Source organism: Corapipo altera, unplaced genomic scaffold (genome assembly GCF_003945725.1).
Source record: "Corapipo altera isolate COAL_440 unplaced genomic scaffold, ASM394572v1 78, whole genome shotgun sequence".
In the NCBI taxonomy this organism is placed as follows: domain Eukaryota; kingdom Metazoa; phylum Chordata; class Aves; order Passeriformes; family Pipridae; genus Corapipo; species Corapipo altera.
The window spans coordinates 1,275,704-1,347,792 of record NW_020884904.1 but is presented as its reverse complement, the minus strand read 5'-3'; the positions used below and the strand labels follow the sequence as shown (position 1 = coordinate 1,347,792).

The 72,089-nt window shown below is 37.7% G+C and overlaps 1 long non-coding RNA gene across 1 annotated transcript; it reads right to left on the bottom strand.

Moving 5' to 3' along the window:
- Window positions 1-37,007: 37,007 nt before the first annotated feature.
- LOC113950942 lies at window positions 37,008-66,355 on the bottom strand. Its single transcript, XR_003528936.1, has 3 exons — window positions 66,154-66,355; window positions 49,155-49,218; window positions 37,008-37,113 (listed from the first exon to the last, which is right to left on the bottom strand). It is a non-coding gene; the product is annotated as an uncharacterized LOC113950942 (long non-coding RNA).
- Window positions 66,356-72,089: the final 5,734 nt, after the last annotated feature.

Sequence of the window (72,089 nt, the reverse complement as noted above, 5' to 3'; positions counted from 1 at the left end):
TCACTGAGGAAGAGCTAAAGAAATGAACTTGAGAGCAGAATTTTATAACAGAAAGAGTAGATCTTTGTTTTTTTCTAGTGTCTCTACCTGCAACTTGTCTCTGTCAAACATTGCTAACCTGTGAAGGCAATCCCCCTCACTACCTCTGCTCACTTGTGGGGGGAGAACAGCAGCAGCTACAGCATCACCTGCTCCTCTAGTTAACCAAGGAAAAAGTTGACTCCAAGCATACAGCAACTGGAAGAAAGGGGGCTAATTTTTAATTTATTCCTCTGTGTGCTCACATACCTAGAGGATAACAGTTACTTCACAGCAGTACCATCCATATTTTGGCATATATTATGGCCCATTAGTATCCATAATGCCATGTGGATATACTGCTCCGCAATATTCCTCAGTGTGTCTTGCGTGCTGCTCACAGATGAACATAAAATGCATTCCTGCCTAAAGGTCATTAAAATAATGACAAACTACTTTCCTCAGTTCCTCTCAGGACATCACAGCAGATTCTGCCAGTATCTCCTGTTTTGTTACTGGAAGCAGTAGGGACAGAGAGGTACCTGGCATTACTTTTGGGATTCCTTTGCCCAGCACCTCAGGCTACCCTGGCTGTAGATGCTCCAGAGGGAACAGATCCCATTTGCCTCCTACAGGAACTGCCTGAGACCCAGCCGAGAATTTGAAAAAGCCAAAGATGGGTTTCCTTTGGTGAGCCCTCCCCCAGATGCAGGAACTTACAATAACTTCTAAGAGGCTGCAAAACAAAACACTCTGAGGGCAGTTCGTAGGAGTGGGGATGGGTTAAGCTTTATCATCCTAACAGTACACGAATACCATGGTGGTGATGAGCTAACAACCTACTTGAAGAGATTGCTTTTAAGATATACTCTATCTGACACTCCTTGTGCAACAAACACCACCCAGCCAACAAGCTCTACACCTTTCTGGAAAGGAAAAACAAGAAATTCGGGCATATTTGTTTGCTGGGTTGCCATAACTATGCCAGTTTCTGCTGGTTTTTCTTGATGCTGCATTTCACTGGTTCTGTCAGGCAATAAACAACAGTTCCAGGCCAAGCTCTACATTGGGATATTGACCCTATTAAAAAGGCCAGATTTGAAATTACAGTAATAACCAAAGTTTAAAAAAACAAGTGAACTATTTTAAAATTGACTCATACATCTTAGAATGTGAAGATTTATTGATTTATATATTAACTTAATTCATCTGACTGAAACAGAGGAGTACTGTCTAATTTACAATTTTCAGGTCATACTGTGTTTTCTCTACTGTAATTTTAAAAAATCCAAGATGGTGACAGAGGTCACACATCAGGTTTCTAATCAGATAAAACTCACAGAAAACAATTCAAGTACCAAACTTGATTTAAAGAGGTAAAGAATGAGAAAGCTACAGACAGAGAGGACTTCTTGGTATGAAGAAATGGAATTTTCATAGATGCTCCATAATTAGTATTCATGTAAACTAACTGCAGTTATGGTCATATGTTTTATTTCTCTTTAAAGCTAAGGCCAGGGCCTGGTTTTCTAATCCTAGTTTAAAAACACCCCAAAATGATCTTATGGTGATCTTATTATCTTCACTAGAATTAACTCAAAACACTTAATCAGAACAATCATTACCTGTCTAACACTAATTTCTCTCTTTTTACATGAAAGAGTAATATAAAAGAAATATTTGCACTGGGAGAAATATAATGAATAATATATTTAATATCAAAGACTTCCATTTCTGGAAAGATATTTAAACAGATGAACTACTTGGAGCAAAGACAACAAATCAATCAATGCTTTGCATGCAAGTAGGACAATGTTTACACATAGCCAAGCAAAATTTTACAGTCCTTATGCAGACAAGACTGCCTCCAATGTCTTGAACTGAAAACACAGTATCTGGCCAGAGATCTGTTTTCCACAGAACAATCCCTACATTTATTTTTATGTGAGAAAGAACAAACCAAAGTTGGTAACTCTTTCCTAAAGTTAATGGCAATTGTTTTCCAAGACAGAGAAGCAAACAAACAAAGAGATGAAAATTATGTTCAAGTTCTTCTCACTCAGAACATGTTAATCTGTGAATAAAATTAAATCAGAACATTAGCTGTGTGATAAAATTTTCAGTATTTTCTAATACCTTTAGAATGGGTTTATTAAAATGAAAATGCTTAAAAAGACTCCTCTATTTTCCATACACTCAATTCCTTATTTTTGTACTTTATTCAGTTTAGATGATGAAACAAGTGTTTTCCTGTTCCTATGTAGTAGACCAAAGATACGAAGTGCCAGCTTTTGTGACATATTTTACAGATACCAAAACTTTTCCACCTTCATTAAGAACTTCTGAAAAATACTATCAACACTAAGGGGAGAAATAACAAACAAACACACACTACCACCCCAAATATGCAAAATTCTTTTAATTAATAATGATACTGTATTATTTAATAATTTTATTTAAGATTATAGTTTATTATTGAATAGTATTTTTAATAATTAAATTAATTAAAATAGATTTCATCCATGCCGAAGCCTAGTTTACAACAGGCAGTGTCCGACACATTCGTGTGCATACGTTTATCAAAAAACGTGGCAGCAACCAGTTTTTCCAGACTGATGCTCCTGGTTTTACCTCCCCATCCCCTCGACTGCTAGGACTTGCAGGTCCCTCTCCGAGGGTGGCAGGGCAGGCAGGGTTTCCTAACAGAGTCCGGGCACAAAGGCAGGAGGGGACGCCTTTGTTCGCCAGTCCTCCGGCAGCGGCGAAGCCACAACAGATCATTAGAGATGCACCGAGGAGGTCTCCACGCATTCTTTTGCCTTTTGTTTCCTCAAAAGTCATGTAATAAGAGAACAAAGCCCGAGCACTCGCAGGGGCAGAAGCCCAGTGACATGATTTTGTAAGTGGCCGCCTAATGCGCTTAAAGAGCGGCACAGAACAACACCCCACTGTGTAACCAGCTGCAAAGCCTCCCTCCTCTTCTGAGTCAGGGCTTTTTGGTGCCACACACTTCTGGCTTTAAGACCACAACAGTCAGCACTTGATAATCCCTCTTCAGTTTATTTCTTTCAATATACATTCAACCAAAAGTAAACTTTGAGCAGACATCATTTATTAACCTCATCTTAGCTATTTGTACCTTCTTAGTAATTAAGGCATTGAAAGAATTCCTATCTATAAACATGTAATGATGGCTGGGCAAATTACAGTTCTATGCAAGTGGCACCGTCCAACCTTATTCTCTAATTATCAAGAAATACAGTTCAGCTGTAATACGTGAGCCATAAAAAAAATGCCCTCAGCCATTCAGAAGAAAAATACAGGCTTTGCTCTTAACCTCCAACTGCTAAGACCTACAGTCTTCAATAGTAATGGAGATGGAAGGAACCTGCATTTTATCTAGATCTCTTGAAGCAATTTGTCCTTAGAGTTCAACCACAATATATTTTTGCTTATTTCCCTTTTAAGAGTGACTTCCACAGACTTCCAAGTCAGTTCAATCAGACTTAAAGGACTGACAGCTCTTCTTCAAGGCTTTCAAGAAGCTACTTAAAAGTTGTTTTGATTCAGTTTGGTCCTGCAAGCCTGGCTTTAACAGCAGAAACCAGAATTATGACAACAATAATTTATTCCCTTTTCATAAAGTCAAAATTGCTCTGTACAAAAGCGTGCATGAAAGCCTGGTTTCAGTCAGATGGAAAATACCAGCTGCTTAATTCCTTCTAAAATAGAAAGAAACTAGGACCTCTGCCAATATTTCTCCAGTCCTATAGCAGTTTATCTGTTCACAGCAATATAGTTCAACATCATCGATTAGGTACATCACTGACTCAAGGAAAGGATGCAAGGGAAACCAACTGAAACTTCATGTTAATGTTCAGATGTCCTGTTTCTGATAGCAAGGTAATGTCAGCAATGCACCCTCTCCTTGAAGCCTTATGAAACATCTTCCACAGCTTCTAATTGAAGCATACTTGGGTCATTTCAACGACACTGTCCTGTAAGAGGGATCCCTGTATATGGTGGAAATACAAAAGAAGAAAGCAGTACAATTTCACCTAACACCAGAGCACTTGGCATCCAATAGCCTTGGAAGATCAAGTGTCAGATGCCATGGGATGCATCTGACATTTTCCAAAACACTGACATCCCTTATAGATTTCAATATTCCTGGTTTGGTCCAGACAACTCTGTTGCTGAAGTCTGTGTTGCCTTTCTGGGAGCACATTATGGCTCCCAGCACATGAGGCATTTTTCCAGAACACTTAAGGAAATGTTAACTTTCCCACTTGTGCCTGCAAACATTTTGCTCCTTTCAAATAGGAATGTTGCATCCATCCATCTTGGCTGCAGTAATAGTTACAATGCTTGATATCAGATGTGAGGAAACACTTCAGGTATTTGGTTTTCTCAGTTTTCATTCTTAGCTATGGAAGTCAGAGGTCTGACAAATGCCTTTTTACAAGGTTTAAAGGGACCACATTAATATAGAAGCACTACATTTGCAATAACCTCGCACCACAGGACATTAGTAATTTGTGTGTTTTTCTGTAGTATTTCATGTTGTCCTTCCCTTCATTGGAAACAAGCACTGACAAGGATATGACAGAGTGAGAAGCACCTCTCCTAGGACCATACCATGTGTGTATTAGAGCCCAAGACCATGGTATCCTAACCAAGACCCACACAGATGCTTCGATATAGGATCTGTGTTTCTCAGCTTATAGCCACTCTGATTCCGTTTGAACACAGAGAGAAGAAAAAGATGGAAAATCTCAATATGTGTGACTTGACAGAGCACACAGGCCTGCTGGGATCCCACCACAGGAGGGGTATGGCTGCAGGGATGAGTACAGGGGACAGGCACACATTGTGGTGGTCACAGGTCAGTGCCACAGTAGGAGAAATCACCCCCCTGCGAGCTGTACCCGAAGGTCTTCGTGCTCCTGACAGCTGAGGGGGCTGTGTGAGAGGTGTTGATTCAGCATTTGAGAGCTTGTAGGTTGATTTTTTGCCTTTTCCACTCCTCCTACCCACTAGTCTCATGAACTACCAACTTTCATGCTAAAAGCTTGCATAGGAGCTCCAGTACCTGACAGTCTGAGCACCCCATTAGAAAGGAGATCCACAACTCTTCTCAGAGTAAGCACACATGAGACGCTCCATACAAAATTCCCATGTTCCAAATATGAGGCATATGTTTTGCAGTGGGGGCCTCAGCAATCGAGACCTTCCACAGTCTGCCTACAAAGCCTGTAAATATTTTATTTTCTTTCAGGTAGCTTTTTACAAAGTGATAGACTTGTCCAGATATTTTACCTTCATCAGGTAAACATCCCGGTAAGAAGGGCAATGACGAAATCTGGAGATGTCAACACAGCAAAGTATCAAATAAAACACCCTAGGGCTCCAAGAACAGTAAAAATTCCTTCCCACTTAGAAGAAAACAAGTTTTGTATTTGCTGTGTCTCCCCCCTTCCCTCATTCCAACTCCATTAATAACAAAGCATATAAGTTATTTACATGTAAACAGCTGGAGCAAGAACAACTTCAGCTTCAGGCAACAGGGGAATACTCAGCTGGCAGCACTGGTCAGGAGAAGAAAGGGAAGGGTGCAGCCCCACTGCCCCTGCCCAGGGAGGCAGAGGGGGCTGTACCTGCTGCCCTTGCAAGGGCTGCTCCATAAATCACCAGCTTAGAGGCATTTGGCACACCAGCCACTGCAGAAAGAACTGGAACACAGATGTGCAAGAACACTCTGAGATGGGTTCTGTATAAAGGAAATTGTCACTAACCTAGCATAAGCCATTATCTTATGGAAAGGCAATTGGAGGAATCTCAGGAAAGGAAAGGATTCAACCTGCAGGCAGTTACAGTGTCTAACCCACCTAAGCACTGCAAAAGGGCAGAATTGGTGTCATGCCTTACCTTACAAGATACACAATAGATTGAGAGTTTAAGAAACTTTGCCCAAAGTCAATAATCAACTAGTGGTTTTCTGCTCTTCAAAACAAAGTCATGGCTATTTTATATATTAGCTGAACAAGAGCACCATCACTCCTTGCTTAGTCAAAAAGTAAAGTAAGCTCCACCCCACACATTCATCCACTTGCTCTGTGCTTCAATGCAATCATTGGTTATTATTTTCTAAACAGTATTCAATATCTGTCTTATAAAATAATAATTGTGTGTACAATAATTTATTACATGGACTGAGTGCCTGTCCTTTGCACTCACACAGTTGTCACATAGTCCAACTAAGCAGCAGCAGCAGCAAAACCCACATCTTGCAGTTGTGGTGTCCTCTAAGATATGATAATTAGATGACGGTAAGAATCTGATTCCTATACACTTTTATTAAAGTTTGGGGTCAAATTACTTGGCTTTCAAAGGCTGCTGCCTTCTCCTGCTCCAGAAAACAAGAAATTAGTCATTAGATAAGGACAGAAATAGCCCTTATTTACGGGTTAAATGCTGCTTTTAAATACAGCCTCAGCAAGGAGTGCATTTCTTTGTCCTGGAAGACAGAGAGTCATGTACAGAAGGCAATACTGACCCTGCTGGCTGAGCTGTGAGAGTGTCTCAGCTTTGCTCCTCTGTCCCAGTTTGCTCAGGGACTGGGGGAAGCACATATCAATGGGCTTGATGCAGTTATGCAAGAACCAGAGAAACTCTCTATTCATCCTTTTCCCTGTGCTTCTCTACCACACTCAAAGACATCAGCCTGTCTGCACAAGTTCAGTCCTGTTGCTTTTTACAACAGAGCTGGAAATCTGAAAGGGGTGGTAGGGGGAAAAAAAAATCAAATTTTGGATGCTATTTCTCAGCTCTTTATATTACCAGTTCTGCAGGTCATTCAACTAAAGTAGAGGTGAGCTCTGTGGTGAGTGCTTTTACCTAGCCACAGGAATTTTGAAAATCTTTAAATAGGTTGGGGGCATTACTGTGATGACTTACAAAAGATTAAAATGCCTACTTTACAGAAATATTCCTGACAGAAAAGATGTTACATTTCCAGCCTAAGCAACAGTTGTAAAACACACACCATAGAGTCAACAAATGGAAAAAAACATGAACTAGTAAAATTGGTCTGAAAAACAAAAGTTTATTGTTTTAATTTCTATCAGGTTCCAAAGCCTTTTCTAAAATATATTTAATTGGAATAATTTTCAGACATTGTTTGAGTAGCCACTACAGTCAAACTGGTGATGTTTTAAGACAAAAGGAAGATAGATAGTTGGGGTTTTTTTGGTGGGGGGTGTTTGGTTTTTGTCCATTTGTTGTGGTGAGGTGTATCTTGCTGGTTTGGTTTTGGGTTTTTTTTTTGGTTTGTTTTTTTTGGGTTTGATTTTTTTTTTTTTTTTTTGGGGGAGGAGGAGGTTTGGTTGGTTGGGGTTTTTTGTTTTTAAATAGGTATCAAATCAGGGCTGGTGGTTTTAATAACAGGAAAGAAGCCATGGGAACCCAACCTTCCATTTTGTTTACAGACTAAATGCTGTACATGGCCATCAGCAAACCACTTGAATTATCTACATCTTCCCTGTATTTGAAAGAGAAATAATTATAACATTTCTGAATGATACTGCAAGAATCAGTTAATGAAGTTTAATTTAGTTGATGAATTCATCAAGAATCACTTAATGAAGCATAACTGATAGTTAAGTAACTTTTTGATATTTGAAAATGTCTTTGCTAGCATGAAATATTGTTACTTTAATTACTAGTGATAATTTCTCTGGGGTAGTTTGGTAAAAACTATTAATCTAAATTAAGTACCACTTGTTCAGAAAAATCACCATTTCACATGCTACCTCGGTGGTTATTTAAATTGTGCAGTGGTGCACTCTGGAACACATATTTCAATGTGGCTTAATATTGTATTTGAATTAGACCTGTCTGACATTGAAAAATAATAATAACTGTAAAGAAAACCTTTGGTTGGGTGCCATCATTGTCAGGGGGTGTTGTGAAGAGCCTAAATGATGATGCTTTTCTTTTTGTCCTGCTGTCCTTCCTCAGCATGACAAGAATACCCTTGTATTCATCTGGTCTTGCATTTCACTTAAAATGCTAGGCAGGAAAAGGGAGCTTTATTTGTGTCATAGAAAACTACTTATAATATCCCCCCCAGCATCCACCTGTGTTGGGGAGAACCATGTTCTAATGCTCCAAGCATCACAAGCACAGAGATGGGCCATAAAACATCCAAGTTATACTGTCAATGCCTGGGATCTGAGCAAGGTCAAAGAAAACCCACCAGAAACGCAGAACAAATGGTGTAACAGAGGTCCCAACATCACAGATTTTGCTTCAGAGCTCTGCCAAGCCCCACCTCTCATAAAGGATGTTCCTCTTCCAGCAGTCATTAGCAGCACACAATCCTCTCTCAGTGTAAGGTAATGTCCTCAGGGGGGTAAGCTCTTACTTCACCAGCCCAGCTATAACTTTTGTGGCTTCAGACTTGCTTATTCTCAAAACTGTTTCTTTTAATCCAGCTCCTCACTACTGCTCTCCATGTCCATATTCATTAAAGTGTGCTTATTCACTTGTCCAAAGTTTTGCTTGGATAGGTCACCACTAAAACCCGTGACCAGAACCACCACATTGTATATATTAAAAAAATAAATCACTTACTTTGAAAGTTACATTACTCAATCTAGAAATTTTTGCTGGACAAATGAAAAAAAGAAAAAAGAAACAAAGAAACTCAAATACCATATCTGTCAGCTTCTGTTGGGTTTTTCCCATTAGAAATTAACCACAGAGGACACAAACCTCCTGTGTTTTGCACCCTTTAATAGGTATCAATAAACCAGGAGAAGTTTCTTTGTTGATTTTCCCTGATTGGCTTTTCTTCGACTTTCCACACTGGAAATGGAGGCCACCACTGATTTCTATCGAGTGTAACCACAGCATCCCACAGGCCCACACAGCTCTACAAATGTCCTTAATCTAGTGGGACAACACACTAAATTCAATCACAAGCAAGAATATTCCCAGGCCTAGATTTCTGGCCCCACACAAGTGTCATTTTCTGTGATGAGACCACAAACCACAGATGAGCAGCAGAAGGGAACAGCTGTGATAGTTCCTCCTGCCATCAACCACCTACATGTCCCCAGGGACCATCACAGGCTGTGACAAGTGAGCACTGGCCAGAACAATGACCCAACCAACCTCATGCTAGACCCAGAACCAAAGGAGTGGGAAATCAGCTTGGAGGTGCTTTTACCTATTAATTTTTGGGCAACAATAGGAAAGTCTGAATTCTGAACTGGGAAGCAGCTTTTAGCCTGTCTGCAAATTTAATTTATTTTTGTTAACATCCAGGAAACACAGCTATGGATAACCTGGGTCAAAAGGTAGCTTTGTTTACAGTATGATCATTTACTCAGTTCTACCAGAGTTTCAGTGGAGATAAACATGATGAAATTTTACATTTTAAATGTTAGCTATTATAAAAGTAAATGGACAAGAGGAACAAAAATAAAACCACTCAAAAATCTTCAATTTTTGTAGCAAAAGTGAAAAGGGAAACAGTTGAGTGGTTTAGAAATATCTTGCAAATATAATTTAAGCATAATTTAAGCAATTAGGTTTTGTTTTATCTCTTGCCAAAGAGCTGCATACCAGTTGAATACCCACTTTTGCTAGAGGAAACGTCTAGCCTTACACAGTAGTTCATTACTGTCTAAGTGCCCAAAAGTAAAGCTGATCGTACTGGTACAAGCATTTAATTTTATATCTCAACCCAAGCTTCTAATTAATCATTTAAACCCTAGGAAATGGTGTCATCCTAAGCTCCCTAAAAACTGACCTAATGCAATGAAATATTACCTTATGTAACCTGAATGAAAGCAGTCAAAAGGTCTGCTTTCTGCAGGTCATACCCAGGCAGTGGTTTTGTTAGAACTCAATACGTATCAGCATGTCTGCAGGTAATTATTAGGGGATAAGCAGTTCTTTGAAACAATGGCTATAAAATAATCTATAATTCATAACCTGGATTACAGAGAAGGTTGGGAGAACACAGCAAAGACCCAATGACAAACTAGTTCATGCAACTCCACCTAAAAACCTGACGCACGGCTAGAGAAGAATTTTTGGCTTCTTGTTAAGCAAAATTTCTTAGCAGTTACCCTTCCCTGGCACAAGACAGAGCTCTAGAGACAGCTCTGGCAAGTCAGCTATCATCCAGCCAGCTCTTCATATTTTGACCTTCCTTGTATTCTTTCTTTACAAAGGTCTTTGCTGGAGTTTCTTGGTTGATCTTAGAAATATCATGTGAAGATACCTCAAAAGCTTCCCACTGTTTAAGTAGCTCTTTGAAATTACATCTCTTTCCCAGGATTGCCCAGGAGACATGAAACTACATTTTAAAGCTACTACTTATTTGATGGTATTTCACAGAATCAATGTTGGAAGAGACCTTCAATCATAGAATCATCATAGCCTGAGTTGGAAGGGTCCCACAAGGGTCATCGAAGTCCAACTCCTGGCTCTGCACAGGACCACCCCTAAGAATCACTCCATGTGCCTGAGAGTGTTGTCTAAATGCTTCTCAAACACTGTCAGGCTTGGTGCTGTGACCACTTCCATGGGGAGTCTGTTCCAGTACCCAACCACTCTCTGGGTGAAAAACCTTTTCCTAATACCCAACCTAAACCTCCCCGACACTTCAGGCCATTCCCTTGATCCTGTCACTGGTCACCACAGTGCAGAGATCAGTGCCTGCCCCTCCTCTTCCCCTCACTGGGAAGTTGTAACTGCAGTGAGGTCTCCCCTCAGTCTCCTCCTGAACAGATCAGATGACCTCAGCTGCTCCTCACACGGCTTCCCCTCAAGGCCCTTCACCATCTTCATTGCCCTCCTTTAGACACTCTCTAACAGCTTAGTGCCCAAAACTGCCACAATATTCCAGGTGAGGCTGCCCCTGTGCAGAGCAGGGCAGGACAATCCCCTCCCTTGACCAGCTGGTAATGCTTTGCCTGATGCCCCCCCCAGGACAGGGTTGGCCCTCCTGGCTGCCAGGGCACTGCTGACTCAGATTCAGCTTGCCATCAACCAGGACCCCCAGGCCCCTTTCTGCAGCACTGCTCTGTTCAAATACCAGAAAATTTACGCTTGAGATTTATGTAAAAATGTAGGAAAACTTCCTTTCCATAGGAATTAGACACAAAACTATTTCCTCCTCAAAATGTAGTAAATATTAGTATCTGAAACATATTTCACTGTATGAAGAAAATCTCAACTTTAGACTTGATTTTGGCTCACTTCCAACTTCTGCTAAACAAACATCACACCCCAGCAAAGTTATGATTGTCAGTGGACTGGAGCTACAGAGGAGTCCCCTTAGCAAGTTCTTAGATGTCACAGAACCTAAAAATGAACTTTGTGTACCACAGCGAACCCAGCCACATACTAAATACAACCAGCTTGTACAACGAAGAGGCAGCAAGTTTACATGCTATCCAAGGTGTGTAGTTATTTCATTCCTCAGAAGATTCTCAGGCAGCGTTACTAAATGGAAGTGTAAAAATCTCAGTCCCTTCTGGCAATGCACACAGGATTCTCATTTTACATCCTGCTGAAATCACAAATCTCTGGGCTAAGATGGCACAAGGGATCATAAGAGAACTCCACAGCAGGGTTTTCATACATGTGTATGAATGATTCAGAGAATCGGAGAAAAAAAGGGATGAAGGAGGTTTAAGAGTTCAGTTAGGCTGCCCCCACCCTTTCTTTTCATCTGCAGTCAACTCTCACCTGACTAGTGAGGTTTAAAAACTTCCTGGACATCTCCCGTGGAAGCTCTACAACCTGGCAGTCATTCTACCACCATACTACCCTTAGCATTAACAAAAACATTTCCTAATGTTTATCCTGCTACTGTCTGAACCACTTAAGGCCAATATCAGAAAAGAGCAGCTCAGATGAAACAGTAAGAGTATTTAATGGAGTGGAGGATTACTTTACCTCTGCTACAAATGATACCTCTACCTAAACATCTTCACTCGTAATTTTTACAAAAAATCACGTTAACCACTATTTGCATCACAATCCACCAGAAGTCCTAGCAATTTTTAACGCATTTTTTTTCTTCTGAATAAGCACTCAGCTATTCCTTTCCGAGTGCATGATTTGACACTTTTTCTTCATCATTTTCTTTTATTTTTCTCAATGTTATTTTACCACATAGTTTTCAAAGCTATTCCCAATTTTCCAATTGCTTATAGCACCGCGTCACCTCTCAATTCAGTATGCACACTTTCTATGTTACCATTGCTATCATCAAGGAAAGAATGGAATTATACTTGACCCAAAAGGCAAATCCTGCATAAATGCAATCAAAAAAACCTCTCATGACAGAGGATCCCTGACAGCAATTTCTCCAATATGCTTTACCAGCCAACTACTATATGCATTTCAGAATCATCCCAGCAAGTCCATATAACAAATGAGATGTTGCCTGATGAACGTGTAAGATGGTGTGAAAAACTTTACCTGGTATTGCCCAGATCTCTGTTATCCATGTCACCTGCTACATTTTCCCAGAGAAAGTCAAGTTGGTTTCAAATTATTAGTTTTGGACATACCTGTCTGGATAATCACAGATTACCTCTTACCCTAATGTTGCTGTGAGATCTTTTGAGGAACTGATGTTGGTCTAACTAGTTTAGACTGTGCAAGTCAAAAGACCCTGCCACCTGGGTCAGGGAACAAGAGCTCACAAAAAGCTTACCCCTCTCCAAATTTTTGTTTCCTGACATCCCTACTCTCATCTTCCTATTCTCATCCTGGTCTGGAGCTCCTGAGTGTCAACAGAATGACTGCCCTTGAAGAGATAAAGCAAAACAGAAAATAAAACTATTTCATTCTTGCAAACATGTCTGTATTTTGTATCAACCTACTGCCTTGTTATCTTGCCTGTGGTTTGTCAGTCCACCTTTCAGCTTTAAGCTCCTCAAGGCAAAGGCTGTGCACTTTATCCTCTGTTTACTCACAGTAATGTACCGTGCCTCCTACTTGACCACTAATTGAAGCTGTAGGTTCCTGTTGTCACAGAGGGAATGGAGGGCAATCCTTCTAAATCCAAATTGCCTTCAGTTGCTACACAGAGACATTACAAATAGTAGCCCATAGAGAAGACAGACTTCCTGTGAATTTAAAACTTTAAAGACTTAGAGACCAATTTGGTAAGGCAATCAGCAACACGCTTTCCTCATTAACTAACAAACAGAGACAGTCATGGAGAATATATGTTTTACCATCCTTTTTTAATCGACTGTGTCAGCAACCCTTTCCCCCTGCACACAACATCCATATTTAGCAAAGACCAAGTAAATTTAACCCACTCTCTGCTGATGTAATGACTTCCTCTTATTTCATGCTTTGACCAAAGCACTACCTCAGTAACCATTTGGTTAAATGCATAGTTTTGCATTTCAGTAGAATAGTTCATGGAGAAAAATAAAAAATCCCCCCTGCTCTGACACTATTTTTATTTATATTGGAGACCTCAAAATCCTAGAAGGCCTGTTGCATTGTGATCAAACTACCCTCCCTTAAATTATGCCTCAACCTTGATCCCTCACTTCAGGAACTGTTTCAGATGCAGAAAGTCACCTTGCAATTCAAATATTTCTGCATACAAAGCCTCAAAAGAACATTTTCTTCACATCCCCACCCATTATTTGTTCTCCTGTCAGTCTGTGCTCCTTCTGACAAACATATGTCTCAATTTGTTTGTTAATGCTCTCAAGATGATGAGCAAAAAAGATAGAAAAATTACACATAATTAAGTAAAAATATTTTGCCTATAGGGAGAAATTAAGTAAAACCTGCACTCACACCACACCTTAAAGCATGTGACAGCCATGAATTAGACCCACTTTGTAATGAAACAATTGTAAACTGGCAAAAATACTCAATAATATCCTAAAGATGGTTTGTAATAATAATGATAATACACTATATAGATGGGGGACTTAGTATTTAACCTTCTAAAACTGCAAATTAAACACTACTCTGACCTTTGAAAGCCAAACCCTCCTACTCTTTACACAGCAAGGGAATACAGTGTTTTTCACTGCACAGCTGTGCTGGGATATCAGCTAAACTTTGTAGCCTAGGTGAATAATTAGGTGTATTTTTTAAACTTCCATAGCATCTCTTCTCTGAGAACCTCAAGCACATCAAATGCCTTCTAAGTAAGATTCTTGGCCCATTCTGAAACCAGTATTTTACCCAGTTTGAATGAGTGGAATGAACAGCAGAGTTCTGTGGCTTTGCCCAGGGGGTTGATGGCAGAGTTGGTGCAGAGGCAGAGTTCCTGTTGCACTTTGTATCCTCCTGTTCTGACCACGGGACCATACACCCCAGCACCCCCCAGACCTGCTGCACTCGGAGTAAAGGAACAGGACTTGGAATCAAAACATATTTTCAGGGTAAGCTGATGTTATATCTTTTCTATACAACTAATGCCACAGCCCAGGACAACTGTAAGAACTCGGTTTTTTGCTCTGAAATTTACAGCCTTCACTGGAATTTTTGACCTCTTTGAGTCCCTGGTAAAGATGCTGTAATTGAAAACTGACATTTCCACTGAGATTTTTCGTGAATTATATGAATATGCAATGGTAGAGGCATGAAAGCAAGGGAGTTGGGGTCAGGAGGGGATTCACCAGTTTATTTTTTTACACAAGTCACTTCGTACAGCTTTAAAAAACATTGTAGGAGAAATGCTGAATTCAATTTACTTTGTCTTTTGCTTACATGGGTGTTTCACAAGCAGGAATAAAACCAACCAAAGAAGAAGAAACACACCAAAACATTATTTTAAACGAACCTGAAACATTTTAAAATAAAATGGATGTGCAGGGAGCCATAGGGAGTAGTCAAATACTTGGAACAGACAATATCCATTGTCTAAGAGCCTAAGCTAGATCATTTAACCATTGCAATTCCTCTGGGGGTTTTGATTAAGCAGAAATTATATATTTACTCAGAGAATATGCAGTTTTAGTTTCAAAAAAGGTCAGTCCATCAGTGGCCCTGAAATCCTGTTACATATGGCTTGATGAAAGTGCAAAATATTATGTTTCCAGTAACATGTAGGGTCACTTCTTTCTCCCTCTCTACAAAGGGCCTTACAAGACATCATGCAAATCCTACTTAAGACATTAAAACAGGATTTAAGTGGGATTTTAAAGATTAATAAACTTCATCTTTTAAACCAGGATGAATTTAATCTGTATTTCCCAGCAGCACATCAGGACAAGCCCACCGCAGTTTTTCTGTACGTTGCCCCATGAGTACAGAACACAAAAGGCACAGAGTGAAAACATCTGTGATTTCCACAACTACTAATTGAGCCACTGTCCAGACAACTAGGCAATCTAGTTATTTCCAGTCTGCTTCAGCACATTCATCAAATAGAGGCAAGAACCAAGCTGAAAGCACCAGGAATCCAACCTCCAACTACGGCATCCCAACAGAACAAGCTGTAACATCAACAAGTATTTTAAGGTAAATGCATTCAATCCCTGGTATAACTTACACCTACTGAAATTGGGCTTGAGTTAAAAACAAAAGTGGGAACACTAACAATGTTATGGTTTTCCTGTTTGTTCACACAACCCCTGTGCTTCTTGTATCTATCAATTATTTTCTCTAAAGTTTTATCAGGAACAAAAAAAAAAAATCCTACTGGGTGAGATTTGTACATGGGTAGTAGTAAGCACATTCAATTAGTGTTTTAATTAACTGAACAATGAAACATGGTCATTAAGTGAGTTTCTATCTTAAGGAAACACTTTTAGAAAAAGTACAAAGCTGCTCTTTCTCCTTGTTTTGGTGCTTATGTGTTAGAGAGTGAACTGCAAAAAAGCAGATTCAACTGGCAGTAATTTTTGTCTCTTGGTGGCTCAGGAAATGTGGAACCCCACTCTTACATAATGAATTGAGAATAAATTTAACTTGTCTACGTAAAGTAATCTGTAGGTATTCTTGCACTGACTGAGGGTCAGTTTTGTTTTTAATTTAACTACCCACCCAGGCTATATAATAAATCTTACATAAACAAACCCAGACAGTAGGATTAAAGGATAAACATAACTAATGCTCAGATTCAGAGTCTGTGATGAATGAGCAAAAAAAAAAAAAAAGCCAAACAAAATCAGAAGATGCACCATGCACACACACCGACTTTAATTTTCCAACCTGTCCAAAATGTGTCTTTTTCCCCCCCTAAAAATTAACATAGATTTGAAGACAATTCATCTGATTTTGAACTCATTGGGTTTTTCCCATTATCACTTAATGGGCAAGTTTTTTTCATAATATACCTTTACTGAAGATTGGAAGCAGTAAATGGCTATGAGAATTCATGATTTTATAGCTTCAAGATTGCAAGGAAAAACCATTCTGATGTTTGCTGAGCACAATGAAAAGAGGAACTTCGTTGGAAGGCACTTGAAAAACATACACACTATTTTCAGCAGACAATTTGTGAAAAACACTATTTGGAACTGCTAAACAGAGAAAATAGTGAGAAAATCTAACCCTCAAAAAGTACATAGAGAAAGAGTGTTACATGACCAACACAGTCTTGAATTGTCATTAAAAAAACTTCTCTCTCCTAAAGAACACATTAGTAATCCATCTTTCACAACTGAAATAACTTAATATCAGTACGTCCTGCATTTTTAATTAGTTATTAGTAAATATTCATCAAAATTATTATTAGTTATACTTCATGATCAATTGCTTTTAAAATTGCATTTAACTGTCTTATTGAATATCTCATTACCATAATTTCTTTTTGTTTATACTGATGGAAGGTGCTTCTGTCACTGAAGCCCCAGTTCAATCTCCTTCCAACTCCCTACTTGATCCTTCTTCTCAAAGTAGTATGAGTAACTTAAGGAAAGCATTTACATCACAGAACTGATAAGTTTCACAAGGGAAATGAAGTCATTAATTCCCTGCTTTCCAAAATCCAATAATTTCCTCAGTTATGAACTTACGGACCCCATATTTTCCCATATACTGACAAACACCAGAAACCATGATCTGAATGTCTATACAAACATCATTTACTATTAAGAAGAACTAAAATATGTTACCTCCAGGGAAACAGATGATAGTGAACAAATATAATTTTAAAAAGATATGAAAGAGCAGATTAAAATGTTTCCATATATGAGAAATAGAAAAACATTTCTGGGAACAAGCTAAAGTCTTAGCATGAGAAAAACCATAGGGCTCTTCCAACAAGGACAGTAGCAGTTTCCACATATTGCCTTCCAATATTTCACAGAAGAAAATCTGTACATTCAAATGACATTTTTTTTATTCCCCAAATCCCCCAAATAACTTTTGAAATATCAAGTGACATTTTACTGACTAAAAGAAAATGTATTGCCTATTTCAGATTTGATCCAATACATTAACTCTGGAAAAGCATTTTCTCAGGAGAGTAAAAAATGGAAACAAGTTGCAGCAACAGGACAGTGACTTTGGATAGGGAATCACCTGCAGACTCACATTAGCATTCCCTTCCCTTTCCTTTAAATCCCTGTGGGTGTTTACTGCAAAGAAATTAGGAGCAGGGGTTTTTTGTCTCCTTTTAGAACAGCAGATCCACATTCAGAACACATGTACTTCTATTGAAATTACTGCTGTGAAGACACCCAAAACCCACCTATCTCAGAGCACAACTACAAGGCTGCAGGGACACTCTCCCATGGCTCCATACCTTGTGCACAGTGGCAAGTCACCAGTTACCCAGAAGCAAGTGAATTTACAGAGCACTACATCACACCACTTATCTTTAAGAGCAAGACATTTGTTTGAAAACAACTCATTCACTTGATGCAAGAAAAACAGTTTTTTGCCAAAAATTCTCAGTTGCTGCAGACATGCATTGTCTTTTGGAGAATAACCGTCAAAGGGGCAGAGCATGAACATAGCTGGAAATACAACAAACAAAAACCTTTCAAAATCACTCTCATATTAACAAAAATTATATGGTGCAATAGTTACTACCATAGCAAAACACCCTTTCAGAGTTATAAAAACTATCTTCTATCTCTCTGCCCAAGTGAGAATGTCCAAGTTGGCCTTTTAGTACAAGGCCAAAATAGAATTATCACAGCACTCTTTTCTACTTGCTGTTAACTTCTTTGTACCTCCCCAAAAGAAGGTTTTGGAAGCGTTTGATAAACAGCAGATGTTTTTGTTTAAATTCCCTTTGCTTCTATAAATTGAATTACATGATTCATTTTAACATAGAATTATAGAGACACTTAGGTTGGAAAGGACCTCCAAGACCAGTGAGTCCAACCTTGAACATCAACAGATAGAAGTACTTTTGTCCATGGGATGGAAACGATAAGATAACGGAAGCAGTGCTTCATCTTGTGGTACTTGTATTTATTTTTTTTAATGGTAATTGTAGCCAGCAATTTAATCCTTCTATACCTTGTATACATCTTCATCCTGAGAGAAAACACTTATTTTTCACTAGTGTAAGCGCTGTGGCATAAATACCTGGCTCATGGAGCGTGAAGCTGTTGACATTTGTCTCAAATCCTGGGTACAATCATGCTTCTGTGTACCTCCCTCTTTCCCCCTGTACTTTTAAGACAGTTTTTGTCCTGGCTTCCAAGGCAATGCTGAAACACACCAAGGGCTTCAGTGAATATGTTCTTTGAAAAGCTGGGATTTTTTTCTGTGGTTCATGTTACGTATGATTCAAGTGATAACAAAACAGGAACCCCCCAAGAGATCGCCTTGCGCGGTTTCTTATACAGCATATTGCTTAAAAGTGCAAGGGCCCATATTGATTTCAGCTTTACCAAGGACTAATGAAATGGCATGCATTGAAATTCCTATATACTGTACAGAGACAAGGTTATTGACCTGAAACTAGAATTCTCAGGCAACGTTATATCTACAGTTCAGCACAATTGCAGCTAAGCCTGGCATGGCTCGACCCAAACCAGCCGAAATCTAAGCACAGTTACATGCTTTAATTGTGCTCATCTAAATGATAAGGGTAGGTTTGTTTTTTTTAATTCAATAGGTATTGAGCACACTTTAGGCTGTTCTCCTTTTTCCAACCACCTGCCCTATACAAAACACGCAAGATAAGTAGGAGCAAGAGGTGAGACTGGATCTGTGAAAGGATGGTACTGTTCTAACTCAAACCTGGCATTTACAGCCCACAGCTACTTCACTAAAAGGCTGCTCCACAATCCAAGAGGAAGGACACGTGGAAAAGGCAAAGCTATTTTGCTACTAAATGACATAGACTAAACTCTGCTATCAGAATGTATACATCTTAAAACAAGAACAAGGTAAACTTTCAGATGTTCTCTCACTATTAGGTCATGATATAAAGCCAAAGTTCAGTAAAATCAACTCATTAATACCTTTGGATATATTCAGAAATCTATTATTGAAAAAATATTTCTTATACCTTTTTCATTTACTTAATTTTTTTTGCTCCCTCAAGATTAAATAAATACAAAATTCAGCAAAATTTCTTTTTGGAATGAAGGCATCTCATATCTAAATTCTCCACAATGCAGGAAGAAAAACAATTGTCAATAATAGAGACATAATGAAGATTCTGAAATCATTTCAGCTTTGTGACTGGAGCTGAAGGACTATCATCTTCTAACTCTGAGATTATGGAAAGAAGAGTCTGATATTTTGCCTTAAGACTGATGTGGGTATTTGTGAGTGAGGAGAAACTTCCTTGAATATGTCAAAGTAGCAACCCATATTTTGCCCAAAATGAAACTACAGTCACCCAGGTGAAAAAGAATGAAGTTGAGTAGTTCCTAAAAAAAAAAAAAAAGATCTACAAAAAGCATGCATCATCTCTCCAAAAAATCCTTAAAAAAGTGCAGTAATAAGAAAAAGTTTCTTCAAAACATCTATGATCAAAATGAACTGAAAAACTGCTCCAGCCAACAGACAGTTACAAGTTGAAGCCATTTCTCCATTGGTGAGAAATGTCCCCAATGATTTGGAGCATGTCTGAAACCTGGTATTTTTATTAATTCTAGTAAAAGAATAAAGGGGAATAAAGCATATGCTTTCTTTTCTACTCTAATGACTCTTTAACAGACAAACATACTGAGTAAGTGTTTGTGAGAGAAAGAGGAATAAATAACTTTAATTAAATTTATTTAGTCACAAGTGTGAAATTATCTCAGTGTTCAATTTCTCACAGACAACTCTCTCATATATGTACAAACAGCCCCAGAACTGAGGACAAGCTAAAACATCTACTTGCCCTCTTCTAATTTTCTCTCCCTTTAACAGCCTTTCAGACAAGGTCTCCCCACATTTACACAACAGCCACCTGGATCTGCTTTCCTTACAACAAGTTTCCACTTGTGAAAGCTTTACCAGTAACAAACTTCGTCAGGGCCCGAGAGGATCTGGAAGCCTTTCTCAAAAGGTCTTGGAACTCCATGAAGGTCTTGTCCTGCATCACTTGTGTAACCTCTGCTGTGCACACAAACAGGCCTGGTATCACTATACCTGTGAACACCACCAGAAAAACCAAAATGCTTTGGCAAAAGACAGCAAAGAGGCTCCAATAACCACTTCTGTCAGCATTTGGCTTGTAAACAGCAACCAATTCAAATGAAAAATGAACATTGGCACCTTTCTGAAACCAGCAAGCTGCGAGCCTATGAGAAATGCAGAGCAAATTAAGGATGAGATCAAACCCAATAATACCTCCAAAGAGAAATGAATCACTGAAAAACCTCAAAGTAGGAAGAAAAACAGAGCAACACTTTTTCATAAGAGCGAGTAACTGAGGAAAGTTTTTGATAGTGTTACCAACTTCTGCAGCAAGAAATGCTAGGTCATATTAGGAGAGCCCACTAAAGAGGCAACTGGATGCTGAAGCAGCAAAGATATTTATCTAAATAAAAAAAAAATCTGAAAGAAGAGGATAATTTCCAAGAAAAACACTGAGATCTACTGCTGAAAAATAGCCAAATTTGGTTTACATACTCCTATCTGCATCCTTACATATTTAGTAAAAATGGCAGCAGCAGTGTTTTGCACTACACAAAATGTTGGGTTATTGCTGTTGCATGGTGGGAGTGTGGAGAATTTTTTTGGTTTTCAGCTCCTCACAGATCTCTCTTCTTGTTCTCCTTGCATATAAAGAGGTTTGTTTCCTGAAAAGTCTTCAGAAAGCAGGCTAATTGAGAAGAGTTTGCCTAAGACCAAGGGAAACTACAATTACAGAAAATTGTAGCTGGTCATTCAGTCCATAACAAAAATAGATATTAAAACAGTCAGCCCAAACCAGTTATTATCCCTCTTCTTGAAATAACCTGCAGCAAAGGCTATGAAATAATATTACATGGAAATATCCTTACTGGTGCCAGTACTGTATTATGCCACCTATAGTTGTCCCTCACTTTCCAGGAAGTCTACGTTACTAAAACAACACTAGTAACATGAAATAGAACTAGAGGAGTGACAGGTGAAAAGAAAAGTTGGGGAAGAAAGAAATGAGCAGAAAGATTTTGGAGGAAGACATTAAAAATTAAGACACAACAGAGGAAAAAACCCAAAGCAAATGAGGAAAGAAATACGCAGTTCAAAGGAGAGTAGGAATTAGAAAATGTGTTGTGCTACAAGCAAGCCCAGCTAGTCTGTGAAAATGAGTTGAGTCCATGTCATTACAATGGCAAGATTGAGTGACTCTCGAAGGTACTAAAGAAAGCAAAACACCATTATTCTCAATTTCTTTCACATTTTGACCAGTTTTCATCACTCTCAGAGATTTCTGCAGCAGCATCTTTACATCCTGTTTATAAATAGATAAAATTGTTTGTAGAGTTCAGTATGTAAATAAACTACATTGAAGTGTTGGAAAGCTACTAAGACTGTATTTTAACTTACACTAGCAATGTATTTACTGAGTTTACATGTGGTTATTTCCAGCCTTTCAGGATTGCAAGACGAAGCAGAGAGGATTGTATGTATTTATATTTATACATATTACCCCTGTTTGAAAACAGAGTCCTAAGAGACAGATTTGGTAGTTGTTTCGGGGATTCTTACAGCAGCCCAAGTGCTTCATAACAGGGACAGTCTACCTGTATCCTGCTGGGTTGTTTTAAGAAAGGTGTTGCACAGGTTAGAAGTGTTATCACTGGCTCCATACAAACAGAACTAACCCTCGAAACCAAAGACACTTATCTTTTCCTCAAGAGGCACATGAGCCAATATTTTAAGTGAACAAATGCAACCACTCAAACTGGTACACAAAATAAAACTCCTCACGCAGCAATAGAGTCCACAAAATGGGAATTTACACAGGACTTGACAAAACATTTGCAATCCTCTGCCTGCAAACTACTAAGACATTACCTTGAAAGCTTTTCACCGTGCCTGAAAAAAAACCCAAAACATAACTCCCCCCAAAACATCAAACCAAGAGCAAAATAAACCCCACAAACCCTACTCTTTTTAAGTAGTGCTAACAATAATGTTTACTGCATTAGTATGACTTGCCCAGTGATCAGTAGGTAGCAGCTACACAATAATGTAACGGAAGTAAATAGAAGCTTTGCATAAAGCAAAATTAAGCAGAGTGACTAAAACCCGTGAGCTCTGCAATTAAAGCGTTGACAGAGACCTAAATCCCCCTAGCACCTTTTTCTTTTCCCATATCACTCCTTCCCAACAGAAAACACTTTCTTCCAGTCATCAAAGAGATTTCAGTGTTAAGACTTCAGCTGTCATTTTAAAAGTTAAGCCTTTTCAACTTACTTCATGATGTCAGTGATACTCCAACAGAAACATGAAATATGATAAATGCTAAGTGTAATCTCTTCACAAAACACACGAGCTAATCCTTGTTCCTACAATTGTTTTACTGCCAAATAAAAAACATTTACAAAGAATAAAAATGAATTAAATAATCTGAAAGGTCCCCATTGAAGCTAGTACTGAAATTCCAGATATCATCTATCCGCTGAAGAAAAAGGAATTTTCACCCCAAAACTTGATTTGAAAATAGTGAAACTCCTTCTCTCTTAGCCAGTCAGCTTAAAAACTAGCATTTAACGTCATTGACATGTCTCCATTATCAAAAAAGCAGAAGAATGATGCTGTTATATACAAATACACTTTATTTTGGTAAATATATAACAACGGTGCTTCGTTTTCACACCTTTCTTTAAGTCTTAGTTTCTTCTATGTAGATTCTGCTGCAAAGGCAGCTAGAGAGAAATACTGTAGGAAACCTATAACTACAACCTCTCAGGCCAGCTCATTGTGGAGCTCTTAAGTATTTAATATTAGAACTTCCTGACTGATCTTGCATGACTTATGTTCAGTACCCGGTGCTAAAATCCAGAACTCAGTAATTTCTACCAGATCTCACTGCCCACAGGGCACATGCTGGAGCACCTGCCTTGGAGCACCTGCCTGGAGAACCTCAGAGGCAGGAAGGACTTAAGTGAAGAGGCCTGATCCAGCATTCCCTGTGCTTAAAGTGTGTTTGCATGGCTGCACCAGTCTTTGAGTCAGTCCTGCATTCCTTCAGATATTTTTTTGTCAAATACCCATCAACCCAGTCAGTTCAGGCTTTCTAAAGCAGAACATTTCTACAGTTGCACTTCAGCATCAGATTGTTCCTTACAGTATTGAAGTTTCCCAAAGGTTTAAAAGATTTGTGGGATAATGTCTCTGTACTATCAGACATGCTGCACTTACTGTAGGAGTGGGTCACTGTCACCCAAAGGTTTCAGTAGCTTTGTCATGATGAGACTGAGAAACAAGTGTCTGCTAACAAACCCCAAAAGAGTATTCATGCAGTGGAAAATATACAAGATAAAGAGGAGAGGAGCAGATTTAAAATGGAATCTGTTGGCTACCAGAGCACACTAGCTCCTGTGTAACAGGCATCATTTTCTCTTGCCAGCTAATGCTGGCTCCAGTTAACTATCAAATAAACTGTTCTGATTAGTGCGGCTCTGAGCATCAAGACAATGCTGTGCTAGAATACTTTTGGAAATATCATGTAAACCAGGAGTTACTGAGTTTGCAGTTGAGGAGCAACTGTGTACACATGCTAGTTCCTGAATGGGAACTCTTTTCCTTTACGGAAAAAGCAGTCTCTGCTCTGAAAAGAAACTGATTGCAGCATACGCAGATGATGCATGAGGTGCAATAATCCAGTCCTGAGCTTTTACACTGGATTTGCTATGCAGCCAGTCCCCAGTCTTTCCAACAACATCCACAAAGACAATTTCCCAGCGGTATCTGAACTGCTTAAGAAGGTGCTATTTAGCACCCCATTTACACAATCACACTGTGGAGTCCAGACAGCCCAAGTATGCTGTGTGCAGAGACTCCTCTTCCTAAGGGGAGGAGCATTTCATAGACCCTGTGTGATTGTTTAGGGTTTCAGCTTTTTGTATTACAATCTTAGCACAAACCAGCAAAAATTATAACTGCCTCTGATTAGGGACACAGAAACTGTGATGTTTCCAAATTATAGAAAATCGTTTTTGCTGTCCACTGATCTTTTGAGGCCAAAATACGTCATTTATTTAATTACTCCCAAGAGGTATCATACTTGGCACACGACCACACTAGAGTGGAAATTTCCCGACATACTAGATTGTATCAACACAATTTGTCATTGAGCAATAATTCTTTGCATGCAAATATCTGGATAGGCTCCAATAAAAACTGTGTAAAATGCTAAACTACAAACATTTTAATCTTGCAGACTGATGTGGAATGTTTGACTCCTGGCCTAGGCCTCCCTCAGCATGTGCATTGCAACCAGTTTGACTGTTAGCATGTTATGTTCATTATTATTGTTGTAAAGAGGAAAAAAAAAAAAACAGCTCAAACAAAAACTTTTATTAAAATCTGCTTATCTACAAGGAATAAAGAAAAAACAATCATCACCAACAAAACCAATCAAAAAACCCACCCAAAACAGAAATACTACTTGAAGTTTTTATGGCCATAGTCCTAAATATATGGCAAATCCACAGCTGCTGAATTTATCGCAGTATTCTTTCCAGCTGAACATGTGTTTTCAATCTGAATTTTAAACATTTCCTTTTTCTTTACAGCTGTAAAACAATACTTTCTAATCAGAAGATGGTAGCAGACAAGATATTCTATTTTTAAGACACTTTGGGAAAGGGAATTGGCTCAATCATCTGCGAGGACTGCCAGTGGTGCAATCCAACATGACAAGTTCAGTGTCAAAGTGTAAAAATGCTCACGACAACATTTAGCTATTAATCTAGTTTATACCATGATCTCAAAATTTTCCATCCTTTTTTAGATGCTAGAATATCAATCATGACAACTTATTTAGAAAAAATTAGAGTTAAAACATTCAAAACTCCATAAGTGTGGGAACATCACCAAGGAAAGAAAACATTTTTAGATAATACAGAATCATAGCATCCATCACTTTATTTAGCACTGCATCTTCTCATTAAAATCCTGCATATAAAACTACCACATAGTTGGCCTCATCTGAAGCCCTGAAAATCTGTAATTCCTTGCCTGTGAACTGAGGATTGGGTCACTGGGGCCTCTTTCTACAGCAGCTTTTAAATAAGGATATTAACTTCATGGACATCAAATTATATCAATGTCAAAGCAGAGCTGGGGTGGTTTCTGCTACAGCTGGAACTGATTCATGTTAACATGGACAAAACTTAAATTTTCCAACCTAAACTAGGGGTGGCAAAATTCAGTGTTGCTCTAGCAGCAATAGGAAGCAGAGCAGGCATGGGCAGTGTCACACAATGAAGGGAGAGGTGTTGTGAAGCAGAAAGGGAAAGGACTCTCATCAGGCTTCTGGAGATCTGTGGGAAAGAAGAGGTGGAAGCGGTAATTGAACATTTCACACGCACGAGAGCGAGGACGGATTTGACTGAAGATCCAAGGACGTGTGTGGGTGGGGAAGGCATCTGGGTGGAAGCAGGAAAAGGTTCCTAGCAGAAAGGAGCCACACAGAAGAGCTGGGAGGTTAGTGGAAGAAGTGGTAGACAGGGAAGAAAGAAAATCTCCCTTCCTCTAGCCTACTGTTTCATGGGATACTCTCAAAATTAAAGAAAGGAGAGGAAAAAAAAATACTGAAACTATTAGATGCTTCCCCAATTCACTCACTTCCATATACAGCTTTGATGTCAGCCAGAAGGTAGATATCAGATTCCTTAATATTCAAACTAATGAACATTTACAGTATTCACTACAGAGAAGATGAACATTTCTTACAACTAATTTTTAAAATACCTGAAGTGCATGTTTAAATTGGGGTTTTCGTTCTTTTTTCTTTCATGCTCATTACATCTTCTCATGTAGATGTCCAAAGCCTTCCCAAGAAGAAAGAAAAAAACCCACCCCATAAAGCTAATTCTCTTTCTTCAGCTGATAACTTCCTAAGATAAAACAGATATTACCTTTTCATCAAAATACATTCACACGAATTCCATTTTTTCCTCCCAGGAAAAACAAGTTTCAAGTAAGCATTAATACATGCTAGCACTCATCCATCCCTTGCTGTACCCTCTCTGGGCTGTGCAGACATTCCTGGCACTGCCATCACCCAAATGGCTGCGTGACAGATGGCATGTCTGGCAGTTCACATGTCCCCCAGTCTGGCAGGCACAACTATCTGATAGGGAACAGCATTTTGTGTTTTGGGAGTATTTTTGTTATGGATTTCCAAGGGCTGGGGAATTTCTGGAGGGCCGTGTTTGTTGTCTTTTGTGCTCGGGGGTTTTTTGTTTGTTTGTTTTTCTGTTTTAACCTATCAGTATTTATTTAATATAAGCTCTAAATTGCTTGCTTCACCCCCTTCTCCTCCCCTTTTTAGTACATCTCGAGAGGCAACAAGCCAAAAAAGAACGATCGTTAACTGTGCAACAACATCATGCCTTAACATGCTTCTCCATAATTTACAGTTGAACTAGCAGTCCTGTAGCCTATATTTTAAAATCAGCCTTCCCTGTGCCAAGCAGAAAAAAAAATAGAAAGAAAGAAGTGGTACATTTTAATTTTTTTAATTGCAAAATTTGAACTAATTTTTAATATCTGCTCAAGAAATTTATTAGATTTAGCTTTATCAAAGAAAACAAAACACAGGAATGAAGGCACTTAGAAAGACTTCACTCACAAAATCCATAGTTACAAAGTATTTTTTATAAATTTTGACCTATTTTCAAGGGAACAGTCAGAGGGTCAATAAGGAAAAAGAAATTCTAACTTCCTTGTCACTTTAGCTTAAAAGACAGAAGAGCTATTCTGAACTCAACTCAATGAGAACTTAAGCAGCAACACTCCACATATTATTATAGCCAGGTTCAGAATTAAATACTCCAGAATTCTGTCCATAATCATCTTCTCCATTAACTTATATTTCTTGCATTAAAATAAATGTAATTTCCCTGTAGGGGAATCTAATATCTTTCATGTGCAAACTTCAAGATTTTTTTTGGGGATGGGTTGCTGAAGAGGAGTCAACCTCCTATGGTATCATGTCACTTAATTTTACCTACCTAGTTTAAATTAATTACCTAAGCTCTCTCCAGTGCTCCTTCACAGGACACCAAGCAAACTGTCCAGGTAAAGAGGATGCTAAACAAAAGTCAGTTTTCCTACACTGCAGCTTTGCAGGTCTCCAAGACTGGAAAGCTCCCAGAAGCTGGCAGAAGACACTGCTTACATGCTGGCAAAATATGCCTTGATAATTGAATGAAGAGACTTGCCAGCCAACTGATGACAAGTGAAAAGGTACCCCGTGACTCTCTTCAGGAAGCTTGGTGGCAGTAAGAGTTGGCCAAAGATGGCCATACAGCTTAGCAGAAAAGACCTGATTTTGCTAAAATGCTAATGCAATAAAGTTCTCAAGATATCTGAAATTTATAACTCCCCCGTGGCAAAGTCAATATATAAAGATTAGTTTAACTGGTTCTTATTACTCACACTGTCATGACCAAAGGAGTTTAATGAGTAAAGGACCCTCAAACTGAAAACTGAGAAAGCTTTACCTTTTGCAGAAAACCCCAACAAAACCAAACAAAAATCCAAGATAAAGCCCAAACAAACCCACCATGTTTTAACTCCCTACACCTCTCATGGCAAGCTGTCAGCTCTGTTTAGTCACAGAGAGCCACTCCAAGACAAGGTAATGGTTCTCTTCTTAAAGCTGTTCCATGACAAAAAAATTGTATTTAAACACATAATTAAGGAAGATGAAATAAGGTTTCAGATGGTCATAATACAGAGAGGAGGAATCTTCTAGCATGGCAAGATACAAATTCCTCACAAGAAAGCAGCTATTTGAAGTGTCCTCTCCTTATTGATACATTTGAAACAAACACAAGCAAGCATCAGGCTTACCTTACGCAAAGCAAGAATAAAACTGCTTGTTACTTACTTCTCAAAAAAACCCATTTTGCTTGAAGCCTTGAATACAAGGCTTCTTTTAGGTTTACAGGCATCACGTCATGATTTCACCGACACAGTCTGTTTCTGGTGATGTCAGTGTCTTTGCAAGTGCTTATTAAGCAGGTTTTATCAATGGATTAAAAACCAGCTCAGCTGCCAAAAAGAGCAAAATAAATTTTAGATCAAAGCGTAGAATCAACAGACGTAACAGGTGACTAAGTACCATCTGTCAGCATGTTGTTCTATGACACAGAAGGGGTATATATATATAAAAACAGTGGTGCAGAGATTATATACTTCCCCCCCTCTTTTTTGGGGGGGTGGAATAATCAGCTAGTGTCAGAGTTGAGCATGTGCCAGATAAATTAAACCAGCCAGGGGCTAATACATGATACAGGCCAATTTTGGAAGAATTTTCTTCTAAAATATTTGCGCTCATGAACTGGCATAGTTTCTCTCAGTACATGGTGATGCTGACTTTTCTGAAACCCCTTGGGTTTGGCTTGTGCTGAATTACTTCTTATTCCACCATAAGTCAGTTGGTTTGATTTTTATAAATGCCAAGTTGTCCTCCTTTGTTTAAACTAGGGAGAGAAGAGCACTTCACTACGTTTTCCAAAATAAATAACATGAAAAATAAGTGCAAATTTTCAGGCTTTACAGGGCGATAAAGGTATATCACTCAGGGCAAAGAGCTGACATAAAGAAATCCTATAGTTGCATAAAATCTTCCACTCATCTTATCTTGCAGATTAGAAAATGTATTTAAAATGAGAAGCAATAAAAACAGTGTAAGTGTGAATTTGGATCTGTAAGTGTGAAGCATGAACTGTCTACTCATTTTCTTGCAGCAGAGCATTCACATACAGAAGATTTCTCCCATGACATATTTCTTAGCAGTATCAGCCCTTAAACTCCACACTGCACCATCAGCTCTCTGGACTGGGCAAGTCTCCAATGCAGTTTTATTTCTGAAAGCCTTCGATGTTATTTCAAAGGAGACCACAGTGCTTGTCTTGCTCAAATATAGGTTGACTTAGAGCCTCATCCCTGCTGTCCCCTGGAAATCCTGCTCAGAAGACCTTGCCTCCTTAACCCTAAACCTTGATCAGACACAGGAAAGCTGTGCAGACAAGTGTAGCTGCAAGAGTTCACTGAGACACAGAGTACACAGCAGACACATCGTGAGCTAACTTTCCCAGCTGAGTGGGGCTGGAGAGGAATTCCGGCTCTGAAAACTCTTACTTCTCCAACCCTCCCTTCAGTGTGAAATTCCTAAATCCATTATGGTTTACATTAATTTCTGTTTGCCTACAACCACACATCAGGATACACAGATGCATACATACACAGATTCATTGCCTCTGAAGTAACTACATTGGTGTTTTCCTACATTTTCCAAGAGTACATTCTAATTCTTGATTTGCAACACAGCTGCACTGCAAGTCAGCATAAGACAAGCAGTATACATCAGCTCCTCCTTTCCCATGCTGTGCTTCACAATTGCAGGAAGCAGTATCCTAAATCCAGGCAGGTCACTCGTCATGTTCTACATAGAAACACCCCTCAAAAAATGAGAGGATCAGATTCTAAAGCATGTTATGGCATAGACCTAATGGTAAGCCTAAATTCAGGCAACAGTAACAAAAATCCTATTAACTTCACCCAAGATTGTACTTTATGAGAGAGATGCTCAAACAAGAAAATAGCAAGTCAATGTTTAGCACTGCAAAATGTTAAACTCCAAATGGCAACCTATAAAAGGGAAACTGAAACAAGAAAAAGCAGTATTAGCTTATACTTTACAGTAAGATCCTTTATGCCTCCAGGATCTTGTTCAGCCTACTCTTGGCTATCCAGCTCTATTCATGAGGATTTTTCTGAATCATTTAGCCTCTCTGCCCTTTTGTGCAAGATCAATCTCTTTTTCCTCACCCTTCTCTCCAGCCTGACATTAAAAGCAGGAGTCCTGTTCTGTTGGTATTCCTGTTACTGCATTTGTCTGATGACACACTTTATTGGAAATGGCTGAGATGACCACACCTCCATCTCCACTCCCATCTCCCACACCCTTCCACTTTATCTGAAATTAAATGCCTTTCCCATTCCCCTTCCAACATACCAAAGTTACCAGTGCCTAATGTAATGATACATCCATGGTTGTCTGGTGAAGAGATGTTTAAAACAGTTTCAACTCTGTTCTCAACCTGTCACACAGGTCGAGAGGTGCTCACAACCTGAAACATGCTATCCTGCCCCCTGAGCTGAGACCACACAGCAAGCCTTAATAAACAGTCATGTTAGCTCAAGTGTTTTCTCCCAGCTACCTTTCCTCAATTTTCTGTTGTCCTTAGAGGCTCTTGGCATCACAGACAACAGCAGGCAAAATTTCATCAAGGCGCACGAGAGTTTTACTCAAGGATACAATCATGTCAAAAAAGACATCTGAAGTTTGAGTGGGAAGACAAAGATTGAGCTACTTTCAGTCTGCAGGGGAAAGCTGTCAGAGGACTCAGCTCCCCGTGCTTACAAGGTGGCTGTTTCTTAATAGGTTCACTTTTGGCTTTTGTGGGGAGGAAGGAAGACAGCGGAAAGAATGAAGACAGGAGTAGGTGTTTCATTGTTTTAAGACAAAAAAAATCAACACAGAAAAGTTCAAGAGCCTCTTACAAACACTGGCAAAAATTGAGAGCAGAATATTCCCATCAAAATGCAAAACCACAACAGGAAGACTGGGGGAAGCTTCCTATTCAAATGTGAAAATCTCATTATAATTTTTGATGCTCAGACCAGTCAAACTATAATCTTTTCCATATAACTGGCCATTTACTGTGGTTGATATGATAATACATGTTATTTTCTCAATGAACTTTTTTTGATTTTAAGAAAACACCTTATTGCAGTCTTATTTCCAGAAAAGAAGATTTCATTTTCAGAAATTGGCACCAAATTTACCAGGTTACTTTCCAAAATTTACTCTATAATGAGCAACGTATTTTGCTCCTTATAGATATTCCCCAAGAGTGCCTTTTAAAAAAAAATTAACTATTTTTAAAGCTGAAATACAGCAAAATTGTACAAGAATACAAGAAATATTTTAAATTTTTCAAATTTACTATTGATCTACTCAGAAACCTTGATTATCAAAAGTTGAAAAACTCAGACTTCTGGCTCTGGGCATAAATATGGCAAGTCAAGTAATTTACATTTCTTATGGTCTATACTAATCTAAGATGATCTATCTTGCTCCATATTCACTCAGGCTACTGATATACTACAGGAGATTAAGATGTAAAAGTTGATCCTGCAAATTCATAAACTGTATTTCATACCCATAAATTAACTCCCACTCTTACAGATCAGCTATCTACCCCATTCATGAGCACTTTAAACTGGTCCCTCCTCAGGCACGGAGGATATTTTAAACTTCAAAGTTAATCTTCTCTTGATCTGGATTAATTGCTGTCTTTCTGAATGCACTTGGCCAGCTGTTAAGATCCCAACAGTTTCCTTTATTTATTCCTTAAAATAAAAAATGCATTCCTGTCATGAATTAACCCTTTCCCTACTAAACCACATAAATAAGCAGCTCTGAGTTTTCACTGCTGTGTTCATTCTGGTTGTACACTTCATACAAGTATTGCCAAGGGGATAAGTAGATGTTTGCACACATGATGGGTGACACACTACATCAAACCAACTGTAAAATAAGGTTTATGCATATGCAAATTAGAAATTTTAGATGGATGGAGGCCTTAGTAACACATAAAAGAAGTGTCAGGTCTAAGAAACAATTACATTGAAAGTGGTTGAAACACAGATTAAAATCAGGATCTCTAATGTTACCTGCATTCCTTTGAATCAAAGTTACACCACAGAAGAACTCAAAACTTCAGTTTCTGAGGTAGTTTTATGATTATTTGGGATACTTAAACTTAATATCTCAAGAGGCCTCATTTGCCCAGCTTATGAAGGTTAAAAATGCATGACTTGCCTACAGGCTCAGGCACATGTCCCCCCTTGGCTCCAGACCACTCCCGATATTATAAAGCCTTTGACCATTAAGTTTTCCCTCAGTGTTCCTCAGTGTTTTAATGAAGATTATGCCTTCTCCCATCCTTCAATCAGCATAAGTTACTTGATAAGAAAAGCAGTAGCATCACTACCATTCCCAAGAAGTAGTGAAAAACAACAACCAAACCACAACTGAGTTCTTTTCTAATATCACAAAAGACCAAATACATACATTTCTACTTTTCTACAGGCTTCATGAAAACCCTTTCTTTATAAAAGACTTCCAGGACGAAAACCTGCACACATATATGTATTAACTTCCCATCTATTCTGAGGTGACTTATCACCTTCCTGTTACAACCAGACAAGGATTGTGGTTTGGGTTTGGTGTCTTGGTGTTTTTTAAACACTTCTGTTAATTTCTGTCTGTAGGTCTCAAGCAGTTATTTCACCTTTTTAGGTATCTAATCTTACACAATGGACTAAATTTTCTATCCTTCAAAACTTATTCCAGTTAAGCAGCAGCTTAAAAGAGGACAGCAGGATGCCCAGCTATCTTAAAGAGCATTATTACAAGGTGCTTCTGCCAGGAATTAGCACTTGAATCACCATGCAATTGTGAAATCACTCCCTTAAAAGAACCAAAGTCTCACCTCCTGCAGCTGGCTCCTTGCCAACGTGTACCTAACTATGACACTAATCACTGTTCAATATTATACCACTGTAATTTAATTTTGAGGGCACACAGCAATGCAAAGATTTGCAAAGCAAACCGAGAACAGCTACAAGTAAAATGACAAGATTTCAAAGGGCTGAACTTACCTGTTCTGTTCTAATCACAGAGAAGGCAGTAGCTACAAACACCTCTCACACCAAAGCAATAACTGTTCATAAGATCAGATATCCTTGTTATAATTTGAACTTGCAGTTCTCAGGGTAGTTGAAGTGAAGACATACAGGTACTCTCGTGACTGTTTTCCCAGCTTTTTGTTTCTTGGGAACATGCCTATCATGTTTACAAAAAACACTTCCTGCAGACACTTTGAGATGCCAGTAGATAGAAGGATTGCCTGGACAAAATATCCTAACAATAGGTGAAGCTTCTCAAATTTTTATTTTTGATAATTATAGCTACCATCTGTTAGAGAGTCATGCCCTACTGTGCTTGGAATTCTTAATAAGTAATACCTTGAGACTAACTAGCAAAGGGGACATTTTAATCTTCTTATAGGTTTGCCTGTGTGGTTTGTCAGTTGAAATATTTTCACACATAGAGCAGCCCAGAACAGAATTTTTAGAAATCCATATTCAAAAAGGGTTAAATTACCTTCTTTCTCTACCAAGATTCAGCCTAGATGTTTGCACATTTCTGGTTTGATGATAACACATCTCGTTCATTTGTCTATCACTCACATCTTCCATCAGTCACTGAAAAGCAGGCAAATTAGTTGAACACTTCACTTAAAAATTAAGATTATGCTACTCTGTGCTGCCTTAGACCCTTGATTTTATCTATCAGAGCATCTCAGAAGTGTTATAGGCATAAATACTCTATTATTTACTTGTTTTTAATAACAGCCATTAACAAAACCAAAACACACTTCCCTCAGTTTGTAATCTGGGAAACTCAAATACTTGGCAGGGTCCCTTTCTTTCCAGGGTTTCTACGGGTATATAAAAATTCTCCCAACATTTTCAGTCTTGATTATTCTTTTTTTTTTTTCCTTTAACAATTACAAGTAAAACAGACATTTTTTTACCTATCTATGGATAGGTCAAGAGAAACACCTTTTAGTATTTGCAAGTATTATAAGACAGCACTCCTTTCTCTTTGTTTATCATGTGACTTAAGAAATAAAAAACCTAAAACTCATTATTATCTTGATTAAACAAATAAGGACAGAAGGCAAACATGATTTTTCCCCTCTTTTCTACAATAATCAGAGGAACACACAGGAGGTATATTGTCTTTCAATGAAAATCTTCTTTTAATTCTCAGAACACTTCTAGCTTCCAAATACCAAAGTAAAAAGCAAATCTTGTACAAGAAAAATTGCAAATAATCCTGTATGAATAAATATTCTAGAAAAGAACATTTTAACCCAAATGCATTTTGATGCAATATAATTGAAAAGCAGATTTTGTCTATTAAAAACATCCCAGACAACATACAGGGTAATTGCAAGGCTTTCTGTTGATGTAAATACAACTTAAAAAAATAAAGCACTCTTTTTAAAAATAAATCATAATATTAGACAAATTAATAATATCCAAGTGCCAACATTTAAAATGAATGCTTATCTCTGCTGGATTTTTCAGATCTTGTGTTGCCAACTGTTACTTTTAAACCAGAGAATGTCTTTGTAAGATTTGTTTGCCTTGATGGTATGGTGCCTACAGCTACTGTGTCATGGAACTGCTGCTTTAAATAAGAAATATGCAAGATCTCTCTTGGCCTTTTTGATCTTGCAAATGTCAGACTTCAGGGCTGTTTGTTTTATCATCCTGCAATTATAATTTATTTGAGGTTTTAATATTACTTATCAGTTAAACAACGGAAACCTGATCATAATTATGTTCTCGGCAATACTATCTCGACATTGTGTTGCTCTAACTACTGCTTTCATTGTCTGCAAAACCACAATTCTTCCAAAATTTGTAACATCATTTGCCAGCTTCCTTAACTGGATAACAACAAATGCACCAGCTCCAAGGAATTTCAGTTCCTGCTTCCATTAGAGCCAGGGAGCATTCTAAGCAGATCTGCATGGCCTTGATTTAGTCAAGAAATGGACAATAATTATAAAAAAGTAACACCCTAAAATAAAAATTTAAGCAGACAACTTTATTCTAAAGAGGCCAAAAAGAATTTTTTAGGTTTTTTTTAAAATAAAGTCAGTACACTTTTTTTATTTAGCCTGTAAGTCAAATTTCACGTATTCCCATTTCAGAATACTTTAACTTTCCATTTTGATTTAGCCCTGTAATGAATGCTTGTCCATATATGAGAAGACACTGCCCAAAAATAAGCACAATAGACAACAGTGTATCCTGTGCTTGGCAGTGTTGACCCCAAGGACAATTTCACTGCTGAGTTACCCTAAGCGCCTATTTGGCTGCTGCCCTTTCTCACCCACAAATACAAAATTTCTTCCTTTCATATCTAAAAGGTCCAAAATCCTGAGGCTAAGCATTGTTGTTACTTGGCCTCTCACACTATTTCCCCAGCAAACTTACAATGAAAGAAACTTTCCCCACAACTGAGTGTGAAAAACCCATACGGAAGCTTTGATCTTATTTTTTTTTTCCGCGCAAAAGAAAAGAGTTGCATTTCCAGAAGCACCAGTGATACACACAGGATCACCACTGAGGGCACAATAATTCAAATAAATCTCCACAATGTGATGTTTAAGGCACAGGATTGGGCTATCCTGGCAAATAATTCTGCAAGGTGCAGCTCCACATGCCCCCCTGCAGGTGGAGGAGGTTTATAAAAGTGAACAGCATGATGAATGACAGAAAAATCTGTATATGGGAAAGCTTTCTCCTGCCTTGAGAACTGACTGAGGCACATTGCTCCTCACTGGCAGTCCTGTGACCCAGAATCTGTACTTGTTTTGGAAACGATGGGCTTAACTCCTTTAGTCTTATTCACACTGAGCAGTACTCTTCTTCTCCTAGGGATTATTTGTAAACCAAGAAGGACAAAGGAATTACAGTCACTAGATTGCATAGACACAAAAGCCACATTTCAAAATGTGAATTGTCTGTGAGTTGATAAATGCAAACACGAGGATTTTGGCCTCAGAGTCAGTCCAGACAACAGCTTTGGCAACTATTAATTGCATCTTTCATGTGGAAGAGAACTCTGAAAACTAAACAGCAATCTAAATGTAAAATTTAGGTATTCCACTCTAGATAAGATCTTACTAGAGGGGGGCTGGTTGACTTCTCACTATAAATTTTTTTTCTGTTTAACAAAGCCAGCCAAAACCCTCTTAAGTTGCATTTTATAAAAATAAACCAGTCTGTTATCAGCATAGCAATGCTCCCAAGACAAATTACACCACTAATCATCTTATGCCAGGAAAACTTTCTGCTGTAGACATACAATTAATCAGACCAGAAGTTCTACCAATCTGCAGTGGAAGGTATTTCATGTGTGGTTACCCTATGCAGTGCAGCTCTGGCATAGACCCACAGGGCTGTGGTAGCACCAAAACTGGAAGCAGCTGCCTTAACAAGGAGCTGTGTCCCAGATAATTAGCCCTGCTGAAACCATCTCCCTCTATGGGACATTCACTAGAAACCATTTTTGGTAGGAACAAGAGAACTAAGGGGGTTTAAAACCATGGGTCTCACATAGACAGCAGGGTCAGGGGAATAAACAACAACAAAAAAATCCAAAACCACACAACTTAGTCTTGTTAAGGATTATTTTCTTGTTTTTGGTGGGGTTTTTTTGGTGGTTTTTTGTTTTTTTTTTTTTTTTGTCTTAGTAACTTTGACTTGGAATAATATTCAGCATACACCTTCTGAAAATTCACCAGTCTCTGAAGAATGTCCAAGGAGATTTCATTTTGTTCTCTGAGTGATCCCAAACTGTTAAAAAAAAAAAAAAAAAAAAAAACCAACCAAAAAAACCAGCCTAGTGGTTTCCCCAAAGTAGATCTGCCCTCTAGCACTTAAAAAGAAGTAATTGCTCAGGTCCTTCAATTCCAGTCAAGAAACAAATCACAAAGAATGCAGAAAGTCCAAAATAAACACACATTCTAAGAGATAAGCACACACACCGACTTCTCAACATACCTTGCAAGCACCCTAACAATTCTTATTCTCTGCTGTTGGCAGAATACAGAGTGATCTTTCTGTGTGACTGTTGTAACTTGCTCTGTAATTCTGTGCCAAAACCAGCAACGTGGTAATGACATTGAATAGGTAATTAGTAACTATTAGAGCAGTATACAAACTAGGGCGTAGTCAAGGTGCTAGCATCTGTCTAAGCCACCTGGAGGGATTTGGCTTCCTAACAAAGCACCAGAGACGGTGGTGCCTCTGTAAAAGTTTGTGTAAATCACTCGGACGGGCTATCAAAGGGTGAAACAAACCTGAATTTCATGTTAAATCCCAGCACATGAAAAATGTGAAGTAGGAGAAAAATTTTATAGCTTTACTGGCCTTTAAAAAAACCACCACTAACAAAGGCACACACACCAAAACACAACACCTTTGTGGATAGAGTCTCAAGGAAAAGGGGTCCTCTTTCCCACTAAGAGTTTTTTAAATGTCAGGGATTTGAGATACTCTGTAGGCTTCTCCAGCTTCAAGTGGCATGGGAGGACTGGGTAAATATATTGTATTTGTGTGTTCCTCAGGGAATACACAAAGCTTTTCCTTCCTGGGTGGCAACAGCAGCCAGTTCACCCCCAGAGCCATCACCCTTTCCCTCTCCCACCCCCCCACTCTCTGCTACCAGCAGCTGCTGCAAGAACAGGAATTCCAGTTTATTCCTCCTCAATAGCTAATTGAATTTTCTTTGCTTCTCCCCAGTTCAAACAGGGAAGAGGAAGAGATGACAAACCCTTGTGAATATAACATTTATGTGATATTAGGAGTGGTAACTGTCATGTTCCAAGAGGATTAGTAGAATATTGGTAATTCGGTAGATTTCACCATTGTTAAAGTCGTGGAAAAAACATTATTGGAAAAAAAATTCCAGAGTTGGTTCATACTGGAGAATCTTTCTGTGCTTGAAATAAGTCTGGGGACATAATATTGCTCAAGGAGTAACAACAAATTAAAATACATTCATTGTTCCAATCAGATGAAGACAAATCCAGACATCCCTCAGAGTTCCAACCTTTCCCCTTCCACAGAACTAGATGCCAAATACAGATCACACAGCCTCAACTTGATTCACAGGCATATCACTGTAGTCTTTCTACCAGCATAACCTCTGCAAGTGCATTAGAATAAGATCAAGTAAACCAGCAATTCAGGCCTTCCCAGTCGTAACCAAAAGATACAAGGATTCAAAGGCTGCCAAAAAAGCCAAATAGACAGCTTCACTATGGATGTGGTACAAGGGGAGGTCAGCCCTTCAGAAAGCAGAGCTGTTTGCAAAGCCTGGCAGTGAGGTTACTGGTTATGGAGTAAAGCTTTAATACCCACAAAAAGACATACCCAGGTTTTAGCTACTGCTGCAAAGAGAAACACTCAAAATGCCAAGTTATCACACATATGGAAAGCTGAAGACATTGAAGGAGGATAACAGTCTGAGCAGGTGAAGTCTCTACAGATTTATAGTTCTGTGACACATGAACAAAACACTGGAGAATTCTCTAACACAAACTCAGGACTCGTTACTCCATATAACCTGTGTAGCACTACTGTTTCCTGCACAACAGATTTTAGAGTTTGTTTTGAAGTCTTTAGAGCCCAGAGGTTATTCTAAAACGTACCTGAACAATCACAGCTCTACTACAGACCAAATACTGCCTTCTCACAAGCTATATTTTAATATAGTGCAAGTAATTACTCCAAAGAGTATCTAATACAGACAGACCTGAAGAGGCCACTCTGTCCATTAACAGTTAACTCAGCAAACATGTCTGTGCTTGTACCTGAGTTACCACAGCCTGGAGCAAAGAGAAGGCCATTTCAATAGAGCAAAGTGAACTACACCAACACAGTTACTAAGGACTAGCTCTGAAACACTTCAGCACTTCCCAGAGATATTGAACAGCTTTAGGGCAGACAGAACTAAGAACATTACATAGACGTGAAGACTTAAATATACGTACTTAAGATATGAAAAGTATCTGCTTATCACCTCACACCCAGAAAAAGTAAAATCCTACTGCTTTTAGCTATTTCTAGCTACCTTTTTGACCTACTAACCACAGAAAGAGGCAAAAGCACAGTCAAAATGTCCTTACCTTAAGAGCTCTGCTGTGATGCTGTGTCTGTAAACTCCAATAAAAGTCTATATTTCTAGCACAGCCACTGCACAGACAAACACTAGCCCTGATTCCCCCCGGGCTGAAGAAGTTTCCCCTGGTTGCCCACCTGATCTGCATTGAGAATCAGCTGTAATTATTGGCCCCAGCTGTGAGGCAAGAGAGGGGCTTTCCCTGAACTGTGCTGGGGAGTCATAAGGGCCTAGAGCTGGAAGAAAAGATTGGGAGGAACAGTAGGAATGGTGCTACTGAGTTGTCTGGTTACTGGATTGCCTGCACTAAAAATAAAAAGCTTTTGGTAACACCTGTGATAAAGCCTGTGTGAGATGTAATACATGAAAATGTATCAGCAGCACTGCCAGAACTACAGTTACTGTAAATCTGCTGTGGTTGTTAAATGGTCAGTGAATCTCTCTTACACTAGGTTTCCTAAAAAAAAGAGAGGAGCGTAATTAGTGACAGAAAAATTATTGGTTGTGGAAAAGCAAATAGGGCAGGTCTTAGCTATTGGCAGGATATTCTACTAAAGGGAAACATCCTTTGCTATATCAGAACTTAAAACAGGTGAGAAATAAACCAAAACGTTTCTCTAATAAGTAAATAATATTAATCAACTTCTGATTTTCAAATAACAGTAGCCCCTTGTACAGACTATGTGCTTATTAACCATGATAGATGGAAAAGAGTCAAAACACTGTCAGTTTGACAAGAAAGCTTCAGAAATGCCAACACTGAAACAAGTAGATACATCCAGCCTACATCCTACTCATGATAGGTATATCTAAGTCTGCCAGAACAAACTGATGGCTTCTGGAGATCAGTCTGCATGAGGCATTACAATGTTGGATAACCACTTGAGCTGCTTGTGGCACCAATTACAAAATCTTAGTTACCTGTAATGGGCAGAGAGAGTTTTACAGAAATATCCTAAATCAGAATGTCAGAAAAAAAGTGACTCTCAGAATACTAACAATTTCCAGGTCACTGTTCTTTATACAAGTTCCTTCTTCAGTCCAGCTGAGAGAAAAACAAGCAACACAAACCAGGTTAGGGTGTGCAGCAAGGTGAAGGGATAGTCTGACTCCAAAAGCCAGCACAATGCTTTTATTCTGTGCCAAATCCTCAAGGGCCTCTTTAAAATTCATCAACAGACAAAAAGCTGAAAAAACAAGGGGGACATGAGTTCACACTAAAAAAACCCCACACCTCTCTCTGCTATCTCCACAGAAGTATTTTCTTCTCGCTGCCAAATATGTTATCGTTCAAGATAACCACACAGCATTCAGGGTACTGCAACACCTCAGCAAGAAGCAAGCAATCATTTGCCTCACAGACGACTCCCTTGGCACATTTCAATAGGGTTGTGGAGCTTAATGAGCTGCGAAGAGATATCATCAGGGCCACACGAAGGATCTCAAAGCCTTCAACTGAAGTTTAAATACCAACTAGCATAAAGCACTTCTCTGCTAACTCATAGAGCTCAGCAATACTGACTGACCATACAAGCAGGCTGAGGACCACAGTCAACCTTGCTGTTAATGATGATAAGAACTAAAGGATAAGCAGGAATATCACCAAAATCCCCTTCTTCCCTTCTTGTAAGTGAGGCTCACTTTATTTTAAAGTTCCAAAGATGCAGCTGAATTTTTCTACAAGGGCATTATTTTAGTTCATAGGCAGCTTTCCATCACAGTATGTTTTACATAAAGACATCCAGCTTTTTTTTTTTTTTCACCAGAAAAAGACAAAAGAGTACAAAATTATTCTGATTACACAATGTAATAAGTCAGTAGGCCAGACAGTTTAAGCCAATTTTCCAGGGCTGCACAAAACACCATCAGAGCCGGGATCAGAACATGAGTCCTATTTTTGTTTCCTGTCCTATCTGAAAGGTTTTCTTCCTACAATATTAATAAGAAATGCCAGTTACAAAACACATTATCCTCTTTGGCAGATGGCAGATGTACAGGGATCCTTCTCTAACCAGCTGTGATGTAAAAACACTATGTCTGTTTGAAACATCTTCAATGTTGCTCCAAATGGGCATTATACTTCTTCAACAGTCCAGAAATGTTTGGGAAAACATTATACTTGATTTCTGAGCACGCTGGCAGGTATAAAATGAGGTGTTTCAATAGTCTGTTGATGTGTAAGACCTACAGGCATTTTCCAAAAGCACAGTAGCTGGGATCCCATATGGCACAGCCTTTATAATACACAAAAGCTTCTGCCAAAACACACTGATCTAATGGAACACCAGCAGATAAGCCATGACACCTATACAAACCTCTGAGAAAAATAAACTGTGATCCTGTTTTTTTTCTAATTGCTTTTAGTCCACAGAGTGTTGCTCTCTGCTAGGAAAAGAAATCCCTACCAATTCAGCTACCATTCAGAAAATCTCCTCATGCATTAAGACTGTAATACCATTTTTATTTTTATTATTTCCCATGCTCCAGAGCCATGACACATGGAAAGCAAATGGTTTAGCATACACTAAGGATAACATGCTTAGACAGTGACAAGTAAGATCACAAGGAAGCAACCTCTCCTTCTTTTAATGTGGCTCTGAGTAAAGCCTAGAAGATTTTTCTCTCCTCTTCAACAGGAAAATATCTTCTTGCTTGGTGCTGCCCACACACTCAAGGACTGGAATTACCAGGAGTGAAGGGATTCAGGAGACATAAGGCCCCTGATGTTTTTGACTCATGCTGTGTGTACAAATCACCTGCTAGGGAATACCTGTACCCTGCTCTGCCTTTCTCCTGCCCTCTCCTTTTGAAAGGTTCTTCCTACCCCTACTCTTTTTCTGTCAGGTGTATTTTAAAATGGAAAAAATTGTCATTCTTAATTAAATTAATAAGACTAAAATGGAAATGCAGTCAGAGAAGTGTTTCTATAAAAATAGCACATTCCTATCATAAACTTCTGCTCTCTGTGCATTTAGTGTCATCTATTTACTTGGCTGCTTTGTCTCATGTATCACTAACTGAACTGTTAATTAGTGTCCCAGGTCTGCAAGCAGTGTGAAGCAATTTCTGCAGCTGGTACCTACAGTCTGTCTGATGTATCTTTACTACTGAGGGTTGCACAACCTTGACTCCAAGTAACCAGAACAAGTTTGGTAGATAAATAACTTTTATGTGAAAATTGTAATCTGAAATCAAAGTGCTGCATTGATAGAGGGCCTTTAAAAATGTCACTTCTCTGAAACAGAATCTAGGCTACCACACATATTCAAAATGAAAAGGAATAGTTCACTGGGAACCTATCCTAGAACAAGGCCATGAGTCACAAAAGTACTGCAGAAAGTTAATGCATGCAAGTTAGCCACAACATATCAGCTGTCTATTGTTTCTATTGCCTGACCAACACAATAATTATGCTTAAGAGCACAATTTGAGGGGGTTTTAGCAGGCGTTCGTGGAACTACTTTACTTGCTATCTCCTCTGAAGTATTTAAAACCTAATGTGAACTTATGAGCCAAATTATGAATTTTGCCTTAAGATTTAGAGGAACACACAACAGTTTTACTGGTTCCACATGCTTTTTCAGAATGTCAAGAATGCATAGCAACAGCTATCCTGTAATCTATTCATATTTCCTTTAAAAGCTAATCGATTCATATCTTGGAAAACATTTACAGACTACAAACTACATGACAGTTAGAAGTTATTAAACACCAGAGCAGATGTGTCCTTCTCAAGATGTACGACTGCAAATCAGATCTCATTTGCTGTCCTGTGTCTAACACAGCTGAAAAGTGCACGATATAATCACATGTTTTAGAGTAAAACACAGCATACAACTGCTCCTATCCACAGCAGCAGCAGATGACTTATTGTTGACTGAAATGAAACACAGTCCAGGTCATATTGCCCTTCCATGAACAATGTGCTGCCCAAAAATAACGTTTCGTTTTGGTTTCAAATTTCTCACCTTTCAACTCAATAATTTAAGATGAGGCACAAGTCAATGTGATCAAAGAAAGAAGAGAAGAAAAGGGGTAGCTGGCTATGGCATATTGGCCAGAAATTTTCAGGTGGGGAAGAAACAAGGGAGATTGGCTGGCAATGGGGAAGGAGGTAGGAGCAAGAATATTTTCCTGATGATAGGAAGACAGATGGACATAAAGACAGACAAAACGTTAAGACAGAGAGAAGGGAGTAGGAAAGGGATGAGTGAGGCATGGAAGCTGAAAATAAGTGAAAAAGTGTGAGAAAATCAGTGCAGTAAAATAAAATGACCTTTACTATTGTTCTGGCTAATTACTGCAGGCTCCAGTGTTTAACCATAAAAGATGACCAGAAGAACCAAGTACTTAAGGGTAGAACAACAGTACCAACTGCAGAAATGTTTCCCAAACAATTTCAAATTAATACAAATTGAGGCATTTCCTCAAAGCGATATTTACATTCATAAACATGCATGTGTCTACATGGTTTCTTTGCTTCTCCAACAGCTACAAACAGCATCATAGTTCAAAAATTCACTTTTCTGGCACTCAAAAAGTTCATGTTTCAACATGTAGAATTCCAACTTTCAGAAAACAAATTTATGATTAATCTGAAAATACATGCCGAAGATATACATCTATATTAAATCAACTACACTTATATCAGAAAGATTTACCTTAACAATTTAATTAAGATGTTGATTTATAAGGAATTTCCCCCAAATCAGTCACTAGGAATGAAAAACATCCAAAGTAGTAGTTTCTGTTCATGTAGACTTCTGAGATCATTACACTAAGACAGCACAGAAGGGGAATAGCCACTCACTACATCAAATATAATTTTTTCTATGTAACTAATGGTAGAACATACCTTTGACTTTATGCTTTTTTTTTCTATGTGTACCTGTATTTCACATGGGCTTCTATTTAAACTACAAAATCATCCAGGCCCATCTAACTATTTGTATATTTGTCAGTTTGTTTACAAAAATACAGAAGACAGGTATGTTTCTTCCTCCATGATTAGAAAGTAGTAGAATATGTTGAGACATTGCCCTACCTGAGCAGCATATAGAACAACAAGCACACCAGAATGTTATCTATTAAACAAGGTCGTTCAAAGATACAAGGATCCAGAAATGTTTCTAGGGTTTTCTCACCTTCAAAATAAATGCTGCCTGATGATCTCACATTTCCAGCTGTCCTTGCTCTGTATGGGAAGGCCAGCCAGGTGTTGAGGGTGACAGCACAGCAGGCAGGGCAGTGACCTCGCCACAACAGTCCCCCCACTGATCAAAAAAGCACAGCAAAGCAGGGACAACCAGGGATGGGGACAGAGCTGGGCAAGAGTCCAGATTGCCAGACAGCTCTGGACCAGTGAGACAGGTGCCAGGCCAAGCCTGGAAGCCAAAGGCATGGGTTTAAATGCAGCTCCTGAGTCAGTGGGCAGAGGTGAAAGGCTGCAGGCTGCAGGTGAGGCTTCTCACAGCTCTTTCTCACCACTGAGTTGCTTCCAATTCTGGTAGATCAATCTCACAGCTTGACTGTTCCACAGCAGCCTAAATAAAAGTTATATGGCTGTGCCACACCAGAGGTGACCTCAAACACAGACATCTAAATGTTTGGGATGGTGAGAAGAGGCTGCAGAGGAAAATCACAGAGAGAGATGGTTTCTGACCCACGGGGGCAATCTGTGTCTGTCAGTGCCCTGACAGCAGCAAAGCTCTGAGTGTAACCTGGGGGCAGCAGAGCTTGGAAGGGCCCAACAGCTGAAGACTTGTGTATGTAATTCAGTAAATCTCTGTGAGACAAACAGTTTAAGGGACAGAAACAGAAGAGAAGGAAGTTTAAGATCCGCTATGATTTGTTTTTCTTGTGTGATAGACGCTCAAAGTAATGAAACCAAAATACAATCACTAACTGGATTTCATTTACCCTGGGTCCCAAATACCAAACTGCTCCACTTGTAACCCTTTAGTCCTGCACTCTACTCAGTAACACAATCAAGAATAATGCCCCATCTCTGTACATAAAGAGCAGTTTATATCATATGTGTCCCCAACAGAAGCATTTTCTCCCTCAGACATATTTTGGTCCTCTTTTTTTGCTTACAGATTAGCTTTTAAAACCAATGAACAGTAATACTTTGTACTTAATCTTCAAAGCTTCTCAAAAACTTCAACTCTAAAGGAAGTTCCAGCATGGTATTATACCCATTTCACCAATCAGGAAGCTGAAAAAGGAAGTCCACAGATTTTATGTTCACTGAACAGATGAAAAAAAACCACCCTGATCCTAGGCCTCTGCTTAAATTCTAAATTGATTTAGATGAAGATTCTCAAAAATCTAAAAGGAAATAGTACAGTAGGACATGCGTAATCATTGCCAGTTATGTCACTGAACATCACTGGCCAATCTCCACTTCCAGTACTAGTTTTAATAAAACTGCAACTAGGCATTTAGTTTCACTAAAAATCTGTTTAGTGTTATCTTTAGTAATTTTTAGAGGAATTAGGAAGTCATTAATATAGCCCTAATCAGGATTCAAATTATTGCCTGTCAAATTTTGGAGTTATTTTGCAGGCAGAGAGTTGTCCTGGACTGCCTTTCAGATGTGCACTAGAGCACTGAATATTGGCACAGTGCAGTAAGTTGTATTTTGTCTTTTCTCCCCTCATGGAAAGATATCAGACTTTGCTAACACCAACCTCAGTGATAGATAGGAAATAATGTTTTTTGAAATGGAATGAAAATGCACATAACATAACATTCATCTAAGGATTCCTCCAGCTCGTTCTTTGACACGAATTTTTCCCAAATCAGACTTGTAAACCCAGGATATTCATATAGAATCAACAGCTTCTAAAATGGGTATATCTCTCTCATATTTATCATTACAGCATAAAAACTTGTGTACTTGCAACGATAAAGCATATAAAGTTGAAGAAGAAATTATATTCTCAGCTCTCTTCTAATACCTCATCTTGGCAGAAGTAGCTTGAACAGATATAGAATGTTAAACAGTGAATTAGTCTCTAATTCCAGAAAAAAGAAGTGCTAGATCACCCAATATCACAACAAAAAAATGCAAAGAAGTTTAAAATTATTCTTTCTGTTGAAGATTTCAGTTGTTAAAAGACATTTTAGGGATTTAATAGTTCAGTCAGCCATCTACAGTAGATTGGAATTCAAGCCATGATTTATGATTCCATGCTTTGGAAAGGATGAAAAGTCCTCATAATGGGGCAAATGAAAAAAAGAAATAATAAACCCCAAAATTAATATGCAGACTTATGAGGATAAGAAAAAAATACTTAAGTGAGTGAAAATCAATAGGGAGAGAAGAGGTAAAGAGCATCAAAAGTTTGATACTTTTGAATATATATACTCTCTTTTGATTTACTCTTATGAGAGAAATTATTATATTTTATTGATTTCAAATATGTTTTAAAAGATCAACAGAAAGAAAGCTATACCAGTATTTTCACTTACATTCTCTATAATGTAGTAGTTAGTTACAAATGCAGAAATTAAGTTACAAAAAGCAACTAAAATGATAATGTTGATGTGTTTAAAGTACTTATTTTTTTATGAAATTTGCTCCAGCCAGTCCTACTACAAACTTGTTATAGAAGTTCCAGTTGAAATAAACAACTGTCAAGTAAAATGAGCTTTAAAACTCCAGGAGTATGAAGAAAGAACATTTTCACTACTTGTAGATACCTTACACTGCAAAAAAAGTTCCAAGGAAGGTGTTTAGTGCACTTTGTTCTAAATAAGTTACAATTTGGTGCACTTTTATGTGCTGGAATACAATCACACATTTGGCAGATATTGCATAAGATTTCCTAAGCTAATATATTATTTCCAGCTCCTGATAGCCAGGATAATTTTATTATTCTGTTGGTTCAACCTGCTATGTTTCAAAAAATGTTGATGGTTATCCTTAGTCTACTTTAACTCTCAGGTACTCAGAAAGACAGGCTAGCAAACAATATTATTAGTAAGTATTTTAATATTACAAATATGCCACACTGGTTTACAGGACATTTGGAACCGGTTTGGAGCCCAATGAAAGGACAAGCCATCAGGGACTAAAATATGTAAAAACATTGCAGCTTTACACTTTCTCTAAACTTCTTAGGTGACAAATGTGAATAAAAATGAAGATATCTGCGTTCTTATCCTCTATTCCCCTTCCCAAAATAATTGTGTTTTCCTGGTATACAATTCCAAAGTATGTTTCTCCCAGTGGACAAAATTTTCTACTAGCTTCTATTTAACTCTTATTTCACCCAATACTTACTCTGCATCTTAATATCCGCTGCACAAAGTGCACTTGTATCATTAAATGTATCGAACATAATGGCTTTACAAATACTCAAGGAAAAGATTAAAAACTTACTGAGCTTTTTAACAGGGTTTTCTAAAAAAAGCAGATTATGCACAGAAAGCCTCTCACCAGGGAACCCAGAAGAGGCTCCTGTGGTGTTTCCACACCCAGTCAATTAAAGGATTACTACCATTAAAAAACAAGTCTTTCTTTGGGACTATAGATTTAAGCGCATTATCTGAAATTGGTAGGGATCATCTTTGCTTGTAAAATGCCAGTAGGCTTATTGACATCAAATTTTGAGCCAGGCATCTTGGAGACCAGCATAAAAATTCTGAGAGGCTTCCACAATAAGAGAGAACAGATCTTATACCAGCTTCTATTAGTGCAGAATAGTAATTCCTATATTTTGAGGGTTTTTTTGACAGGACCATTTATCAGCAAACCCCTTCCATTTTCTCTCCAATGACTAAGAACTTGTGTCCAAACTGGATCTCATTTGTTGTGTCTAAGGCAATTGTTCCTAAAGAAAAGGATTCTTTTGGCTATCAAAACGATGTGTGTACAGCATAAAATACATTTCTTTTCCAGTTTTAATTTGAATTTGATCCAATACTGATAGTAATTAAATGTCAATAAGGTGTTCACTGTTTTTATATTATGGAATGCTGTAACTGCTTTGGTAGCTAAAGGCCAATAGGTTGATGAAAATAAATCAGGCATGTTAAGAACAGAAGAAATACTATGTGTATTACACAGGCATAGTTGTTGTCGTCACTGAGGACCGGAAAAAGGTAGAAAATAGGTGAATATGTTAGGATAGACTTTTATACAGAAAAAATGCAAGAGATAAATGACAGAGATACATGCATTTACGTACTTCAGGCTCAGCCTCTGACCTTCATGACATCACCCAATCCACAATAACTCTTTGGCTCATAGATTGGCCAAGCACAAACCAAAATTGCCATGGAAGAAGGTGCAATTTCTGTATACAGCCACCTCTGGATTAAGGCTTTAGGGCTCTTGCAAACTTAATTTACTTAAGATGTATTGCAAAAGGTGACAAATACGGTTGGCATTTGGCCTTTAACTATTTACCATTCATTATTTCCTCACAAAGGTCGGAACTTAGGCTTTATACCTAAAACCAGCTTCAAGCAAAACATCTGGGGGGGCTTCAGGGACTAGTTCTGCAAGCTTTTTCTGAATGCCTGAGTCCTGCACTGCCTCTTGGTTTCACGAACTTGAGTGGAGACACTCAGCAATAGGTTGTCCTAAAGGTACTCCCATGGCATCAAGAAGGTAAGAGGAAAGCAAAACAAAACAAACTAAAATAAAGAGATACCCTCTGGCCAAAGGAATCAAGCTTCAAGCACTACTCATGCAACATACCTCTCTCTCTGTTAAATGTGGCAAGTAGCTGACAGGATCAAAAGTAGCTGTGGTCTGGATGTGCCTGTATTTTGAAAAGAAAAGGAAAAAAAAAAGGGAGCAGATGGATGAAACAAAGTATTTAAGCAGCTTACTTGGCCGTAATGCTAAATTTTTTCACTTGACCAGCAAATACTGGATTAGTTATGAGTCCTGCCGTGGCAGGTGGCACCTATAGTTCTGGCAATCATAGAAAACATTTAACTGTACTGAAAGAGTTTAGATAAAATAAAGAAGCTAATTACAAAGGCTGGGACATAGCCACCTTTGAAGTTTTATTACTACAAAAGTTAAAAAAAAAGGGGGATAAATGTCTGCTTAACATTATTAAAAAATAGAATGATGTGATCAGAAAGGTGCTGATTTTATATACAGAGATTAAATGTATATCTCAATGTTTATTATCATACTTAACTTCCTTGCAGAATATATTTTGTCTGCCTTTATCCCATAGCAGGGTCCTTCTACTTGTGCTTTTTAAGTCCTTTTATCTTAATTAGAGAATATAGAACTACACAGCAAGCTCTTCTCCACAGAAATACACAATATTAATGTAAGCTAAGCAGTTAAAGTTCTATAGTAAAGTTCACTGAAGAGAAGGGGATATAAAGCAGGTAAGAGGTGAGATTTAAAATACTTCAATGACACTCACAGTCTTAATACCTTTAATTTTCCTGATCAGCTCCAGACAGACAAGATCTAAATAACATTCAGGAGACTTACTGGTCCTGATCATGCTGAACAGAGCTGCTCACGCAAAATACACAGAATCAAAGATTTATCTAATGAGAAAATCTCAAACCTTTACTAATAGGGCAATTTTGGAAGTTTTTCATCTACAAACCGAACTGTCATTTACATGTCTTATCAATGTGCACAGGCAAAGCTTAGCATTTCAGAAAGCACCTGCATTACCATACTACTACCTTCACCTAATATAAGTGAAGTTCTAAACAAATGTCTCTGGCTTTCTCAGTAGCCTTATTTGTGCAGCCAGAGTAACAAAGCAAGTCGTGATGATATCCGGTGATATTAATCTTGAGCAGGCCATGTGAAGCACTCTAATCACCACTCAACCTTGCTTCCTAATTAGTTCTCTATGAAGTTATACACATGCAATCTGTTTTTCTTTGGCAAGGGATTGTTTACAACAACCTCAAAACTTACCTGTAAAAAGATTGATGAAATAAACTTTATCTTCTTCTGTCAGAACAAAATTGACTGAGAATCAGTTTTTAGTGGAAACCAGTCTCCAGTTAAACAATACAAGAGCTACCTTTGCTCCATCACATGAAACTTTATGCCATGCACAATAACATAAACCCCTGGGACAAAATTTTCCTGGCTTTTAGAAATCAGGTAAGATGCCTCAGGGTAAAAAGGACATTTCCCACCTGATTGCTTCAAGCATTTTCAGAAATAAAGGGGAATGCAATGTCACCATCTAGAAAGAAAGAATGTGTTTCTAAAGTTTTGTTTAACTGACCTACAAGCATTGTTTCCACTGCTTTTATCCAGATATTTGCTCATGTTCCTGGTAAAAATGTAATCTAAAACAACTTCTAACTTCTCTACTTCATCCCCTGCAAAGTATAGTACCCACTTTATCTGAAAAATTAGCTTATCATTAGATCTGTGGCAATTTCCCTCACAGATGGTCTTTCTTTATCTTTTCAGTTCCTTAATTGGATCTTTATTTTGCAGCGATCAAGCTTAATAAAGGTCCATTTCACAAGATATCCTTCTTACAGTTATCACATTGCCTACAAATGTAGTTTTCAATTCCAAACGTTCTTTAAGGAATGATTCTTTAAATATACTAAATTTATACCTAAACATTTTTTATACCTAATTCAGTTTTGCATAGTCTCAGAATACAATAAAAACTTTGCAGACTGTTTTTGTTAATAATTACACAAATGGGAATGTTTATAGACACCCTTTATCTCACCATTTTTGCCAAGTTTTCCTTACTATTTACTTTTCATACTAATTTTTCACCCAATACTTATCTGAACATTTAAATTTCAAATTAATTTTCCTATAGGCCTCTGCACAATTAGAAGTTATCAGAAATCAGTGACATATAGTAATGTTATACACTTGCAAATTAAACACATCAAAATTTGTTCTGCTACCGTAGTGATTAACCATATTATAAAATTAGTTTCTATGATTATTTTCTCCAGACTAAACAGAAATCTCAACTAAATTGCTTAAGAGAAGTTCAATACAATTCACTCTTCAAAATTAAATCAGAAGGGAAAGTCAAGGTTTACTGCATCTGGGAAATAATTTCTTGGATTATGCTGACATTGATTAGAAAGAGAAATAAGTATTTGGGAATGACAGAATCACAGAATGCATAAATTTGGAAGGAACCCCAGTGGTTCACCTGGTCCAATCTCTCTGCTCAAACAGGGTAAAAACTAAACCAAACAGAATCTAGGAAGTTGCCATCACCCTATTTGGGAAATTTACTTGGAGTACTTCAATACACTGTTATTTTTTTGTAGTATATGTGCTTCTAACAAAAATACTTCTGTTTCCTGTAATAATGTAATCTCCTTCATGATCCCCAAGAGCCCACGGTGTCCTTCTCCCAGCTTGTGATGAAGATAATAAGAAATTTTTCATAGCAAACTACTTCCTTCCAGAAGCCTCCCATATTATCACTTCCAAAGCTGTGTAACCTACTAAGTTCTAATAGGATTAACTTGGTATCAACTGTAACATGAACTAATGGACATGTAATGAAGTAGCTCAAAGCCACTGTGATATATAAGTGGATAACTAGATAAGTTTCCCTTCCAGTTGCTCATCACCCAAACATTTTGCTTTTTTCTAAATTGTTTGATTTCACAGGCAAACAGAAACTGGGGAGAGGAACCTAGAAATTTGTGAAATCTGAAAATTATGTAAAAACAATACAACCTGCTTATACTTCTTTGGAAATTCTATTAGTTGACTATCCTAGCCATTATACACTTCTAGATCATTGAAAATATGACCCTAATGCTCATTCTCAGATGAGATTTATGCCAGATTCCTCAAAAGAAGTGCTTCAGTATTGTTGTGTTGAATACTGCAATGCCTGCCTGTGTGTGCAATGCAATGGAAAGTGTCCTGCGATGTAATGGAAATCAGCACTTGGACCTGCACCAAAATCTTGGGCGAGGTAAAGCACCTCACAAAGACAGATAGATGATATTCAGGGAATTTGGGTGTCTGTTGTTTTTAAGCTGTTAGTAGAGCAGTAGTTTTGAGAATCTCAGAGGAATCTAAAATTAGCCTGAAGTATCTAAATAGTAACTAAATTCTTACGCTATGCTAGTGTGCATATGGAAAAATACCATAACCATATCTGAAAAAAACCTTATTACTCCTACACACACACAAAAATACTACTATCAACTCACCATCAACAAAAATCACATTAGATGGACTGATATGGAGGAGACAACATTCAGTTACAACATTCTCCTTGTGAGGTTTAGTATATAATATTGCAATGGAAAAGTTTTACTTAGGGCATGTGACTACAGTGTTTTTAATAACAGTCATGTTTAGTACTGGTTGAACTTAGTGCTGTTTGGTGGTAGCCAAGAATTCTCACAAGCTTTGTAAAATCAGGTTAGGACTGTTATTATATAGTCAAACTGCAGCAGAATTTAGAGATCCCAATTAAGAAGGAATGAAATAGCACTTGGGATTTTTAGTTAATACCATGCATTAAATAGGATAGGGGGAAATTTGAAGGTACTTGCTGGAGACACTTAAAAGTGGAATAAAGACTGGCACAGAAGATGCCATACAGTCAGCAGTGCAAGCAAATAAGAGATGGTAAGGTGCGGCCTAAAAAGTTAAAGAAAATAATCCCACAGTACAAGAGGCAGAACAATGGAACACCAAAACAACAAGAAGAGAAATATTTTAAGAGATACACATGTTGCAAGCCAGTATTTGTTGAGACTAGAAGGAGGATGACTGGAGTTGTCAAGACATGAAATGATAAGGGCCCGAGCGAGAGTTCTGGTCATGTGAATGGAAAACAAAGGCTGAATCAGACCGGGATTGAGTAGGAAGAAGTAAATCTACCCTGTTAGCTGTAACAAAAAAGAAGAATTAAAAGGCAATGAAGTCTGGTGTGGAATAACATGTATGATCACGTATTCCTGATATCATGGCATTTAAGGTAACCAACATCATAGATTGAGTTCTCATTTGACTGGTGGTTTCGGCGTCTTAACCAGATACTTTTGGAAAAGCCAGGCTGAGAATACAAATGACGTGTTGGAAGGAGGCTTTGCAGCTGGTGCTGCAGGCACAAGACATATCTCCTCAAGTGTTTCCTAAGAAAGGGCTTTGATGTCACAGTCCTGGTAGAAATACAGTCTTCATATTTTCCTTTTCTTTCTCTAAGTCCTTGTTGACAAAAATACATCCACCACTATGCTGATGGAGACTTCCAGTGTTATATTGCAATCTTCATATCATTCCTGTGGTATGGTGTGCATTAAATCTTTTCAATCAGGTTTGTTTTCCTTCAGCAAGTAGAGTTTCATATACTATGCAACTAAAAAAAGCTTAATCCTTTTATTTAAAAAAAAAAATTAAAACATTAATAGAAAAAAATTACCTGCATTTAATTTTCAAAAGTCTATTCTATCTTCTTTTTGACTAGAACTCTGTGTGCAGTTCAAATGAGTACTTTAATTTTTGACCTATTCTTAAAGTGACTCGTTGTCCCATTGATTACCCATCTCATAAGAACATGTTAAAACCTGGAGGAATCAAAACCTTAATGCGAAAAAAACACTCACTCCAAAGGCTGTCTACTCATTAAAGACTACACTAGCCTTCTGAAAAGAGAGATCTTTGGCATTTTCGTTAAAAATATCCCATAAAATCAGTCAACTTTTCATCAAATTCCTCTGCATTATGAAATGTGAAGGTACATCCGTGCTCTCTTGGCATCTTTACGGATTATAACCCTAAATTCAAGTTTCGAGATGACTTTCACATATAACATCATTACAGAAACTGTGCAAAGATTATATTGACTAATGTGGTAATGTGCTTGTCTTTGAAAGATTGGTGGGATAAGTTTGGCAACCACCAAGCATATTGTTGATGAGAAATTAGAGGTTGTGAAATTTTTAAAAAGGTGATGAGCCCCAAACTCTTATTCATCAGCTACACCAGCTGGACAGTCAGTGATGAGATACATTTTTTGAGCAAAAATCAGGCTGCAGCACATTCTGAGTCAAGGATTTATGGAGCAGTTGCACAATTCAGTTATACAGTAAACAAACAAGAGAAAACAAAAATAGAAGAAAGAAACACAGAAATCCACTTCAGCATAAACTCTTTAATTTTGATAGCGCTCAACTGGCAATGCTTTACCAGCTGGTAATTTTTAATTTTGTTATGTCTAAATGTTTTCTTCCTGGAATTAATAGGTTTATTGCTTCCACATACAAGAGAATTTAAATTTTTTTACATTTAAATGTTTTCTTCCTGAAATTAATAGGTTTATTCTTTCCACGTACAAAAACACAGTGCATGGGATAAAAGGAAAAAGGTACAACTTAAACTAGTCAAGATTATTTTGTGCAGATTGATGTAATTTAAAAAAACCCTGAATTTTGCTCATTCTTTAAAGCTGTAAACGACAATAAAATCAAAATTTCAAACTTCCAAACAGTGGGACAGTAGGAATTTAGAATTCACAGCATAAAACAGATCTACTGACAGTAGTTACCACCAATAAGACAGATTGGTGTTACATGAGCAGACTAAGCTATTTTTTTTCATTGTGAAACACAATAGAATTAACATCATGTTGAACACACAAAATCCTGTGTACTCTCATCGAATCACTAAGAGTCATGCTTCCAAGGACTGCAACATTTTCCAGTAGCTGCCTTTTACTGACAGGAACAAGTGTGTAAGCTGAGAAGTGGCTCTGACACAATTCAGATACACTGCATGAGAACAGGCATTTAATTTAATCTGCAGACAATTACTGGTAAAGCTGCTTTGTGCATCGGGTTTAATTCCTGGGCTGTGAAGTCATGAAATGGTGCTCAGCAGAGCAGAAAGGTGACCAGCATCCTGTTAAGTGAAAGCAAAGAGGCCATTTTACCTACGGCTCCATAATCTGGCTAAAGCAGGGGCCTGTGTCCCGAACAAAGGACTCTGCTTCCCAGCCACATTCCCAACTAACCGAGATCACCAGCTGTAAAGTAACTTCACACAGACAACCGTTAAGCCTCTGACTTGTGGCTTGAAGCAATTTTTTTTGTCAGACTTTATCTGTGGACACAATTAGCTGTTTGCCAGAGAATTTCTTGGCACAGCTGAAAGCCTAACACTTTTCAAAACAGCATGGATTTCTACCCAGTGGGAAAGGGTGTGCAAAACAGTTTATTGTCAGAAGCCATTAAATTAAGGATATAACTGACTGAAGAGAAAGTGTTGCTTGAAGGTGTCAGGGACCCACTGGATAGGTGCCATTTCTGGGATGCTCAGAAGGGAGTTCTATCAAAATAAGAAGAGGAAATAGAACTCTTAACCATTTACATGTACATAGCATACCATTTATCAAGGTTGCTTTAAGCCCTAAATTTGCATAATCATATGTGGCATTGAGCCATGCCAGTACCTGGAAAACCTTCATGACTTTTCCCAGCTTACAGAAACAGGAAAAGGAAAAGGGGCCCCTTGATTGCAATGCGTGTGTCTGGATCTGAAGCACGTCAAGCAGTACTTTTTAATTTCAGGCTTGTGTGCACATATACCCTGAGAATGTGGCCAAACATACTGCAGAAATTTCAAGGACATTTGTGATTGAAGTTTCGGGCAGTGCACGGGCAGGGCAAAGGGGACCTTTTCCATAGTGGATGCTGTAGGGGGCCCTGTGCCTTTCTCAGGGGCACAACGGCAGATCTGTGTTGCTCTCATTGCTGTGACTGTTCACCTGCTGAGACAAACTTCTCAGAGAAGTCACCTAAAGCCCCACCAGTTCTTGTAAAATAGGACCACACCAGAAACTCCAGACTAGCAGCAGAGTCTGCATTTGTCTTTAGAATCGTATATTTTATCATCACACCTGTAAACTCAAGATTCAGGACAAGAGGACATAGTGTCAAGCTGCACAAGAGGAGGTTTAGTTTGGACCTTAAGAGGAATTTCTTCACCGAAAGTGTGATTAAACATTGGAATGGGCTGCCCATGATGTGGTGGAGTCATCATACTTGGAAGTGTTTAAGAAAAGACTGGATGTGGCACTTAGTGCCATGGCCTAGTTGTCAAGGTGTGTTCAGTCATAGGTTGGACTCAATGATCTCAGAAGTCTTTTCCAACCTAGTTGATTTTGTGCTCTGTGATACTGCACAGGTGCTCTGCTTGCTAAATAGGACACAGAATCTTAGAGTGGTTTGGGTTGGAAGGGATCCTAAAGATCATCCAGTTCCAACCCCCTGCCATGGGCAGGGACACCTTTCACTAGATGAGGTTGCTCAAAGCCCCATCCAACCTGGTCTTGAACAGTTCCAAGGATGGGGCATCCACAACTTCTCTGGGCAACCTGTTCCAGTGTCTCACCACCCTCACAGGGAAGAATTTCTTCCTAATATCCAATCTCAGCCTGCCCTCTGTCAGTTTGAAGCCATTCCCCTTGTCCTGTCTCTACAGCTCCTGACACCTACATGTGATGCCAGCTATACTCATCCAATAATAACCCTGGCAGTAGCTGGCAAATATGTTCAAATGAAGAGGAAAAAAACCTGGAAATACTGAAAACAGTAAGCCAAGGAACATAAGTAAGATATGAACAGATTTCAAGCATAAGACATATAAATAATTATTATGGCAAGTTTATTATGATTCATATTTTTAGCTTTCTGTAAAAAAATAAATCTGGAATAAAACCCTCTAGTGAAACATTTTAAAATAATTTCAAATAAGTATTTTTCAGTAAATATTACTATCAGGAATATGTGTGCCAATATTCAAGATCTGACTAATTATCCTTTCCTGACACTTGAAGCTTTATCTTTTGTAGTAATGATACTACTAAGTTTTATGCTTAGCAAATTTGCTTCCTTTTAAATGACTGCATCTGGCAGTAAAGTCAGATATAAAGGCTGACCACAAAACTCCCAGTTTCACAAACCCAATGAAGAAGGTTCTATCCTCATTTCTCAAGATAAAATCAAATATTAAAAGATTGTACATTCTAACATAGAGCCTTCAAGATAACAAAGTTTCATAGAAAATACTTTAATTCACAAAATATTAAAAGCAATTTAATATTTACCTCCATTCTAGAAATACCTGAACATTCCCAAAGAGTTATAAAAGTCACCTTATTCTGATTATCACAGATACAATCTTTCAAGATCAAATATAGAAATTACAATGTAAGCAATACTTAATTAATCAACTTTTAAAATAAAAATAATAAAAAGCAAAAGTAAGCCTGTTAATTTTTAAATCATATTTGAATGAGTAAAACTGGAAAAAAGGAAACATCTTCAGCAGTTTGGAATCTGGCATCCATACAATACACAATCTGTACGAAAAGCAATTATTACATTTGTTTTTTTTAAAAGTAGATAATACTTGGAATAAAAACATTAGAGTTCCCAGATAAAAATTTAATCATAAAATAATAATGGAATTATTAATCTTCATAGAAACATCAAACTCAGAACAGTTATTTAATGATAGGATAAATGGTTTATATATTATATAGTGTATACACTATATAATTGAATTTCAGTTCTTATTTTATTCATAGCCTTCAAAAATATTACAGTAAATATGAACTGTATGATTCTTAGTGAATCATCTAAATAACTAAAAAAAATTACATAACTATTTGTAAGGTTTGGCAGTCCCCAATCAGGTGATAACCCAATCTGATTCTATAATTTTACTCTTAGTTTGAATACCTGTGCTTTCAAAGATGAATAATTGCCTCAATGAAGTTATCTTAAAATACAGAGAAGAACAACTTGCAGGCAGTTACAGGACACTATTAATTCTGCAAATAGTGGTAGGTGGGATTTTCAGAACAAATTGGGTTAGAGAGCAAAAATCCCCCCTTTAATGAGGTAAGTCAGATTTGAAGGATAGAAATTTTCTGTACAACTTCATGTGATTCCACAGTAATATTTCATACAACTTAGATGTGTGAAATTAAATTATAACCTCCTGCCTCTGTGTAAAATATAAAGATCACATTTTATTTCAGTTTATCAGCCTGAAAACAGATTCCACCATCAAGGCAGAGAAGCTGGACAAGTTTCCAAGTGCTACCATTTTTTCCCAGTACAGGTACTGTGTAAAATTATTCAGCACTGGAGAAATCAGTATACAATGCTCCAGTGCCAATTACAGATAAATCTCAGCATTGCTGCACAGTGTTTGAGAACAAAAGTAACTACCCAGTATAGAGGTGGGCAGAGGCCAAAATCAGACATACTGCCAGTAAACAGCCAGCATAAATATTAATCACAGAAACAAATAGATTAAAACCAAAAAGATTTAGCATCTGCCTATTGCTTACAAAAAGAACAACAGTTCATGGTTTCTAAAGATTGAAATCAACATTTCATTTACAAGTACTTACATACAGTTCTAAATTGGGCATATTAACCAGATGGCAAAGTGTTAAGTTACTTCTTCAGTGGATAAACAACGCAGTTAGTCAAGCTGCCAACCTGTTCCCCTAAAAGAGGAATATCACATATGAGGCAACAATCTCCCTGTAAGCTTTCATTTATCTCTTGCAAGGTTCATTTTGTCATTATCTATTGTCTTAATTGGCTTCATGCTGTATCCTCAACATACTGCATGGAGCAACAGCAGAAGAAAGAACATCAAAGTAGAAATGACCAACTTAAGTTTCACCTTGTTTACCACCAAATAACAGAAAACACAAATTAACAGAATTGATCCATTCTAGGTTGACATCTATCCATAAGCTCTAGCACAGTAGAAACTGATGGATCTGCCCAAAAATGGACAAACACTGCAAAGTAGAGGAGTGTGAATATGCAAACAATGAAAGAGGGGGAGTCAGTAAGACTGGAGAAAGCGGAAACAAAGGCTAAATGAGGAAGGAAATATAATGAACTACCTTCTCATACCTCTGCAGACCAACAGAATTCTTCATCATGAACTTCACCTCCTTAATGCAAATTAACCTGGGAGCTCCAAAAATCTCTTGGCTTTTTTTTAGTTGCTAAAGCATTGCCAGTTGAGCACAATAATTTCCTTTATTTTCATAACAAACATCACAATATCATCACCCTACAAAAGCTTTATATTTGTACTTTAAGGTACACAAAGCCAGAGCTGCCCTAAACCAGCAAACCTTTAAGCAACTTACCCTCAAAACTGGATGCCATGAACTCTTTCTCAAGCTGAAACCAATGCCAGCTTGGGAAGCAGAATATCTGATCTCAACTGAAGAAGCAAAGTACCATTTTACAGAGATCCTTCAGCTTCAGAAATTCAATTTAAGTAAAACCTAGTACACCAAAAAAGAAGCTCTAAGAGGAAACTTTTCTAGGTACAGTAGATACACATTCTTTATTTAGCTACAGAATAATACAAATACGTTCTAAACCCCCAGGGGAACAAACCATTGTTTTTAGAAAGAGCAGAAAGATGCAGGTAGAATTCTGATCTTTCTTACACATGCTAGAAGTTCTAAAACATGGAGATGCAAACATATTAATCTCTAGGAGCAGAACCTCTAGACAAGAATAAAGAGTCTTATTACGGAAACATTCCCATCTTCCCAAAGAAGAAAATAATTGGCAAGTTCATGACACAGAGTACTAGCCCAGCTAACTATCAATATTGTTCACTTCTTTAAATCAGCACTTGAGAAGTCACTGATGGAAATTCAGAAAGAAAAATCCACTCTGAGTACAATTTGTATTAGGTTTGAGGCAGTATAAAATGTAATCACTGTATTTGGGAATAGACCCTGCAATTTCCATTCACCCAAGAATCATTTTTCAGGTTAAGTTATTTTGAAAAAGTGACTGGAAATTGGCTATGGCACTAATAGTGGCTAATAATGAAGCTTTTACCCTGGTGGCAAGACCAATTAATTGTATAATTCATTGTAATGGAAATTTTGAGAAATGTGAAAGAAACAGGGCCTCAACAAACTAATTTTTCTAAACTTCATTAGTTTACATGGTAATTTATCTGACAGAGAAGGAGAACATGAGAGGAAATGCTTGAGGCAGATCATAAGGTTGTAAAATTCCAAACAGGTAATATAAAACACACTGGATTACAGGTGAAAGAAAATGGAATAAATCAACCATAATTCTTCATGGCTTCAAACATTATTTATTCATTAACAATTTATATTAGAAGAGCATTTCGAATTAGAAGTCATGAACCAAAAAAATTTATATAGGGATGTGTTTACTTGTATGCTACTAAAATCATAGTCAGACCCAAGGAGACAAACTAAAAAGCCAAGAGAAACTCATATCTTGTGTTTTTCTCACTGAGAAAAGAAAATCTGCTTCTGCTGAAGCAAGATATGAATCACAACCATCTAGTCTGGAATAATGAGAACTTGTCACTGTCACTGAATTTTTGAGACTCAGAAACAAAGTAAGAAAGCTTTGGTATGGAAAAAGTACATTCATCATTCTGAGGCTACAGGAGGTCAAGTAAGAGAAGAAATTATATTGATTCTCTGAAGAAGTTAAAGACCCTAGGAAGCCACTGATTCCTCCAGATTTACTAAAGTTTTGATCAATTCTGCTCACATTCTCACTATCAATCTGATGGTATTGGCCACACCTATCATGAAATAAGATTGAGTAATAACTACATAGTCACTGAAGAAGTTTGTGGTATCTCATATGCTACAGATTCTGAAAGCAGATAAATCTGAGCAGAAATCATTACTCAATAATTTTTCTATATATAGTACATGATATGGAACCACTGTTTTTGTAAATCTAATTATTGTTTCACTAGGGAGATGACTTGCAAAATAAGCCATGATTTTAATTGAGGGGGGAAATGCAAGCCTTCATAATTGCCAGTTACAGTATGTTTTACTTTCTTTCAGGCAAAAACACTTCACAAAAACAGGAACTACATTACCCCAGTGTAAACAGCATCCAGTGAATGCAACTGAAATATAAGTATTCACTTTTGGAGTTTGATAATACTAATTTTAGCTTTTTTTTTTTTTTTTTACTTAAAAGAGTTCAATAACACACATTGTATCTAAAACTATTATGATCCCTGCAATGAACACACACACACACACACACACACACACAGCAAACACTGTCCTAGGTATGTAGAAGATACAGCTTTAAAAAAATTATCAGATTCAACTCTCAAAATAATGTTTTCAGAGAATTACAGCTTGCCTTCATCTGTTCATCCTAATCATCCAGCAAGTTTATACTGACAAGTAAAGCTTGTATTTATTTGCATTTCAAATAACTAAAAATTAGCTCAAGATGCTATATTTATCTGGATCCCTACATAAAGATTTTAGTACAGGGCTATTTTGGCCTTCAGAATACAACTCTCTGTTGAAAACGTTAAACAGGAAGCTGGAAGTTTTGACAGATGAAATTGCCAAAGAACTGAGTTAATATTAGAAGCACTCTTAAATTTTAACTTCATGCTTTTGTTAAAAAATGAATGTGGGCATAGGAATAGTCAGGTTTGGGCTGCCAAGTTCTCGTGCTGAGAACCAGAGGAGGATGTCCTTTCAAAATGTTTGGCTTGCAAATGCAGAAACACAAATTGCAACAGTTTACACTTGGTTCAGATTATCAGGATTTGTCCTCCCACATAAAAACCCTCTTACAATGACCAACTGGAATCTGAGATTCTACAGGAAAATGGGCATTCTGTGTGCAGTGTGTTAAGGATCCGAATTGTTTCCCATTAGACAGGGGCTGGCTTTGTACCTCATAAATACAGATGTCCTGTAATGGGGTTGGTATTAAAATACTGAACAACTATAAGAGTTTATCACATGAATTTCAATAGCAGGGGTCACACAACTCATATAAAGTCATTTGCTGCTAGAAGGATGTAAGTCACAATGCTAACAATAGTTTTATATAAAGGAATTATGATACTCATAATTCCAAATTATTGGATGGTATCTAGTGAAACTGCAAGGCAGTCAAAATTCCTCATACAGATGACAAATACCAGTCCAATAAGTCCAGATGACAGGATCTGACCTGACAACACTTTTGGGACAGAGATTCTGGTAGATCAAACTACCTCCCAGCTTGATGAAGAGACAGCTGTCGGGTTGAGACAGCCCCCATATGATCTGCAAAATGCATTTCCTATCAAAAACCGCATTCCTGATCCACAATTTTAAACAAAAAGTAATTTTATCTTAGTTTAGACAGAGGTCAATGTTGACTATAATTCCTAAAATAGCACTTCTGCAACACAGAATAATATTTGTATTTTTTGCCTCCAAAAGATTATTTTGCTTTTACCGTGAGTGGTTTAAATTTCCCCAGAATCCTTCTGCCTACTTACCTCCAGACTGTGAAGACAATGACACCATGTTAGCCATTTCATTTTAGGATAAATTGAACCAGCTATGTTACTTTATAGATCTCAAGAACTTGCTTAAGCACTCTCCTGCCATTTTTTAAATAAACAGTCACCAAAAGGCTCAAACCCAATACTTCTAGACTTACTGTAAATTAAGGTTTATTACAGCAGAAGCTACTTACCATTAGGATGAATAATTTTTATCGGAGCATAAATATTAGCATTCTTTCTTTATATGTTTCAATGTAATTCCCAGGAAAAAAAAAACCCAAACAGTAAACCTTATTTCTTGAAAGACTTCACAACAATAAAGCCAAAACTATATTAAAACAAACAGTGAAGCTCACTGTCACCCCAGTTATCCTCTTCCTCAGGACCTGCTCTGTGACTGTCATCCCTTGTCTTTACTCAAGCTGCAAACTGTTTGGGAAGAAGCTCAGCCTTTGTTCTGAGAAAAACACTGTATCAACAGGCTGAGTTTACTCAGAGCACATTTATTGATTTAAATCACTCTGAGGGGATGGCCTATAAATCAGGCTCTCCACAGAAAATAAAAATAACTGTGGCATTTCATGCCATTAAAGTTTTCGAGAGAAACACTGATTTTAATCAGGTTTATGTGGCTAACATTTTACTACATATTAAAAATAGGCACTTCGTTTTAAACTATTTTATTCTAAACCTGAAGAAGCAAAAAACCCCAAACAAAATAATTGATTGAGAAACCAGATTACAATTAGAAGAAAAAAAAAAGGGCAAAAAGAAAGCAAAAATAAGCTACATGCACAGTAGACTTCATCAGTGAAAATTATCAACTCTATTTCAAGTGCACACTGAATTATCTAGTTAAATGCTCGAGCTCCCCTCGCAGTGCTATTAAAACTCAGCTTTTCCTTCAGAAGTGTTTGTTGATAGCACAGCAGCAACGAAACACCTACATAGAAAACACATATAAGTGGTTTCTATATGCCTGAGTAATTGATTTTAAGTGAACATTAAACTATAATTACCACCAAATCTTTTCATAGATTGGTTTTCCACTTCTTTTCGTTAAACCACGTGGCACAGACCACATGCAAGTGACTACACCTGTGTAGTTCTGCCCTCTCCTGGTCCATTCAACATATGCAAGAGACACTGCAAACACTCAGGACAAGGAAATTATTGTGCAGCAACAACAAAAGAGCCAGACTGACCACAGGCTAATTTGCTGGAGGTTACACACACTGAACTGTCTTACAATCACTTCTCTGGATTCTGATCCGTCGCTTGTTAAGTGTTCATGGGTAGAAAAGGATCTTTCCAAACACAAGAGAAATGAAATCATGTATCTATGAAACAAAATAAACTCCAATAATGTTTTGCTATTGCTTTATTTGTAGAAAGATCTTACATCATGCTTTATTTTATATTTGCTAAGTATTTTTTTCTCTTAATCTGATCTGAGTTTCTCTGTGTAATTTCAATAAACACTTAGATATTAAGAGTTTTGAGAGACAACCACACACTCGGATATCTGAGTAATATCTCCTGCTTAGGTGAGTTAAAAAGCTAAGTTTCACTTCATTTAATTTTTTTTTTAATCCCATCACTATCATACTGCCTTCCCACATCCTTTCCTTTCAGATACTTCTTGTACGTTTCACAAACTTCACGCTTGTTGCCCAAAAGTGCAAACATATAACCATAAAAATGTTCCTTGTGAGTCAGAAACCTTAACAAAATTTGTTAAAACCCTCCCTTATGGCTTCTGTGATAGCCTTTTCACCTTCACCACCAGAACCAGAGTGCATGAACAAGGAATATTGCAGATTGCTTTGCACAGTTGGATCCCGGGAAGTTCAGAATCTGCTTTAGGAAACAAGGAAGCCTCAATAAACCTGTAGCATAAGCTCTGCTAAGGTATTTGAGCAACTTGCTCCAAGTGTTTCTAAGACATTTGTGTAGAGTGAACAATGCCAATGAAAACTTGTAAAAATGTTGCAGAAATACTAGAAAGCTCTTAGTTTTTAAATTTTTCTATAACAAAAAATTTCCTTATTTCTGCTCCTGCTCCTCTTAAAGCAAACCTACAAAGGGATCATCTCTGGGCCTTGGCCTCTGATGGTGATCGGAGGGTTGCAGCTGAGTTCAGAACCTTAATAAGATTTTATGACAGAGTAAACATCTAACCCCCCAAAAGTTTGCTTTCCAAACAATAATAGCTGGAAAAGTGAGGACAGGTTAGAATAAACAAATGTTCTTGTGGGCACCAAATTAAAAATGGTACAATTGGTAGCGTAGGTATTTCAGTAAAAGGCTTATAAACAACTAAACATATAAACTAAACTATTCATATAGTCATATTTACAGTATGGTTAGGAATTATGCCAAAGACAGACTTACTTCAAAGTGTTAGTTGAATCAGAAACTGCAAGTCTGAAGAACTCAGAAAAGGATCAGCTCTCAACTCCCAACCCTAAGGATAATATCTATCTTTGCTTTTAAACAAAACAGTCTTTGCTAGCATAGTCTATGATGGAAAATGTTTTTAGAAAATACTTTTTGTCATACAGAGAGGTCAAGGATGTTTTCCAGGCAAATAGCAAAACTACTTGTCTGAGAGGGAAATGGATATTCATACATATCCATTCACAAGCTACTCACAAGTTCTACTGAAGTCAGATGCAGGACTGAACAATACCTATAATTTTAGAAGCACTTCAAACTGATGTAACTATATATTACAAAATACTAGAGTATTTTAACCAAATATTGAGATATTCTCATTTCATGATAGTAAGTTTAGAATTAATTCCTTTCCAAGATCCACTGAAATTTCAAAGGGATAACTTTCCTATACTGGAGACAGAAGAATTGGTTATCCATACTCTGTTATAATTAGAATTTATCATGCCAATTTACAAGATTCCAGAATGATTCCACACTAATTATACACCTACCAAATATTTTCCTGTTTCAGCTGTGTTACCTTGGCAATTATGGACTGGAACATTCTGAGGATCCTGCACTGCTGTTCTTACAGATATACTCACAAAGAATTTGAAAAAAATTGCTCTGTTTGAATAAAAATACAGTCACAGAAAAAGTGAGAGAGCATTTTCATCTCTTTGTAAATGCACCAGTAGGAGAAAACTCTATGATGAAGGGAGCAACAGCCACCAACTTTGAAACATATAACCCTTAGTTGAGAAAGGCCCAAACATTTCTTAGGAGCAAGGTAATACATCCACAGCTCTAAGAACTTTAAACCTGGCAAAGAGAAAATCCTGAGATCCAAAAGATGTCATTTCTTGGCACTTGAATCAGCAGAACGAGCTGTTAAAGTCACAGGTGGATCTGATACAGGCTGTTAAAAACTCACATCAGCAAATCCTGTTCTTTGCCACTATCATGTTCCCTTTCTAGATGCTTGGTGGCACTTGTGGCATCCTGCCACAACCTAGTCAGTCAGGTTCACATCCACAAATCCCACTCCCTGGGCTCACACCTGGCCTGACTGTCAGATTGGGAGCATGATCATGACATTGGCTCTGCATAATTATTGTTTACCATGTGTATGAAATCATCGCTCCCACCTAAAACATCGCAGACACGCACACATGGTCTGACAAGCTGCAGCCTACAACAGTTAGTTACCAAGGGGGAGCAGCAGCTCAATTACCACTCCTGAGGTTTTTGTTCCATTTCTCAGGAATTGTTCATATGTGCACTTGAACTATGCTTCTGCTTGGAAGCGTTTAGATACATTGTATAATAAAACATTAATCCTCTCTCATACATTATGTCCGAATATAACCAGCATGCCCATGTACTCCACTGGGATTCTGAACATTCATTAATATTCATAATACACTTTCAGGATAAAGACTGTTGTGTCATCACTATTGTCTGTCTTTTAAATGAATAGATAGCATATGGTAGGTGCTTTTTGGTCCATTTCCCCATTAGCATACTTCTTTCTCCTATGGTTGTACTGTTTAAACAACTCATTACTTTACAGTGTTACCTGCTATTTTGCCATAGAAGCTGCTTATGCCTCTACTGACTTGGTGTCTCAGCAAATGTAGTATCTCCAGCTAAAAAGAAAACCCCCAAAAAGAAAGGAAAAGAAGGCATTTTCTCCACATCAGTTGTGAAGATTCCAGTGCTTTTGCTGTATGATTTGAAGTAATAACTCTGTACAGGGGGTAACAGAGAGTCTCATTCTCCTTCCCTGGTAGAGCTTTGTTTCACCCTTTCAGAAGGGTCCCTTTCTAAAATTCCAGCCAATGCTTCCATCACTGTACAAAACCTTTTTTAGTAGACAAGATATTCTCTTCCTATAAGAGATTTCAGCCTTCTTTTATCACTCTCTCTCACCTCTCTGCTCTCAGCCACTCACTACCTGTTCAGTCCAGGGAAGATCCAGAAACCTGTCCTTGATTCAGAGCTCTTCATCATAAAACAAATCACAGCTAAGTAAGTCTATTCTATATAAAAATCCTCAAGCTGACACTGCTTTCATCTTATCTAAAGAAAGCCTCTCAGAAAAACACTGCTCCTTCAAGCTGCCTTTCTCCTATTAAGAGTCTCTAACATGTCTTATCCACTCACAGAAGATGCAACTCTCTGCACCTAATTTATTGGGAAGAATCCTGAGATCTGAAAGTCAGAAAGGGCTTTCTCTCAGTCTTTTGTTAGAAAGAAACACAGCCAATTGAGGTCTGAAATTCTGATTTGGACGTGTCTACATCTTTCAGCAAGTTAGTGTGCTTCTTACCTGCATTTGTTCTATCTTTAAAAACATACAATACTACCCAGAGTAATGCTTGGGGGTCATTTCTGATTATTTAACTACAGGATAGCCCTGAGCCTGAATTGTTTGCTCTAAACCCACTGCCTTCAAAACCTATTGCAAATTACAGTCAAAATTAAAAGGGAAAGGAAAAGAGATCCTGCAAGTTTTTTGATAAAAACCTCATCTTTGCAAAAAGCGTGACACAGTCACACTTTGGGTGGCAAAAGACTCGGACACTTTTTGAGTAAATGAAAATTAACTTTAAAAGTTTTTATTGAAATGTTTTAAACAATCTTTTCATATCTATAGTCTAATTTGTTAATTTTAAGCTTCTTATAGATAAAAAAAAAAGACAATCACTCTGCCTTTGGGGGTTAACAGAACCTTTGTGACTACTTGTAACCATGGAAATATAAAGAGCTAGTCAGAGCCCAACATCAAACTAACAGAGGTGCTGAGAGACAAAAAATAGATATATGATGAATTTTCCACACATGAAAGCTCACTGAGTCTGTACCAACTGCATTAACAACGTAGAAAGCAAAGTCACAAAGCCTTTTGATTGCTTAAAAGCATATGCCATTTACTAGGGCTTCTCCCTGAAAACAAAGCGAAATGCCTTTAAAGGTTTGGTTTCAAAGCACTGAGTGCATCTGAACTGGTCTAAAAGCAGAGACAAAATGAGGTAAAAATGGTTACTGTGTGAATAGGAAGAATAACAATATACATGAAAAGACTAAAAAGGGCCCTGAAGAAGAAGAAGAGGGGGTTTTCTTGGACTAGGATTGTAGTTAAGGAGATTATGCAACCAGTGGCCCGGTGACATCTAAGTTAACCTGTACCAAGCACCATCAAGAATGTTTTCTCATCATCTGCTGACAGCCCCCCAATTTAACAGACACAGAAATATCTAAGACAAGCAAACACTCACCTGATGATTTATTGACCTATCCACCTTATAATAATAAGGCATGTGCATGTTTAACTGCGTTTTCTGTGACAGCCCAAGCCACAAAACATTGTTTAACCAACCACAACGACAATCCTTAAACACAGTCATCCTCAAAAAGAGACACCCTTGGGAAAAAAAGGAAAACACATATATTTCTTGTGCTGTAATAAGCAAGATTTGACCAACAGCAGAAAAGAAAACTTTTCAATAAAGTTGAAAAGCAAATTACTTGGAAAATAAACTAATGAGTATACATAGAAAAAAACCCCTGTAACATATGTGGAAACTACGTACATGGATGATATATATATGTTATATTCTATATATATATATAGAATATACATATGCTATATTTTATATATATATATATACATATATAAAGACTAAAAAGGGCCCTGAAGAAGAAGAAGAAGGGTTTTATATATAAAATATAGCAGATATGTCAGCTTTACTTTCCCAGGGATAAGAAAAAAATGACAGATTAATTCTGCAGACTTTTATGTTTATATAAACAAAATTTTGTTGTCTTTTTATTTGTCCATTTGTCTATTTGTTTTCTGTGAAAGCACACCACAAGCCCTTAGGTCATAAATATATTGCAGATTTCTGTCTGTGCTGACCAGGCTTGTAAACAGCTAAGATATCATTTAAATACAATTCTGATGGTAGTTGTATTTGAAAAAAATATAAAAATAGGGAGAAAGAAATGTTTTAGGTAAGATGCTGGGAACCTCAGACATAGAGTTCTAACTCGACACATAATTAGGAATAATTGCATGTCAAAAATAAGAGACCTTCTGGGCCCATATTAGATGAATGAAATACACACTTACTGTTTCTCACAGGTATGATTTGCTGTTTCACTCTACTACCATCTATTTTCCTCATTTACCTCAATTGTTTTTCAGGTCTTCATAAAATTTTAAACTCAGTATCAGATTAATGTCACGAAAAATGAAGATACCATCTAGACAACATTTTCCTGCAACTTTTTTGTCATCTTATTTGTACTTTCAGTTTCAGAGCTACCTTGAATACTTTTGCAGGTACGCTGAGTTAAGGGCACGTTCATTACACTCTATTTTAAATTTCATTATTATGTCTATGGAAATCTCCAAATCCTATACTTAAACTGTGACATTTTAACCAGGATAAAATCTGAAGAAGTCTCATTGATCCATTCCTGAAATTAATGATACAGATAAAATGGTATACATCATGAGTTTTCAATAAAATAATGTTTTTCAAAGGCCTACATTTAAAAAAAAAATTGGAGTGGGTTCCTATACTGCTAAATACTTCCAAAAATAGTACCTCTCTATCTATTTTGCTGGTAGAGTATCTGACATACTTGAACCCACTCCTAACTCTCCTAATGAGAGTTACTACTGCACTATACTAATTACTGCAATACTAGTAATATACACAGACCTCCAGTTCATTACAAAATCCAAATGCATTCCATAGGGTTACATGAGATGTATCTACAGCAGAATGCATTTCTAGTGCTCCAAGGGAATCTTGGCTACACTTCATATTTCCATTTAACTTGTGATTCTTTTTTTTTTTTAGTCATATTTGGGAATTCACTAATTCAATACTCATGAGAAATACCAAATGCAATAGATAGAAATGCTTGAATAGAGGCCAAGTAATAGACATCCATTTTTTTTCATTAGTTGTAAAATCTTCATATTGGCCACTTAATATAATTACGGTTCCCAACACAAGGCATGAAAACCTGATAGAAGCACACAGGAACTTTCTACTTTCACCAAAGGTCTGATCCAAAGACCACTTAGGGAAGCCTTTCAATTCACTTAATGAAATGTAGATCAGATTTCTAGAAAGCAGACAGTCAATTCAGGATTTCAGCAGTGGATGTATGCTGCAATGAATATACTTATCCACCTTTACACATCCTTTCATGCTTGACATTTATACATTCAGTGTATCTCTTTTTTTTTTCATAGATTTTGTAGTCATGTATCCAATAGCTGATATTAAACTATAAACAATACATTAGAGAACAGTAATTAAAATCTGGAGTAAAAGAAGCCTGATGAAATGCTACTTTTAGTGGTTATATATTTAAATAAAATTATACTAGGGTTGATACAGGTCTTATTTTAGACAGGCTAAGAATTTTCCAAGACAAAATCAAAAGAATTATGTAGGAAAAACTGCACACTATTTTATACCATCAACATAATTAAGTATGACACAACATAAGGATTATGGAAGGAAACCTAAGGAAATTCAAAATAATTGGCTACTCCAAGCTGCTCCTTCCAACTTGGAGTTTGAATTAATTAAAAGATCAAGTCTAAAACAACAGCAGAAAACCACATACCTGAAAGGATCGTTACCCTCCTAAAAAGTCAGAAAAGACTTTTAGCATAGATTTCCTTTCTGTAGAATGAAAAGAGTTCTAGATATCACACCAACATGACACAGAGGCAGGATCAGCTTGGTTGGGCACTCTGACCCAGACAGCCTGCAGGAGGAGCATGTGAGAAAGCACTGAAAAGGATTTTATTTTGTTGGGTGTTGCAAGTTTGTCAGTCATTAAGTTGTTAAGGCTCCCCTGTAATCTCATGCATCGCTTCTCCATCTCTGCTTCTTAAGTTGATCCATGGGACACCTGGAGATGACACAAACCTTTTAAACAGACAACTTCCTGTGTGTGCACCCAAGCAAGCAAAGAAATATCTGGGGAAATAAATAGAGTAAATAAATCCACAGGGTATCTTACATTTTATAAGTATTTTACATTTCATTAGCATTATGTGAAAGTCATTGAAGTAACACTGGACAAGAAGTAATACTGGACAAGAAGTGCAACTGACCACTAGCATCTTTTTATTAAAAAATTGCATGGTTTTGCTCATTAAAATTTGTTGATTAACATCCTCTAGAGAAGTCTGCAGCACTCAGAGCAAGCCATAACAATCTGCTTAGACTGTACCACCTGCACTGCCCTGGGCTCATGAGGCAGCCTCGTGGCCCCCTATTTCTCTGGCAACAATGAATGTTTTAGTTGTGCTCCCTCCACTCCCTCCATGTTTAAGCTGCAATATTACACTTTCAAGAAACATCAACAGGAATGACTTTAGAACACTATGACTGTTATCCAGACCAGTCCTTCTACGCCCTTCTTTCCTTGTCTCCAAACACATGTTCACAGATGAGTGGATAGGTCTGTGTTAAGTCTAAGATAAATAGTGTAATAAGTCACTTCCATGCTCTTTCTGAGCCTACAGTGTGGTAGAATGTCTTTTTTGCTTCTTGTGCTGAGAACTAGTGTTTTGCTTTTGGTTTTTTTTTTTCAGAAGGAAAAAGAAAAAATAATTGCTCACAAAGAACAGAATAGTAATTTGTATTTGTTGAAATCATTCTATAAAGGCCCTTATTTTCAGGTTTGTGACCACATATGGAAGTATAAACATCAGATGGGTATCAAAGAAGTGGAGTATACAAGAATAGTTCAAATTTATGCCACTCCCAGTGACATGTCCATAATTAATAACCAGATTCATGAAGTCATGAAGTGGGTGTGGACAGGGTG